General features: G+C 35.4%; 1 protein-coding gene and 1 non-coding gene across 17 annotated transcripts; both read left to right on the top strand.

Annotated features, from left to right (window-relative positions):
- Positions 1–5,513: 5,513 nt before the first annotated feature.
- On the top strand, positions 5,514–5,617 carry LOC112746190 (small nucleolar RNA R71). Its single transcript, XR_003174085.1, has one exon. It is a non-coding gene; the product is annotated as a small nucleolar RNA R71 (small nucleolar RNA).
- Positions 5,618–43,028: 37,411 nt separating this feature from the next.
- LOC112743506 (uncharacterized) lies at positions 43,029–46,113 on the top strand. 16 transcript variants are annotated; one of them, XM_072214250.1, is made up of 10 exons: positions 43,029–43,336; positions 43,421–43,507; positions 43,590–43,653; positions 44,456–44,510; positions 44,589–44,627; positions 44,863–44,926; positions 45,027–45,088; positions 45,189–45,228; positions 45,444–45,575; positions 45,897–46,113. In XM_072214250.1, the coding sequence occupies exons 1-7, from the start codon at positions 43,165–43,167 to the stop codon at positions 45,029–45,031; spliced, it is 486 nt and encodes a 161-aa protein (XP_072070351.1). In that variant the 5' UTR covers positions 43,029–43,164; the 3' UTR covers positions 45,032–45,088; positions 45,189–45,228; positions 45,444–45,575; positions 45,897–46,113. The 16 variants fall into 16 exon arrangements, with proteins under 16 accessions (XP_072070351.1, XP_072070353.1, XP_072070350.1 ...); XM_072214252.1 differs by lacking the exon at positions 44,589–44,627; XM_072214249.1 differs by lacking the exon at positions 45,027–45,088.
- Positions 46,114–72,089: the final 25,976 nt, after the last annotated feature.

Here is a 72,089-nt window from a genome sequence, read left to right as displayed (position 1 = left end):
CTAAACTAGTAATCTAGGTTTACAGAAAATGAGTAACTAAGTGCAGATAGTGCAGAAATCTACTTCCGGGGCCCACTTGGTGTGTGCTTGGGCTGAGCATTAAAGCTTTTTCGTGCTTAGGCTTTTCCTGGAGTTAAACGCTAGCTTTGGTGCCAGTTTGGGTGTTTAACTCCAATTCTGGTGCCAGTTTGGGCGTTTTACGCCAAGATATTTTAAGCTGACTTTGAACGCTAGTTTGGGCCATCAAATCTTGAGAAAAGTATGGACTATTATATATTTCTGGAAAGCTCATAATGTCAAATTTCCAACACAATTGAGAGCACGCCAATTGGGTATCTGTAGCTCCAGAAAATTCATTTCGAGTGCAGGGAGGTCAGAATCCAACAGCATCTGCAATCCTTTTTCAGCCTCTGAATCAGATTTTTGCTCAGGTTCCTCAATTTTAGCCAGAAAATACCTGAAATCATAGAAAAACACACAAACTCATAGTAAAGTCTAGAAATGTGATTTTTGAATAAAAACTAATAAAAATATAATAAAATGTAATTAAAACATACTAAAAACTATGTAAAAACAATGCCAAAAAGGGTATAAATTATCCGCTCATCACATCACCAAACTTAAATTTTTGCTTGTCCCCAAGCAACTAAAAACAAAATAGGATAAAAAGAAGAGAATATACAATGAATTCCAAACTTATCAATGAAGATTAGCTTTAATTAGATGAGCGGGACTTGTAGCCTTTTTGCTTCTGAACAGTTTTGGCATCTCACTTTATCCTTTGAAGTTCAGAATGATTGGCATCCATAGGAACTTAGAATTCAGATAGTGTTATTGATTCTCTTAGTTCAGTATGTTGATTCTTGAACACAGCTACTTTATGAGTCTTGGTCGTGACCCTAAGCATTTTGTTTTCCAGTATTACCACCGGATACATAAATGCCACAGACACATAACTGGGTGAACCTTTTCAGATTGTGACTCAGCTTTGCTAGAGTCCCCAGTTAGAGGTGCCCAGAGCTCTTAAGCACACTCTTTTTGCTTTGGACCATGACTTTAACCACTCAGTCTCAAGCTTTTCACTTGACACCTTCACGCCACAAGCACATGGTTAGGGACAGCTTGATTTAGCCACTTAGGCCAGGATTTTATTCCTGTGGACCCTCCTATCCATTAATGCTCAAAGCCTTGGATCCTCTTTACCCTTGACTTTTGGTTTAAAGGGCTATTGGCTTTTTCTACTTGCTTTTTCTTTTTTTCTTCCTTTCTTTTTTTTTCTTTATTATTTTTTCGCCTTTTTTTGCAAGCGTTTCACTGCTTTTTTTTGCTTCAAGAATCAATTTTATGATATTTCATATTATCAAATAACATTTCTCCTTTTTCATTATTCTTTCAAGAGCCAACAATTTTAACATTCATAAACAACAAATTCAAAAATATGCACTGTTCAAGCATTCATTCAGAAAACAAAAGGTATTGCTACCACATCAAAATAATTAAACTAATTTCAAGATAGAATTCGAAACCATGTACTTCTTGTTCTTTTGCAATTAAAAACATTTTTTTATTTAAGAAAGGTGAAGAATTTATAGGACATTCATAGCTTTAAGACATAGACACTAGACACTAATGATCATGTAATAAAGACACAAACATAGACAAAACATAAAGCATAATTTTCAAAAAACAGAAAGATAAGAACAAGGAAATTAAAGAACGGGTCCACCTTAGTGATGGCGGCTAGTTCTTCCTCTTGAAGATCTTATGGAGTGCTTGAGCTCCTCTATGTCTCTTCCTTGCCTTTGTTGCTCCTCCTTCATGGCTTTTTGGTCTTCTCTAATTTCATGGAGGAGGATAGAATGCTCTTGGTGCTCCATCCTTAGTTGTCCCATGTTGGAACTCAATTCTCCTAGGGAGGTGTTGATTTGCTCCCAATAGTTTTATGGAGGAAAGTGCATCCCTTGAGGCATCTCAGGGGTTTCATGATGAGAACTTTCCTCATGCTCTTGTTGAGGTCCATGAGTGGGCTCTCTTGTTTGCTCCATCCTTTTCTTAGTGATGGGCTTGTCCTCTTCAATGAGGATATCTCCCTCTATCGCAATTCGAGCTGAATTGCATAGGTGACAAATGAGATGAGGGAAGGCTAACCTTGCCAAAGTGGAAGACTTGTCCGCCACCTTGTAGAGTTCTAGGGATATGATCTCATGAACTTCTACTTCCTCTCCATTCATGATACTATAGATCATGATAGCCCGGTATATTGTGACTTCAGACCAGTTGCTAGTAGGAATTATAGAGCGTTGGATAAACTCCAACCATCCCCTAGCCATTGGTTTGAGGTCAAGTCTTCTTAGTTGAACCGGCTTGCCTCTTGAGTTTCTCTTCCATTGAGCTCCTTCCACACAGATGTCCCTAAGGACTTGGTCCAACCTTTGATCAAAGTTGACCCTTCTAGTGAAAGGGTGAGGATCTTCTTGCATCATTGGCAAGTTGAATGCCAACCTCACATTTTTCGGACTAAAATTCAAGTAATTCTCCCGAACCATTGTGAGCCAATTTTTTGGGTTCGAGTTCATACTTTGATCATGGTTCTTAGTGATCCATGCATTGGCATAGAACTCTTGAACCATTAAGATTCTGACTTGTTGAATGGGGTTGGTGAGAGTTTTCCAACCTCTTCTTTGAATCTCAAGTCGGATCTCCAGATATTCACTCTTTTTGAGCTTGAAGGGGACCTCAGGGATCACCTTTTTCTTGGCCACAACTTCATAGAAGTGGTCTTGATGCACTTTTGAGATGAATCTCTCCATCTCCCATGACTCGGAGGTGGAAACAATTGCCTTCCCTTTCCTCTTTCTAGAGGTTTCTCCGGCCTTAGGTGCCATTAATGGTTATTGAAAAACAAAAATCTTAGCTTTTTCCATACCAAACTTAGAAGGTTTGCTCATCCTCGAGCAAAAGAAGAAAGAAATGAGGAGAAGAAGAAGAAATGGAGGAGATGGACGGGGGGTGTAGGTTCGGCCAAGGTGGGTTGAGTGTGTATGATGTGTGGAAATGAAGGTGGTAAGGAGGGGTATTTATAGGGTAAGGGAGAGAGGGTATTCGGTCATGAAGGGGTTGTGTTTGGGAGGGAAATGGTTTGAATTTGAATGGTGAGGTAGGTGGAATTTAATGATGGATGGATGTGAGTGGTGAAAAGGTTGTGGTGAAGAGGGTAGGATTTGATAGGTGAGGGGTGTTTGGGGAAGAGGTTTTGATGGGATTGGTCAAGGGTGTTTGGAAAAGAGTGTTATGGAAAGGTGTGAAGAGAAGAGAAGAAGATGTGGGTAGGTGGGGATCCTGTGGGGTCCACAGATCCTGAGGTGTCAAGGAATTCGAGTCCCTGCACCATTCTGGCATTTAAATGCCCATTGTGTGCCAAATCTGGCGTTTAACGCCAGCTCTGCTACCTTTCCTGGCGTTAAACGCCACTCTACTGCCCATTCCTAGCGTTAAATGCCAGCCAGATGCCCATTTCTGGCGTTTAACGCCAGCCAGATGCCAGACAGCCCTTTCTAGCGTTAAACGCCTAGAGTGCTGCCCATTCTGGCGTTTAACGCCCAGAATGCTGCTAGGCTGGGCGTTAAACGCCCATTCTGCTATCCTTACTGGCGTTTAAACGCCAGTAAGCCTGTCCTCCAGGGTGTGCTATTTTTGATGCTATTTTTCATTCTATTTTTTATTTTTCAGTTGTTTTTGTGACTTCACATGATCATCAACCTAAAGAAAACATAAAGTAACAATGGAAAATAAATAAATATAATTAAATAACATTGGGTTTCCTCCCAACAAGCGCTTCTTTAATGTCAATAGCTTGACAGTGAGCTCTTAGAGAGCTTCACAGAGATTTAGAGCTTAATGATGGCCTCCCAACACCAAACTTAGAAGTTGAGTGTGGGGTCTCTGTTTGACTCTGTATTGAGAGAAGCTTTTCATGCTTCCTCTCCGTGGTTACAGAAGAAGATCCTTGAGCCTTAAACACAAGGTAGTCATCATTCAATTGAAGGACTAGCTCTCCTCTGTCCACATCAATCACAGCTCTTGCTGTGGCTAGGAAGGGTCTTCCTAGGATGATGGATTCATCCTCATCCTTCCCAGTGTCTAGGATTATGAAATCAGCAGGGATGTACAGACCTTTAACCTTCACCAAGACATCCTTTACAAGTCCATAAGCCTGTTTCCTTGAATTGTCTGCCATCTCTAGTGAGATTCTTACAGCTTGCACCTCAAAGGTCCCTAGTCTCTCTATTACAGAGAGGGGCATGAGGTTTATCCCTGACCCCAGGTCACACAGAGCCTTCTAAAAGGTCATGGAGCCTATGGTACAAGGTATTAAGAACTTTCCAGGATCCTGTTTCTTCTGAGGTAATTTCAGTTGAACCAGATCATTTAGTTCATTGATGAGCAATGGGGGTTCATCCTCCTAAGTCTCATTACCAAATAACTTGGCATTCAGCTTCATGATTGCTCCTAGATATTGAGCAACTTGCTCTTCAATAATATCTTCATCCTCTTCAGAGGAAGAATACTCATCAGACCTCATGAATGGCAACAGTAAGTTTAGTGGAATCTCTATGGTCTCTATATGAGCCTCAGATTCCTTTGGTTCCTCATTAGGGAACTCCTTGGAGGCCAATGGACGTCCATTGAGGTCTTCCTCACTGGAAATCACTACCTTTCCCTCTTCTACAGGTTCGGCCATGTGGGACGTGTTTATGGCCTTGCACTCTCTTTTTGGATTCTCTTCTGTATTGCTTGGGAGAGTACTGGGAGGGAGTTCGGTAACTTTCTTACTCAGCTGACCCACTTGTGCCTCCAAATTTCTAATGGAGGACCTTACTTCATTCATGAAACTGAGAGTGGTCTTAGATAGATCAGAGACTACAGTTGCTAAGTCAGAGTGGCTCTGCTTAGAATTCTCTATCTGTTGCTGAGAAGATGATGGAAAAGGTTTGCTATTGCCAAACCTATTTCTTCCACCATTATTATTATTGAAGTCTTGATTAGGCTTCTGTTGATCCTTCCATGAGAGTTTAGGATGATTCTTCCATGAAGGATTATAGGTGTTTCCATAGAATTCTCCCATGTAATTCACCTCTTCCATTCCAGGATTCTCAGGATCATAAGCTTCTCCTTCAGGGGAGGCTTCTTTAGTACTGCCTGATGCAGCTTGCATTTCAGTCAGACTCTGAGCAATCATATTGACTTGCTGAGTCAATATTTTGTTCTGAGCCAATATGGCATTCAGAGTATCAATCTCAATAACTCCTTTCTTCTGAGTTGTCCCATTATTTACAGGATTCCTTTCAGAAGTGTACATGAACTGGTTATTTGCAACCATTTCAATGAGTTCCTGGGCTTCTGCAGGCATCTTCTTCAGATGAATAGATCCACCAGCAGAGTGATCCAATGACATCTTGGACAATTCAGACAAACCATCATAGAATATACATATGATGATCCATTCTGAAAACATGTCAGAAGGACACCTTCTGATCAATTGCTTGTATCTTTCCCAAGCTTCATAGAGGGATTCACCTTCCTTCTGTCTGAAGGTTTGGACTTCCACTCTAAGCTTGCTCAACTTTTGAGGTGGAAAGAACTTGGCCAAGAAAGCATTGACCAACTTTTCCCAAGAGTTCAGGCTATCTTTAGGTTGTGAGTCCAACCCTGTCCTAGCTCTGTCTCTTACAGCAAAGGGAAAAAGCATAAGTCTGTAGACCTCAGGATTAACCCCATTGGTCTTAACAGTGTCACATATTTATAAGAATTCAGCTAAAAACTAATGAGGATCTTCCAATGGAAGTCCATGAAACTTGCAATTCTGCTGCATTAGAGAAACTAATTGAGGTTTAAGCTCATAGTTATTTGCTCCAATTGCAGGAATTGAGATGTTCCTTCCACAGAAGTCAGAAGAGGGTGCAATAAAGTCACCAAGCATCTTCCTTGCATCTCCACCATTGTTGTTGGGTTCGGCCATCTCTTCTTCTTTTTCAAAAAATTCTGTCAGGTCCTCTCCAGAGTGTTGTGCCTTAGCTTCTCTTAGCTTCCTCTTTAGAGTCCTTTCAGGTTCCGGATCAGCTTCAACAAGAATATTCTTATCCTTGCTCCTGCTCATATAAAAAAGAAGAGAACAGAAAAGAATAGGAATCCTCTATGTCATAGTATAGAGATTCTTTTATGTGAGTAGAAGAATAGAAGAGTGAAGAAGAGAGAAGATGAAGAATTCGAACATAGAGAGGGAGAGAGGGTTCGAATTATAAGAAGAAGAGAAGTGTTAGTAAATAAATAAATAAATAGAAAGAGATGAGAGAGAGAGAATTCGAATTTTAAATTAAAATAAAAGGAAAATATTTTTATTTTTATTTTAATTATTGGTTAGTATTCGAAAATTAAAAAGAGAAATAAACTGAAATTAATTGAAAATTAAATACATTGATTACTTAAAAAGATTTTTTGAAAATTTTTATTTTAAATTAATTGCTTCAAATTCTAATTTTATTTTATTTCTTTTCTTACTATTTGATTTTCGAAATCAATGAGAGAGAAGTAGTTAGGTGGTTTTGAAAAAGATAAAAAAATCAGAAAAGAATTTTAAAATTAAGTTTTGAAAAAGATATGATTGAAATTTATTTTGAAAAAGATTTGAAAATGAAATTAAAAAGATTTGATTTTTGAAATTAAAGTTGATTACTTGACTAACAAGAAACTAAAAGATATGATTCTAGAATTTAAAGATTGATCCTTTCTTAATAGGCAAGTAACAACTTGAAAAATTTTCAATCAAAATATTAAATGTTAGCATTAATTTCGAAAACATGAAATAAAAATAAGAAAAAGATTTTGAAAATCAAATTTTTAGAATTTTCGAAAATTTTGAAAAAAAATGAAAAAGATTTGATTTTTGAAAAAGATTTGAAAAGATAAAATTTTTAAATTGAAATTTTGACTTGACTAACAAGAAACAACCAAATTTTAAAACTTTTTGACTAAATCAATTCAAAATTTCGAAAATTATGAGCAAAATAAGGAAAGGATATTTTTTTATTTTTGAATTTTTAATGAGGAGAGAGAAAAAAAATAAAATAACACAAAATATAAAAATTTAAGATCAAAACTAAAAATGCATGCAAGAACACTTTGGATATCAAGATGAACACCAAGAATACTTTGAAGATCATGATGAACATCAAGAACATATTTTTGAAAATTTTTAAGAAAAGAAAGACATGCAATACACCAAACTTAAAATTTTTTAAACTTTAGACACTAATTATTCGAAAATGCATATGAAAAACAAGAAAAGACACAAAACAAGAAAATGCAAAGATAAAATATTGAAAATCATCAAGAACGACTTGAAGACCAATGAAGAACACATGCATGAATTTTCAAAAATTTTAAGAAAAGTTAAAACATGCAATTGACACCAAACTTAAAATTTGACACTAGACTTAAACAAGAAACACAAAATTTTTTGTTTTTATGGTTTTATTAAAAATTTTTGTATTTTTCGAAAATTACTTGAAAAAAGAAAATAAATAAATTCAAAATTTTTAATAGGAATTCCAGGAATCATGCAATGTTAGTCTAAAGCTTAGGTCCAAAAATTTAGACATGGCTAAGTAGCCAGCTAAGCTTTATGTGAAAGCTTCGGTCCAAAAGATTAGACATGGCCAAATGGCCAGCCAAGCTTCAGCAGAGCATTACATACAATAGCCAAATTGATGGGAATCAAAAAGCTCCTGTAGTGATAAGTGAGAGCCTCAGTCCAAAAGATTAGACATGGCTTAGTAGCCAGCCAGGCTTCACATATCATCTGAAACTCTAGAATTCATTCTTAAAAATCCTGAAAAACACATACATTTTTTTTTTAATTTTTCGAAAATAAAAAGAATAAAAACAAAAACCTTAAACATAAAATAAAATTACCTAATCTGAGCAACAAGATGAACCGTCAGTTGTCCAGACTCGAACAATCTCCGGCAACGGCGCCAAAAACTTGGTGCGACGGAATTGTGATCTCACACTTTTCTCACAACTCCGTGCAACTAACCAGCAAGTGCACTGGGTCGTCCAAGTAATAAACCTTACGTGAGTAAGGGTTAATCCCACGGAGATTGTCGGCTTGAAGCAAGCTATGGTCATCCTTGTAAATCTCAGTCAGGCGGATTCAATTGGTTATAAGGTTTTGATAATTAAATATAAATAAAACAGAAAATAAAATAAAGATACTTATGTAATTCATTGGTGGAAATTTCAGATAAGCGTCTGGAGATGCTTTGTTACTTCTGAACTTCTGCTTTCCTACTGCCTTCTTCCAACCATGCGTTACCTCCTTCCATGGCAAGCTATATGATCCTCTCGGATGAAAACAAATCCATATGCGCTGTCACCGCACAGCTAAACATCTGTCAGTTCCCGCTAGCGTCGAAATAGGACCATTGTCCTTTTGCACACTGTCACTGCGCCCAACATTCGCAAGTTTGAAGCTCGTCACAGTCATCCCTTCCCAGATCCTACTCGAAATACCACAGACAAGGTTTAGACTTTTCGGATCTCAGGAATGCTGCCAATGGTTCTAGCCTATACCACGAAGATACTAATCTCACGGACTTGATCCGTGTATTAGATATCCAAGAGAATATACTCCAGCTGTCATCCAATGACTACGTTGAACATCATGTAGATCGCTTTATGGTTGTCAGGCACGCGATCTTGGCTAAGCGAGTAACGAAGATTGGGTGATTGTCATGGGTCACCCCTTCATTCTGACTTAACTGAATTAAGAACAAGAGTATATCTTGGAGAAGAAGTAGGCGTAAATTGAAGAAAAAACAGTAGTAATTACAATAATTCATGAAGAACAGCAGAGCTCCACACCTTAATCTATGGGGTGTAGAAACTCCACCGTAGAAAATACATAAGTGAAAAAGGTCTAGGCATGGCAGTGAGGCCAGCCTCCCAAATGATAGTCTATGATTACATATATTCCAAAGGATGGTCAAAAGACTTTTAAATAAATCACTAAAAGTAGTTTTTATACTAAAGTAGTAATCTAGGTTTACAGAAATTGAGTAACTAAGTGCAGATACTGCAAAAATCCAGTTCCGGGGCCCACTTGGTGTGTGCTTGGGCTGAGCATTGAAGCTTTTTTGTGCTTAGGCTTTTCCTGGAGTTAAACGCTAGCTTTGGTGCCAGTTTGGGCGTTTAACTCCAATTCTGGTGCCAGTTTGGGCGTTTTACGCCAAGATGTTTTAGGCTGACTTTGAATGCCAGTTTGGGCCATCAAATCTCGGGAAAAGTATAAACTATTATATATTTATGGAAAGCCCAAGATGTCTTCTTTCCAACGCAATTCATAGCACGCCAATTGGGCCTATGTATCTCCAGAAAATTCATTTCAAGTGCACGGAGGTCAGAATCCAGCAGCATCTGCAATCCTTTTTCAGCCTCTGAATCTGATTTTTGCTCAAGTCCCTCAATTTCAGCCAGAAAATACCTAAAATCACAGGAAAATACACAAACTCATAGTAAAGTCTAGAAATATGATTTTTGAATAAAAACTAATAAAAATATAATAAAAAGTAATTAAAACATACTAAAAACTATGTAAAAACAATGCCAAAAAGGGTATAAATTATCCGCTCATCACACAGCCATCTGAGGACATCACACAGCCAACATAACCAAAATGTTCAACTTAAATTAAATGAGACCTATAGCATTAAAAACAAAACACTTTCAGAGCATGGTTCTTCACTTTTTCTTATGCTTATATTTCATGCACTTAATACTGTGAATTATGTGATCAAATGCCAGCTTCTTCACATCCTGTCAATCAAGGTTTGAAACTTCATGAACACTATGATATACAACTCCATTTAACTATGATATACAAGTCATAACACTAACAAATTTTCCCCAATATTCCAAAACTACCAAATTCAAATCTCAAAAACCTTGCCTCACTGTTATTATCTATCATCTGTTATGGCTTTCTCTTCTTGTAGCATGTTAACTCCACCACCAGAAGAATCTCTTTGAGCTGATGAAGACAAAATAACTTAAACAGGTTAGTTTCAGGTTCATATAATTAGACCAAACCCAATATAATGGCAACACAGTAATTTAAGTTTTTTTTAATAAGTAATGAAAAGAAACACTATAGAGAGAGTTGATAACATATATGATCAAATTCAAATCCAATTTCTCATGAATTAGCAGTAACTAACTACAGAGAGCGTTGATAATATAATTGTAAGCATAGAAATAGAGTTTGTATGAGCCAATATTGTACCATTTGTTGGACAGCTAAGACAAAAGGAGTTAGATTATAAGTTGGTCAGGTCCACTTCTAGCTGTAATTTTAACCTTTAACTAAAGCACATTTAATTTCTGAGATTTTCACTGTCAAAAAATTGCATAAACTTGTACTTCACAAAAATCTCTGCATTCTATTATATTATTTTTATTGAGTTTATTTATCACAACAGAGTTCTTCTTTTGTAGTGATGAATCTCTCTCCTATGCTTAACTTATAAATGAAAAAAAAAAAAAGAAATCTAAGATGTAAATCTTTGCTGCTGCTATTATTCTACTAGAATGCCACACTCAGCATTAACTTAATTTTTTTTCTATTTTTTCACCAATAAAAAAACAAAAAGGAAAATAAAACATGACCCATTGATTAGTAGAAAATACCTGGATTAAAAATTCTCCTGTTACTTAAAATCCCTGAAAAGGCAATTTGCTTGGCCATTTTTTTAGATGAACCTAAACGATCATTCTTTCACGCAAGGCAAGTAGTAACATTGTTGCACCATCCCCCTCTCTAAAATAAACCAAATGAAGTTCATTGGACTGAATTAGACATTTAAGAATCACTTTACATATGAATCTAAACTTGAGAATTAAAAATTTGTTTTGGCAATCTTCATAGACCATGGTAAATGAAAATCATAATCATGGCTAAGAATTTGCAAGTTCAACAACAGAAAAGCCACTTAGAAAACTTCTAGTCTCTTATGGAATTGGAATTAAGATTGGATTTTATCTTTCCAAAACAGTTCTTTCACCCCTCTGTCATTTTGCCAAAGCAATTAGTTTAATCATAGTGATACAAGCAAAAGAAATAAATATTTTTTGTTGTTTTAAAATAGAAAGAGAAACAAAATAATGAAAGCAATGTTTTCTTGAGTTGGTAATTGGTGAAGACTTATTATTGATGCCAGTTTGCAGAAAGGGACATGACACACCTCAAACTAAACTTACCAATTGTTTATCCCTTCTCCGAATCCCCTATCAAGATGGTAAGCTGGTGCACTCCCATCCAAACAAACTGCAGAGTAATTTTTAGGAGGGGTGGGGGATTGCCAAATATTATAATAAACTAATTAAAATAGAACAGCTCAATAAAGAAAGTTAACTTCTATCAGATGCAGCAAAAAAATTCCTCACCAACTCCTTTTGTGACGGCATTCTGGACAAAAGTGATTGGAACATAAGAAGCTTCTGCCTTTAGCAATAAAAGTACACAAAATAGAAGGAACATACCATGTTGTGCAATCCATCATTCTGCAACAAATCCAACAAATACAATAAGGAATGCAAAGTAACTTATGTAGAAGTATCAAATGAGGGCATATATTGTTATTGGTATTGTTGCTGTTATTGTTATTGGTATTTGTAGTACCTTTGCCACAAATTTCAATCCTTCCCCTGCCTTTCTCTAATGGTGTCACTGCAGCAATGTTCCATACAGACAGAAAATTTAGTTTGCTTAGTGAAAAAAGAAAGTAAAGACACAATAAAATTCAGTTTCATCTACTGATTTTTCAACATATTGATAATTAAAATATAGGAAACAAAAAGACAACTAGTAGAAAAAGAAAAAAGCTAAGTGAAAACAACTAATTTTTTGAAATTTACCTGTGATTTTGTGTATGTATCTTTAGTGATGTAGTAGAATTCCTGCACATTCGAGGGTTAATTTCTCATACTTCCTAAACATTGAGAAGTGAAAAAGAAGTAATTAATTAATTAATCAATTAATTAGAATTATAAAGTTTGATAAGATATATCATAAAGAAAGGCATTGAATGAATGCCTACGATGCAATGAGCATGGAGAAAACACCGATAAACTGAAACAATGAGCATGGAGAAGCAGAGTTTATAGATAGGAATTTATCAATGTAAAAAATGGAAAAAGAATCTCCACTGCACACAACACATCACTAATTGCTTTATTTTCATGAAAGTTCTAAGTATAACAGTTTTGACCAAGGTTGTCAAACTTGCGAGTTTAGGTAAACTCGTGGAGCTGACCTAAACTCGACTCGTAGACTCGACTCATAGACTCATACGAGTTTACCTGTTTTATATATATATATATATATATATATATATATATATGCATTCAAACTTAATAATTTTAACATCAGAACACATAATAAATTAACACAATACTACAATTATAATAAGTACTCTAGACCACACATTCAAATCCTTCACAAGTATGCATCTAGTTCAACATAAAATACACAATCACACAATCAAAGCTTCATATAACACAACCAAAAACAAAAGAAAATAATAAAGCAACAATTAAATGCTCTAATAAAGTAAAAGTCTAAAACTGAAATCCTCCAATATCTTCATCTTCCATGGCATCAACATCATCATCTTCACCATCTTCATTAAAAACATCATTTCTTTCAGGTTCAGGTTCGACGCGGCCAACAAAACCATCATCATTCACATGTTCATCATCATCAATCCCATGTTTCCATCTTGTATCACTTCTATTTTCAGTTGTATTTTTTCTCCTAGAAACAGTAGGTCTAGGAATATTAGGAATTGAAGACCCTGTCCTTGAACCAACATTTTCAGAAATTTTGTATTTTTGTCCCTAAATCAACAAATCAACAAACCAAATAATTAATTTAGCAAAATTATCCATTTATCTTTATCCATCTCTAAATAATAATTAGAAATTATTTTAGAGTTATCCACTAAAATACAGAGTTTCAAATTCAGTTGCAACTTGCAAAGTTATCAAAGTTGATAAATAATAAATTCAGATTTCAGATTTCAATTGCCAAGTTATGAAGTTATCCACTAGACCACTATCAAAGTTGATAAATTCATAACCAACACTAACAAGTAACAACTACAAATTATAAGAAGCGGCTATTAAGAACAAACTAAACTAACACTAACATTTCAGAGTTTCAGTGTTTCAAATATTCAGATTCATTAACAAAAAACAACTAACTAAGTAAGTAACAATCTATGTATCTAACACTAACGTCTAACAACTAACAAGTCCAGAACCAATCAACCTATTGTCTATTGGTATCAGTAGTTTAGAAAAAAATTATTAAACCACTTAACCATAAATGTTAGTTTTTTTTATACATTATAAACTTACTAAAGCCTCAGTTTAATTTCTTTTTTCCATCAAATTTCAATAACCAATTCTGTGTATGACTTTTTATTCCATATTTCATCATTCATCACACCAGAATTCAAACTAAAAAAATTTAAAAAGTTAATTTCAAAACCAAAATGGCAGAATTCATACCAATTACCAAAATTATTGATATTTAAATTTGTTCAAAAAATTACCTTGCAGAAGGAAGCTCAGGCAAAACCAAAGAAAAAAAGAGGCAGCTCAGTTGCTCAAGAAACCGGAAGTGAAGCAAAAGTAGATCCGCAGTGCAGAATTTCAAAACCGCAGAACAGAGGTGTCAGGCGAGGAATGCAGACCAAAGCCGAGGAACAGCGTGCCGTGAAGTCTTCAGCGTACCACGAGGAAGAAGATGGCGTCGACCATCGAAGAACCTTCAGCGTCGAGGGTGGCGCCATGGCGGAATGGGGCGTTGAGGAACCTTCAGCGTCAGCCTTCAGCTTTGCCGAGGAACTGAGGAGTGGACATGAACGATGGTTGCGGATTGGCGGTGCTGTACCACGAGGAAGAAAATGGCGGTGGATCCGTCGGGCCTCTGGCATGGCGGCACAGACAATGGTGGGGAAGAATGATGAGCTTGGAGAAGAAAGTAAGGGGAGAAGAGAGTATTCTGTGTTAGCCGTCTGGGATTAGGGTTACATTACATGAACGGCGCCCTTTGTCTTTTTTTTTTTGGGGCCTAAAACGACACCGTTTTGGCAAAAATGGGCACCCAAATCAAACTCGCTGACTCGCCCTCAAACTCGTGAGTTTGACCGATTCTGCCCGAGTCTACCCAGAAACGAATTTGTGTCCGAGTTAACTCGATTTTACTACCTAAACTCGTAAACTCGTACGAGTTTACGAGTTAACTCGCGAGTTTGACAACAATGGTTTTGAGCACTAACATGAATTCAAGTATACTGAGAGTTGAAGAACTTGTCAAGAAACTCTCTTGAACTTTGTTGAATCTATCAACCTCTTCCTCCTCCCTGAAGAAGTAAGTTCAATTAAGCAGAGAAAAAGAAAAAGTGAAGGTAATTGGAAGCATTGTGAAAAATCAAGCAGTAAATTGATTGAACCGGAAGCAATCTCAGCCAACTCCAACACCTACAATAACTATGAATCTAATGTTAAGTTCCCTAAATTGAGATTCCACCAACAATAATTAAATTCCAAGCCCTAAAATTGACATCATTTAGTGATTAAAGCACAGGCCGGCGAATACACAATAACAATAAAACATTGCAGTGATTTAATAGGATCATAATTAATTAAACAGTAATTTCTCATCAAAGCAGAAAAATTTTCATTACCAAAATTTCTCATCAACTTCAGCCATAACAAAGCTGAGTAAAGCAAGGAGCCTATCTGTGATGGAAAGAGCACGAGCACCACGGGGGAGCAAAGCATATCAGCACCCAGCCAGGGGCCAAGCAAAATGTCACAAGTAGAAGATGGCGAGCAAATTGGAATCGAGCAGAGCAAAATTCAAAAGGTCAAAATGCAGAGCGACGAACATGACGGTGATGTGAGCAGCGACGAGCACGAAGGAGCGCGAGCAGCAACAAGCACGACGGCGCACAAGCAGAGACGAGCACGACGGCAACGCGAGCAGAGAGGAACACGACGGCGACGCGAGCAAAGAGGAACAAAACCTCAGAAACAACGATGAGGAAATGCAGGGCAGCGACGAACACGACAGCGATAAGCACAACGGCGATGCGAGCAGCAATGAGCACGACGGTGGGCGAGCAGCGACAAGCATGACGGCAACGCAAGCAGAGAGGAACACAACTTCACAAGCAACGATGAGAAAATCGAACAAACAAGGATAAATCGCACAGAAGGGTTTGAAATGGTTGGGGTTAGGATTTCTAACTAAAAATAAGGCTTGGAATTTTGTTTTGAACTTAGTAGGATTTGAATCAGTAAATAATATATAAATTATAAATATGTATTTTGTACTAAGTTAAAAGAAAGAAAAAATATTTTTTATTAAAATATTTGGAGGAAAGGTCAAAATTTTAGAGAAAAAAATTTAATTGAGTTTTGACAACATTTATGATGAGAAGCTTATTAAAAATGTAATATATAAATATTATAAATGTTGTTTGTTCAATTTATAAAAACAACACTTCTTACTTGTACTTTAATTAATCAAAAAAAATATTTATAGTGTGTTGTTAAAAAAGAGTTGCAACAATTTTGTCTTTAATTAATTTAGACAATATTTTTTAAATGTTATTTACAGTACATCTTGCAATAGCTAAAAACTGTTGTAGTGAAAGTCCCACTAAAAATTGAAAATACAATTAGAATCCGACTAGTGGTTATAATGATTTAAGAACTATTAAATACTAAAGATTAAAATAAAAAGATCATAAAAAATCTAAATTATTTTTTAATTCTACACCCCACATGCTCGTATTAGTGTGTGCGCAAGCGTGTGTCTTTGTGTGCATGGGTTTGTGCATGAGGGGGTGGGGTAGTGGGTGTGCATTTAGGTTTACTACTAGAAAGTATCAGATTACAGATGAATTTAGATTTAATTATTTTGTTGATCTTTTATAGTTTTGTGAAATTTTTAATTAAGTTTTTATATTTTTTTTAATTAAGTTTCTGTATTAATTTTTTTTAATTAGGTTATTCTTGGTAGTAATTAACTTAATTGTATAGGAATCCAATTAAAAAAGAATTAGTGTAAAGACTTAAATAAAAAAAATGTAGAGACTTAATTAAAAAAAATTGGTGTAAAAACTCAATTAAAAGGAAAAAAAATATAAGGACCTAATTAAAAATTTTGCAAAACTATAGCGACCAATAGAGTAATTAAACCTTATATAGCAAAAGATATAATACAAAAAAAAATAAAAAATTTATGTAAAATTCAGTCTCTCCATAGTAAAATTTTTAAGATTATTACTTTTGAGAAGAGATACATAAATAGTTATATTTTTAATACATTTTAAAAAAAATTGAATTTATTTAATTTTTTATATAGACCTTCTTTTTTCTTTTTATTTTTCCTATGTTATTTTTTTTTTCCGTTTGGGCATAAGATTTTATACTTTAAAAGCTAAAACAAAACTACTCTTGATTATTCGTTGCATTAATTTTTAAATAAATATTTAGTATCATTTGTTCAATACACAATAATATTAATTTGAAAATTTAACTTATCATATAAATATATCATTTGAGTGGTTTAATGTTAGAAAAACAAATTATATTGCATAAATAAAACTTGAACATATTAAAAAATTTAAATAATATTATATTAAAAGTAATATTTTATTTTCCATATATATAAGTATATATAATTCACCATCCTATATAGTATAATTTAGAGCTCAGATATGAATTTAAGTATACCCTTTTCGATATAAATAGTCATACCGTATAATAATCTATAATAACTATTTGAGAATAGATATTATCACTCCTATAGTAATAATATCACTTTTGTGTTTTATAAATTCACAGAAACATATAATGTAAAAAAAATCATTTGTGATTGATTATGTGTGGTGTGACATTTAATTTAAAAATAAGAGTGAAAATATCATTTTTTTTACTATTGTATATTCGTATCATAATTATTATACAAGAGAGTATTATATCCATACACTTTTTAGAGTGCATTAATATTCGTCGTAAACTTTGGTTTTCGAATACGAAAAATTTAACGCTAACAATTCTAATTATAAAAGATGTAAACTAGTTCGGTACTTATCAAATATTGAGCTAGTGTGACAAAATTAACCAACAAACCACTCATTTTGGGTAATCTTTTAATCAATATAATCCATTATTTAATAAGTAGTGAACTAGTTAATTTATATTTTTTTTTTTATTAAAAATTGTAAACGCTCAAATCTTTCTTAGTTAAAAGTGATAACTTATTCTCATTACCAAAAAAAAAAAAAAAAAAAAAAAGCCTATAGTCATGATTGTAAAAAAAGTGACTATAGATCTATGGTCATAGTTTTTGATCTATAATCATAATTTTTTTACTGTAATCTATTCTGTTGTAGTCACAGATATATGTTTACGTTTTTTTTTTATCTATAGTCACAGTTGTAGTGTTCAAATTCTGGCACTTTAGCCTACAGTTTTTTTATCATGACCATAGGTTAATCTATGGTCACACGTAAAAATCGTAACTATAGCCTTATCTATGGTTACGGTTTTTACCATGATCATAGCCTCTATGGTCACCCCACCTTAAAACCATGACCATAGTCTTATTTATGGTCACTCTTTCATAAAACCGAGACCATAAACTCTTTTAAGTCACCCCTTAAAAATGTGATCATAGATGTCTTTTGGTCACAGTGAAAAATTATGACTGTAGACCCCTTTAGGTCACCTCTAAAACTGTGACTATAGACCTTTTTAAGTCACCTTTTTATGAAAAACCGTGACCATAGATCATTTAAGGTCATCTCCCAAAACCGTGACCATATGTCCCTTTAGATCACCCCAAAAAACTGTGACCATAGATCCTTTTAGATCACTTTTTTAAAAAACCTAACAATAGACCATTTTTTGTCACTCTAAAAAACTGTGACCATAGACCCCTTTAAGTCATTTCTGTAAACTGTAACTATAGACCCTTTTAAGTCACCATTTTTTTAAAAAATTGTGACCATAGCTTTTTTTGTCACGAAAAAAACCGTGATTATGGACCCTCTATAATCACAATTTTTTACCGGTGACAAAAAAAAATCGTGGCCATACACCTTAAATGTTGTAGCTTGTGATGTTTATAAAATATACAATCCCTAGTACTAGATTTGATTCTTAGAAAAAATAAAGTACAATATATAATAGACCGCTAGCCCACAGTCCATAAAAAAATAAAGTTATAGCTCTATAAATAATAATTAGAACTACCATTGATTTAGTGGTAAACAACTAATGTTGTCTTCTTTGCAACATTGAATTATATCGTGGATTGATCAAAACCTGCATTATATGTTACTGCAACTAGTTACTGTTATCTTCTTTGCAACATTGCATTATACTACTATACACCATCCAGCATATATACGTAGATCATGTGCTTTGTCACAGAGGACGGACCATGAGAATGCTATTCTTGAAGTTGATTTTGAAAGCTATAGGATCCCAATTTGTTATGGATACTGAAATTGAGCATATAATCTAGTTGGCACACCGTCACACGGACCATATTTGAGCCAGTTACTGGTTTCCACAAAAAGAAATAAAGTAAATTCTCAAGAGCTTCACTACCACGTATATTACAATGGTATAATATCTTTAAATTATATTAAATTTTAAATAAGTAAAGAATAAATTTTTTTATGTCATATTTTTTTGGAAATCAATTTTCTCCCATTTAATTTTTGAAATAATTTACAACGCTTATTTTGAAAAAAATTATGTCTATATTCTATCTTTACTTTTAAGTAATTTTATTTATACATCTAAAAAAAATAAGCATAACAAAAACTAAGATAGAGATGTATATAATGGGGGGGAATAAATATCTAAAAATATGGTGAGTTAACAACTTAAACTATGATATGTTAGGATCCTAATTAGCTATTCAAATTAATTAAAAAAAAAATCAAGCCTTACTACTTGACCCAGGCTTTTATCCTTGTGATTATGTGTTATTATTACTCATGCATTTATGCTTAAAACTAAATATCGGTGTAGATTGAACATAATTAATATTTAATTAATTTACTTTACCAATTATTTTTTATTGTATATATTTTGAGTTAGTTTTTAATTTTTCTTAGTGTATAAAATATATAGCATTTCATGAATGAATTATATATTAGCTACTACATCCAACGACGGATATTTCGGATATTTTGATAAACTAAATGCATTTTTGTTAGGATTTAGTTTTAAAACTTCTACTATTAATAATTTTAACATATTAGAGTTAATGCAACCAAGACCATATGGCACAACAAGCAAGATCGGAGAATAAAGTGAAGAATAGAAAAGAATAGCTTGTGAAAGAAGAAACAGAATGAGGAATTCTATTGCAGTACGCAACATTATTACACTGATCCTATACCTATAATTTAAATACACACAACTGATATGGAATCAGCAATAACAAACTCTCATGACAGGCATAACTAACTATTAACTATCATAATTGATCTTACTCCTAGTGTCCCCCTCAAACTGAGGTACAAATTCTGTCTTCTGCCTCAGTTTAGTTCTGAATTTTTCAAACTGAGACTAAGAGAGAGGTTTAGTGATGAGCATATTTGTAATTTGATCATAGATTGGTATATGAATAACATATAATTCATTCTTATTAACTACATCTCTCAAGAAATTCAAGTCTAGTTCTAAATGTTTACATTTGCTATGTAAAATGAGATACGTTGCCAATAGTGTTATACTTTGATTATCACAGTAATAGTTGGGACAATTAGTTGAGGTATTTGTAATCCTACAAGAAGATGTTGAAGTGATATTGTTCAGTTTCTACAGCAGTCATGGATATGTGTTGTGTTTTACTATTGCTTCTGTTGAGCTTGGTTTGTTTGTTGGACTTCCAGAAAACCAAATTGCCTCAAAAGTACACACAAAATCCTGCAATTGATTTTCTATCATCCAGGTTCCCTTCAAAAGTTATTAACCTAAAGTTAGTGGATTTAGTAAATAACAAGCCATGTTGAACTGTACCTTTGAGATACCTAAGTATCGGTTTGACACATTTCTATTGCAGCAGTGTTGGTTCATGCATAAATTGGGAGACCCTATTGATAGCATATGTCAAATCGATCCTTGTGAGAGTTAAATATTACAAGGCCCCAACAGTGGATCTAAATAATTTTGGATTATCATAAGCTTCTGAGTCATTTCTAAATAGCTTGCAATTAGCTAACATATAGGAGTTGGCATTGGACTTGATTCATCCATGCCAGTTTTCTTGAGAAGTTCAGTTGCATTTTTAGTCTGAGTGTTGAGAAGATTGCCTTGAGGCAAATAGTTGGCCTCAAAGCCTAAGAAGTAATTGAACAAACCTAGATCCTTAAATGCAAATATTCTATTTAAAGCAGCAATTAAGCAATCAATTTCTTATTTATTATTACCAGTTATAATTATTTCATCCATATAGATTAATAAGTATATAATAGATCCATTAGAGCTTTTAACAAATAAGGATACATCGAATTTGGTGTTCTTGAAACCAAATTGTTGAAGGGTGGCAACTAAGGTTTGAAACCAAGCTCTTGGAACTTGTTTCAAACCATAAATTGCCTTGTTTAAGTGACAAACCAGAGACAAATTTTGATGAGTGTAGTCTTATAGTTGTGATGCAATTTCTTCTAAGTTCTCATTGAGGAAGATATTATCAAAGTCAAACTACCTCAAATGCCACCCCAAATACACAACAATAGATCTCAGAGTGATTGGTCTAACCACAAGGCTATAAATTTGTACATAGTCTATCCCGTCGACCTGATGGAATTCCTTGCCAACAAGTCTCACTACAAGAAAAACGTTGAATATCGTCAGATTTATCAGCGATAACGACGTCGAATTCATAAGGTTAAGTAATTACCGACAGATTCTACTTTCCGACGATAAATCCATCGGTATTGTTTGGAGGGAAAATAAATTAAATTAGCGTGTCCTTTACTGTCGGGTTTCCTGCCGGATTTTTTCGACGGTAACTCCAATTAGTGAAATGGTGCGTTTTGGTGACCCGCAATAGTTTACCGTTAGATTTTTCCGACGGTAAATCTAATGATAAAGGAGGCGTAAATTCAAATCACGAATCCTCTTCACCCTCATTCAAAACCATCACCACCATCACTACCATCCCTCTCTCTGTCTCTCCTTCTAATGTCTCCGTCACCACCATCTGCCACTACCGCCAAGACCACCACCATCATAGCCCATCTCCGTCGCCGTCAACCCACCGCCGACCCCTCCTTCTTCCTTTCTTTTCCGCTGCCTAGCCTTCAACGAGTTTCCCGTCTTTCGGCGACCACCCTTCCACCACCTCTAGCTTTGGCAACCACCGTTTCGCCACTGTTCCGCCGTTTTGCATTCCAGGTTTCTTTAAACTCTGTTTCTCTTTCTTCTTCAAATTCTATTTTGGTTAAGTTGTTTCATTATTTTAATTTTAGTTAGTTAATTTAGTTAGAGTTAATTTTTTTAGTTTAGTGGATTTTAGGTGGTTAGGATAAGTTAGTTTTAGAATTACTAGTTTGTGTTATATCGCTGAAAGTATTAGAAATTGACTGAATTGATGGATAATGCTACTGATTTTGTGTTGAATATGTTGAATTTGTGTGAATTGATGTTAAAAGACTATTTGTTTTATTGAACAATTGCTGAAACTTGGTTGAATAGTATTGGATTGAATTTGAGGTTGTCAACTATTACTTAGTTGCGTTGATTTTGCATCATTGATGTATGTGCTTGCCAAGTGTTCATTTATATGCCTCTATGTCTATTATCCGTTTTAAATTGCATGTTGTAGTTACCATGTGATTTAGGATGTTTGATTTTTGCTTAGCATAATTAATTAAATCTCTTTGTGATACAAGATTGTAATGCGTTGGATATTATTTGCTAATTGTGTTTTGCGTATGTATTTTGTGTGTAAATTCCAAGTTGCTTGATTGAAGTGTTTCCACACTTGTATCTGATTTTGATCCAATAATGCATATTATGGTTGATATGATTCTAAGACACTTGCTATTTAGATCATCATATGTTGAACTTAATGTTGTGGTATTAATTATAAGAATTACCTAGGTATTGATATAATTTATTGTTGATTTGTTGTGCTGAATTTTTGTTAATTGGTGTGCTATTTGCAGACATGACGACAGGTAGAGATGCTGCAGATCAGGCTACTGGTCGTGGACGTGGTAAGGTCATGGTAGAGGGAGGATTTCTTCCGATACCCCCAAAAATTTTGGATCCTCTCCCTCTACTTCGAATAGCTCAGTGACGTCATAGATTGACCGGTCGTTCATCATGGTCTCTAACCCCAACTACGTCCCTCTGTCTACAGCGGCAATGCCACCTCCTACCACTCAGCAGCTCGCATCCAAGACGACACTGCCTCCAGCGACAAATGTCGCGAGCCTGGAGTCCAAACACAGAAGTGAGGCAGCTGATGCCCTTCCACCACCTCTCATCATACGGTTGACTATTTGGTCTGATGGTGGCACGGGATAAGTATCACTTTGAATCTTATATATTTCCTGTTTATGGTTATTGCTGAAAGTGCCTGAAAATTTATTCTAGTTTAGTGGATTGAAGTTTAAGGGGCTGGTTAGTATTTCCTGTTTACTAATTATGGTTATTGCTAAAAGTTTCAAAAAATTGATTTTCGTTTAGTGGATTTAGGTTTATTTGGTTGCCTGGTTAATGTTTCTTGTTTATTGATTATGGTTATTGCTGAAAGATCCTGAAAATTGATTCCTGCTTAGTGGATTTAGGTATACTTGGTTGCTTGGTTAGTGTTTCTTGTTTACTGATTATGGTTATTACTGAAAGTTCCTGAAATTTGATTCCTGCTTAGTGGATTTAGGTTTATTTGGTTGCCTGATTAGTATTTTATATTTACTGATTATGGTTATTGCTGAAAGTTCTTGACAATTGATTCCTTCTTAGTGGATTTAGGTTTATTTGGTTGCCTGATTATGGAATTGCCATATTTTTTGTTTGTGGGTTGTTGTTTGGTTTGCGCAGAACAACAACGAATGTACTCAGAAGATGACCAATGTCATCAAGCTGATGTACAACTATCTCTGACCCAGCTACAATAAGATCCCCGCTGAGACCAGGGAGCGATGGTTTCAGAAATGGATAGTAATTACTTTTTTTTAGTTTCAAACTCTTTTAGCTAGTTTATATCTTCCATCTTAACTAATTTTAAAGTTTCTTTGTTGTAGTTGTACTTTATATGGGACACTGAACATGATCTTACTATCAGGAAGATCTTCACCATAGAATGGGTCGGCAGCTCTAGCAAATGCTAGAGGATGCTAGAGGATGTTTATGAGGGGCGAGACAACCTGACAACCTGGCTCTGAACAGAAATAAAGAAGGCTTTGTTAGTTGATTGGGAGACCGATGAGGTGTTCAAGAATTAGTGTCTCACCAACAGAGCTAACAGAGCATCGGCCAGGTCGTCTAATTATATTGGCGGCTCAGCGACCTTTATGAAGACTAAGGCCAGGATGGTATGTAGTGACTTTAATTTTGTTAATAACTTAGTTATATATTCTTTTGCATATCTTTACTATGGATCCTAATCATATTATTTCAATGCACCATGTGTAGTCGAAGTCATTGGATCGCGAGGCGACATTGGCGGAGACATTCAAGTACACCCACATGTTGAAGGAGAACAAAAAAAAATTTGCTAATCAGCCGTCTTAGGACCATTATATGAGTTAGCATACATTTGATCTGTTGCTATAAAATTATTAGAGATTAACTGTATATCTGTCGTACTAATCACAATAACTTGTGTTACACAGGAGTCCTATACGCATAGACTAGAGGCCGCGACTCAGCAGTCTTAGCAAAGTGGGGAGGACGTCGTCGATGGCTCAGCAACGTCAGTCGCCGATCCCGATGCGGTTTGGCGCGAGACCGCTAATGCAGATTTTACAAACCACAAACTACCGGATCGTATCAAGTAATACACGGGAGTGGGTTATCATTCCCATGAGAATTAACGGATTAAGCAAACAATGGTCAATTGATTATTCTAGTCAGACAATAAAAAAATAAGGGTATCAATGGCAAATAACATAAAAATAGTGAATTAAATAAACCAAGCAGTAAATGTGTATAGAGATAATATGGGAGAAAAGTTAAGGTGTCGGAGATATTTAAATTTTCAGTTTAACAATTATCATTATCTACTTTGATCATGCAGAGATATAATTCATGGTAAACTCTAAGTAATTGAAACTCAATTTCTTGGCAATTCAATTTCTCCTAACCTAATCAACCGTCAATTTTTTTGAACAATTAATTGTGTTAAGAGATTAAATACAATTTCTGGTTTAAAGGCCACACAATTTTCAAGAACCAATTCTAGTTGATTTTTATGTCACTTATCAAATTAGTTTCAAACAATTGAAGAATTATGGAAAACGGTTTCTAGCTTAATTCCAAAGATTAACTTTTTCAAGTGTCAGAAGAATTCAATTCAGATTAGAGTTATTTTCCAATATACTCTAATCCTTAAGATGAAGAACGAAATTCATTTTTTGAATAAAAGTTAGTGCATTAATCAAAATAGAAAAATAATAGTACTAATCTATTAAAATAAATAGAGTTCCTAACCCTAACAATCGAGGTTTAAGTGCTCATAGTGTAGAGAAAAGTTGAAATCCTAATTATGGTTTAAGTGCTCATAGTGTAGAGAAAAGTTGAAATCCTAATTATTGTATGTAAAGAAGAAAAGGAACGAAGAGAGAGAGAGAGAGAGAGAGAGAGAGAGAGAGAGAGAGAGAGAGAGAGAGAGAGAGAGAGAGAGAGAGAGAGAGAGAGAGAGAGAGAGAGAGAGAGAGAGAGAGAGAGAGAATTCCCTTTGTGTGTTGCTTCCTTCCCCTTTTTAAAGCAAAATCTTTTATTCCCAGCATCCAAACATATCTCTAATTTTTTGGAAATCAAATCTTATCATTAATAATGATTTTTTGGGTCCTAGGCTGCAAGTCTGGTGGTTTAGCGCTAGTTTCTTGGCGTTCAATGTTGCTCCTCCCGAGAAGAATGAGTAGTGGGACGCGATTTGGCATTTAGCGCCATGAAGCCAGAGAGAAGCTATTAACAATTATGTATCGTTAAAAAACCCTGAAAGTTAGTTTTCTAATGCCGTTGGAACCGCATCATTTGAACCACTTTAGCTCATGTTATGTTCGTTGGAGTGTGAAGAGGTCAAGGTTGACAGCATCCACGAATTCTCTTTGTACTTTTCTTCAATTCTTGGTTCCCTTTGCTTATGCTTTACTTCCCTTTTGCTATCATTCACCTACAATTATAAAAAAATCAAAGCACTTACAGTACCACTTGAATAAAGTATAAAAACACATAATTATCAAGCAAAAGTCATTAATTCTCTATAACAAATGACCAAGAAAAATGCTAAAGATGCTGATGCATAAACCGCCTCAGCGCCGTACAAGAACCGCATATACGGGTTGGGGTCATTCTTTGCCAGCAGCTTCCGCATCTCCATGTTGAGGCCGTCCTCAGGCTCTGTCACTAGTTGAGCCGTTGAGCCTGAGGAAGGCTTGGATTTGAGACTATAGGTGCAGAAGTTCCAACACAGCCTTCACCAGCAGGCTCAGGTGTTAAATGATTATCGAAAGAGGTATCAGAAGATCCTCACCTGTGTGACGTCTACGGATGAGCTTAGGTTGGGGTGGAGGGAGTCACAAGAGCAGCTTCAGCATATGGAGGCTCAGATGGAGGTGTACCAGGCCCAGATGCGCGCTGTTGGCATCAACCCTGCTGGTGGCACACAAACATCATTGCCTTCTTTGCTGTCGACTCAAGGCCACGGGACCGACGACGAGGACTACCTAGATCTGTAGTTATTAGTGTTTCGTTTTATTGTTTCATTGTATTTATTTGATATATTTGATTTTTAATTTATTTTAAATAATAGGTTTTCATTATTTATGAATTGACCATTAATTGTATGAAAAATAAAATTAAAATTAAAATTAAAATTGACCATTTATTTCAATTTTTTTTTAAAAAGTTGACATTACCATCAGATTTACTGTGGGAATAATCCAACAGTAATAGTGCGTGAAACAACATTTTTCGGTGCCAATAATACCATCGAAAAAATTCGTCAGAAACTAATTGGTTTTCTGAGATGGTAATCCATCGCAAAATCCGACGGTAATTACTATCGGATAAAAAAATCTAACGGTAAATATTTACTAGTGAGATTTATACTGTCTGATTCACTCCGACAGTGATTCTAGTACTGTCGAATTTTCATCTTTTTTTCAATAATAATCTGACAGTACTCAACGTTTTTCTTGTTATTTTATACATCAAAATCTTTTGAGTCAAACTACCTGAGTTCTACACTTCACTAAAGCTTGGTATTCAGTGTCCATAGCTCGTTTCCAATGTTAACATTATAAGAATTCATTCATTGTTCTAGGTGTGTGATTGATAAGATTGTGTGTAATAGAAGTAGTGACTTTAAAAGTTCTTGGTTTAACAATACAAGACTTTTGATTTGGTTGTCATGGAATGAGTGTTGGTTGGAGCGTTGGATGGAAAAATTGGTGAAAGAACAATTTTAATTCCACCAATATTAATGGTAGAGTCTAGTGAGGTAGTAGGTGTGGTACTATATAAGAAAGGAGTGCTAGCTAGTCCTAATAGATGATGCAGGGGTGATAGATGAGGGTAAGTTTAGTAACTATAGTTGATTAGTTGAGGAAGTGTCTATAAAAGAAGTACTAGTAGATGGGGTCACGTAATAGTTGGAACGGATTGAAGGATAGATAGTTGAAAAATAGTGTTATCAAAATCATTTGAGGATGAGACATGCTTGTGAGTAGCGAAAGAAAACATAGAAGGATAAGGGAATATTGATTCATCAAAATTCTGTTATGTGAAAATTAAGAAGGATCCAAGTCCATATAATAGTATAAAATAGTATAATGCAACAGACTGTTATAATCTACGACAACAACATAATAAAACACAATACACGAAAATATACTTACAAAACTCTTAACCGATAAGGATCTGATCATAAGAAAATCACACAATTACTGCAATAGCAACCAGTGACGATGGCGAAATTAGCAGCATAGCTCACAGTAATATTTGCAAGACCAAGACTCTTCCAATGCTTCAAAATTAACCAAGTTTTAGCACCAGCAACCCCTAATCCCCAAAACAATCATAAAGGTCACAAACAAAAATAAACACATAGAAACCATATGGATATGTTGTTTCTGTTTTCATAACTAGAACATTTGAATAAGTCAAAATTATTTTCAGATTCTATTAGGAGTGATTTTGCATCTCAAAATCCAAAATCTCACACTTTTTTTCTTTTGCATTTTTCAGCAATATGAACAATCCAATCAAGCTGAACATCATATGAATTAGCACAATACTCACATAGCCGGATTAACCAAGCGCAAAAGTAAAGTATGATAAACTTAAAATTTGCACAGATATGAATGTTTGTGTTATCAATTAACAATTATAAAAAATCAATTATAATTTTTAGAAAAAACAGAGGATACTAATTTTCAAATAGTTAATATTACTCAAATTTATTATTATAAAATTATTTTTAACTTTTATTTTTCAAAATTTAAGATTTAGGATTAGATTTTGGAATATAAAATTTAAATTTTAAGGTTTAGAATTTAAAATTTAGAATTTTACAATGAGTAATGCTAGGAGGCCAATTTTTTTCAAACTTATTTATAAATTAAAAACCCTTAACTCTAAACCTCCAAAAAATAAGAATTTTTCAAATTCAAAAGAAAATTGACTAATGTTAGTTAACTAAAAATTAATTTTTTTATATTTTTTCATTTAGGATTAAAATAATTTAATTGATGTTCTTTGAAAAAATTTGATCCCAATCAAACTAACACTACAAAAAAAACACTGAATACTGTCGGACTTAACGTCACAGAATAGCAGCGTCTTTACCGAACACAGCGTGGAATTCGTAGTGTAGAACCCGGTCAAACTGTAATTAATTAAATAATAAATTAAATAAGAGCGAAGATGGTTAGAAAATCTAGCGATCAGAATTTGATAATTTAAATATAATATTTAGATTTAGTGAATTTTTCTGAGTCGAAAAACATAGTTCTCTGCGTAAAAACGCGCACTGGAATCTTGACCGGCAGTACTGACTGAGATCTATCTGGTACTGCAGCCGAGAAAAATTAATTATAAGTAAATAAGGCTAAGAAATTAGGATTTATAATTAGAGAAAGTAAAAATATTTAAAATGCGATTTAAAACTCTAATCTTAAAGGTTTTGGCCCAAAATTGGGCCAACGGACAAAAATAAGTGAACCGAGCTCAAGTGGGCTCAAGACCCAACATATATAAACATTAGTTATGACCATTTCAGCTCATTAACCCTAAAGAAAGGGACTTGGGGCGCTAAAATGGGAAAGAGGTGAGAGGTGAGGGTTCCAACTTCAATTTCAATCTTTAAATCACCATAACTTTTGATCCGGAACTCCGATTGACGAGCCGTTTGCAGCCATGCGTCGCTCTTCTCATCCTCTACAATTCTATCTAATTTTTATGGTAATTAATCCACTTTCCTCTGCCCAAATTCGTTTTTTCCCTTGTATTTCGAATTTGATTTGGGTTTTGAGAAAATTTTGTGATTTTTATTGTTTAGGGGTGCTCTAGTATAAGCCATTGGTGATATTCATCACAAAATTTCATAGGTTAAGGTAAGAAACTCTCTAACCCTTGTGATTTATCATTTTCATGAATCCTAGGTTAATGTATATATGTGAAATTGGTTATGTTAGTGTATTTGGTGATTTTAGTGCACAATTGGGAGGTTGGTGTTGCTTGAGGAGCTTTGGTGAGGCTTGGAGCTAAGGGTTGGTGGAGACTTCCAAGAAGGAGCTCAATTATTTTGGCTACAAGAGGTACGGTTTAAGTTTCATTTGAGTACCGTGTGTTGTGATGATAATTTCTAGGCTAGATGCCCCTAGGATTAAGTTTGGATTGTGCAAATGGTTGGTACTAATATGTATAGTTGTTATGTAATGAGAATCGATGATTGAGTTGAGAATTGTGTGAATTTGTATGTTTGGTGTGTTGAGAATTTGATTAATTGAATGATAAATATTGGTTTGTGGAATATGCATTTAAATTGTGAATTTGGGCCGGTGGCCGGAAAGAGGTAAGGAAGGTAAGTTGATATGTGTATTGTATGATGATATAAAAGATTGGATGGATTTTAGATATTGAATGTGTGAATAATTGGTGTGGTTATTGAATAATAAGGTTTGAGAAATTGAAGTGTGAAATTTGATAGTTTTTTGTGAAATTGTGTAGAGGAGGTAGGTTTGGTTTGGTTGAGTGCAATTATGTGAATGTGGTTGGGTTGTGGTCATTTGGATGAGTGGAAATAAATTTGGCTTGTGAACATTAGAAAAATTGATGATTTCTATTTTTTGGGTAAAAACTAATTTTTGACCAACTTTGGCAGTCCGTAACTCGGTCTACGAAGTTTGGGATTCTTCAAAATTGGAGTTTTATGAAAATTTATTCAATGATCTTTTCAACGATTCAGAAATAGTTGAAAAAGGAATTTTGTAGCAGAAGTTATGTGTGTTGGAAGTTTGGAGTTTAAAAATGTAATTCTGTAGCTTTTTAACTTAGTAAAATTTTTAGCAGATCATACTCCCACGCGTAGGCGTGGCCGACGTGCACGCGTCACTTTCAAATTTCACTCCCCACGTGTGCGCCTAGCCGACGCATACGCGTCGATATACTGATTCAAGTGCTCAACCAAAGTTCCCAAGAGTTGTGTGGGTATTGTGCTGGTTTTGTGCGTGGGGCACAAACCGCACCCACGCGTACGCGTGGTTGACACGCAGGTGTCACTTTATTTTTCTCCCATCCACGCGTGCACGTGAGCGACGCGTACGCGTCACTATAACTTTCCCGCTTTCCACGCATGCACATCAGCGACGCGCACGCATGACCCCATTTTCACCCCAAAGCTAATTTTGAGTTTTTAAGCTAAATTCCAGACTTCTAAGTCTCCAATCTCACCCTTTATGTCCTCAATACTTATAGTATGCCTAGAGATGGGAATAGGCTAGGAGATGTGGTAACTTGTGGACGAAGTAAGGGGAGAATTAATGATGAGTTATGATTAATGATGACCATATGAGTTGCTGAGGGTGATGATGGTAGTGCGGTGTATGCCGTGAGCCAAAGGGCTATATTTGATAATGATTATTGGCTGATTATGGGTTATGTTATGAGCCATATGGCTATGATAAATATTGATTTATGGATGGGAATAAAAATATGACTTTGAATGATTGTTTTATCTTGAGCTCTCTTTCTCGGAAGTGCGATCCCAGAGAGATGAAGGAAGGTGAGGATCCCCTTTCTTGTTCCTCCTGGTATTGTAAAATCACCTCCAGCGAGATGGTGAGAGGTTAGGATCCCCTCCTTGATTCCTCCTAGGCATATGAGAACGTACCTCCTAGGTAGATGCAAGGGTTGTGGTTGCGCCCCACTTACTGCAGGTTGGTTAGTATAAAGGCTCCCCGGGTGGATGCAAGGGTTGTGGTTCCACCCCCACTTGCCCCGAGTTATGATGAGTGATGTATAAATGTGCAATCATATGATGTATAAATGACGATATGGTCATGATGAATGATTATGGAATGTTATGAATGAATGTGGAATGATTATCTGAGATACGAGTTTTTCTGGATGAAAGCAGTGACTAGCCACCACGTGCTCCAGGTTGAGACTCGATACTCTGCTGACCCTATGTCGTAAGTGTGGCCAAACACTGTAAAAGTTTCGAATGAGCTCACCCCGTGGATAAACACCAGTGTGGGTGTTGTATGATTATGATTATGATCATGATTATGATTGAGAATAAGTCGAGTTTGGGATGCATGACAGAGGGAAAGTCCAATGGTTAGCTACTAGGACTTGTCGGATTGGCTATATAATTGACAGATGATATCATTAGCCATAGGGTAGGCATTCATCATTTGCATATGTTTGAATTGTTTGGGTTTGCCTATTTGTTTTGGATTGCTATATCATATATGTTATGTTACCTGATTTTGTGCTACTTATTTTACTTGTACTTTAATTGTGTATTACTTGCCTGTATTGCTTGTGTTTGTACAACTGAGAGGTCCCTCATGCTGGTGTTGGTGGACGCTGAGGGCTGTTCTTGATGAGATGAATTGATGATGTGATCGAATAATGTTGATTATTGAATGAGATGAACTGAGCTCCCTGGTTTGACGCAGTGAAGTGATTTCACTTGCTCCATGTGAGGATATGAGGTAACGATATAGAATTGCTGAGACAGAATAATTGGTGATGGTTTTGTTTATGATTCTGATTCTGATTCACTGGAGAGTTAGAGAGAGTTGAGAAGCATGAAAGATATGATCTAGATTTAGCATTCCCTTATGACAGTTGCCTATTTATGGATTAGCGAGAACATAGGATGAATATTTGGTGAAAGGAAGTTTAGGATGCTTAGTGAGTTTTTATTACAATGCATTGTAGTTATTTGGCACTTTTACCGTACTGGGAACCCATAGTTCGGGGGTTCTCATTCCGTATATATCTCTTGTTTTTTAGATACAGGTCCAGGTGTTCAGAAGTGAGCTATGGTTCATCTGAGAGATGGCGAAGATCTTTATATTCTCTACTTTATATTTTGTTTAGAATCTCTCCACCTTTATTTGGAAAAGCTTATATTATGTATTGAACTCTTTTGAACTTGCCTATAGAGGCTCTTATGTTCTTTTGAGAGAGATTAGGAGATACTGTTGTCAACTACTTTCATACTGTACTCTAGCCGGTCTAAACTTCGCGGGTTGCGACTAGTGGCTATTTACTTATGTTATATATCTATATATTGTCCTTCTTTTATTCTCCTTTATGTCTTTATCCTTATAACGCTTTTGACTTCACGCTTTAACTTTTAGCTGTCGATACGTGAGCGATACGACTTCGCGATTTTATTTTTACTCTTTTCAGGCTTCTCGATTAATACTCCTTTTAATTATACTTATAATTATGTATTAAAAATCCACCTTGAGAGTTGTACCACCTTATTATCATTGACTTATGACTCAAGCATAAGGATTTGAGTATTAGAGTGTTACACATAGTGTCAAAATATTATTGGCGGATTCTCGTTTCCGACAATAAATTTTCCGGTAATAATTGAAGGTAAAACGGGGGAAAATATGTGCGACATTTATGGTCGGATTTATCCAATTAGTGGAACGCTGCATTTTGGTACCCGCAATATGTTACCATCGACTTTATCCGCCGGTAAATCTGACGGTAATTTGCTCAAAATTCGAACTGCGAATCCGCTTCCCCTTATTTGAATCTCTCTCTCTCTCTCTCTCTCTCTCTCTCTCTCTCTCTCTCTCTCTCTCTCTCTCTCTCTCTCTCTCTCTCTCTCTCTCTCATCTTTGTGGCAGCCCTTCCTCTCTGAAAGCCTCTTTCGATGCTGGTAGCCTCCTCTTTGTCGGGGCTATTCGTCGGCGCAATTCGTCACCGTTGCTACTGTTGGATTTTGCCGCTGCTGCTGCCACTACTTCTGCCACCCTCTTCTTCTCGGCACTGGTACTCAGGTAATGCTTCTGAAGTTCTCCTTTTATTAAAATAGGAATAAGCTCTGATTTGTTATTATAATTTTGGTTCTGATTTGTTATTAATTTTTTTTCGTTATTTTGTTTTTGATTTGTTCTGATTTGTTATTATAATTTGGTGTTGAGTTGTTATTATAATTTTGTGTTTGTTATTTGATTCTGATTTGTTATTATAAGTTATTATAATATTGATATTGATTTGTTATTATAATTTTATGTTCGTTATTTTGATTTTGATTTGTTATTATAATTGTGTTCGTTATTTGATTCTTATTTGTTATTATAATTTTGGTTATGATTTGTTATTATGATTTTGTGTTCATTATTTGATTCTGATTTGTTATTGTAAGTTATTATAACTTTGGTTCTGATTTGTTATTATAATTTTGTATTCATTATTTTAGTTTTGATTTGTTATTATAATTGTGTTCTTTATTTGATTCTGATTTATTATTATAAGTTTGCTTCTGATATGTTATTATAATTTGGTATTCGTTATTTAGTTCTGATTTGTTTTTATTCTAATTAAAATATGTTTTGAGATGTTGTTGATTAAGTTATTGGTTTGAGGTGTTGCTCCTCACCCAAAGCCTTCACCAACAAGCTCAACTGTTGTAGGAGTCTAAGGATAGATACCAGGCAATCCTCTCACGCATGACAGATACAGATGACCTCAAATTGGAGTGGAAGCGGGAACTGGAGCGGCTTCAGCGGATGTACGACGATCAGATATACGCTGGTGGCAGCGGCGCTGCTAGAGCACTAAGCCGTTGCCTCAACAGCAGGACAACGAAAATGACAATGACGATGATGACGACCTTCTGTTATTAGGGTGTTTTGAAACACTATTTGATTGTATTATATCCTTTGTTATTTGATTTTTTATTTTATTCGTACACTTAATAGTTTAATATATTTGACTTCTATTATTTAACATTTAACTACTAATTATGCAAATAATAAATTTAAATAAATATTTTAGAATTTCACCATTAATTTCATCAAAAAATATTTTAAAACAAAATTGAACTTACTGTCAAATTTTTTGGCGAAAATATCCGACCATTAAGTATATAGAACTAATTTTTAATTAGCTGATAATAGTCAACTATAATGTTCAAATTTATAATTTAAGATCAAAGATTTATAATATAAAATTTAGAATTTTAGATAAATAAAATAATTTTAAAAATATTAGGGATGTTGGTTGAAAAAATTTGGTTACCTACTATTACTCATATTATAATTAGAGTTATGCTATATGTACACTAAAATTAGCCATTAGTATAAAATATATGCTAAAATATAAATACATATTAAAAATAAATTAAACTATACATGTATTTATATATAAATACATTAGTGGCTAATTTTAGTAACTGATTTTAGTGTACAAATAGTATTACGTTACACATATATAGTACATGTCCAATCCAATAAAATACCTATGATTTTAATTTCTGGTGAACGTACTACATTATGTATGTTATCATTTATAAGAATCTGCTTTGTGATGCATCTACTCCATATGCATGTTGATTTATCTAGATATCGGTCCCAAAAAGAGATCATTATGAATTGAAAAGGAAAGGTGTTTCAAATTGGAATTTTGTATCTTGGATTGATTTATCGTTATTAGCTTCTATTATACTAGTGGACAAATTATTCAGATTGATGAAGAAGCTATTTAATTCTTCGTCTCACAGCATGGTGGCTACTAGCTAATTCTCCTCAGGATACTTGTATAAAGTTAATAGAAAAATTATTACGGTTAGCATGAGCTTTTGCTTTTATATTGTTATGAAGCTTTTTGAGTTAATACAATTAGTTCTACTTAACTATACTTTAAATTAAATATGCGTCCCATTCAATTCTAGTAATAATAGATATATAATATATGAAGTATAGAATGTTTCGTTTATAATATTTACACATATAGAGCACAACTCTTTTTATGGCAATGTATGTAATAAATTAAAGTACCATTCAAAAGATCAGTCAAGCTTAGAACCAAAAGACCGTTTTCAGAAAGGACAGAGTAAGGACCAGCATAGCTCATAATAGTTCAAGAAGAATATAAGCACATTTGAGGAATAAATGCTTATAGAACTATATATAAGTTTCCATGATATTCAAATGATTTTCAATCCAACACAAAGACACTACAAAAGCAAGCTACCTATAGAAATCTTCAGTAGATTATTATTTAATTTGCTATCGTAGTTCTTTCCTTCTTCTTCCATAAGTTTACGTTATTAGAAGAATTATTATTGGGTCACGATGGGGTAATCTGCATCCTGAGGTTTAGAACAATATTTTGGTTGTATCTAATCCTTAGGATGCAGATTACGTCTTCGTTATCACCAATATTTAAAAATTTAAAATATATTTGTTTTTAATCATCAAAAAAGTAATTTCATGTCTTAAATTTGTTTTTTTTTAGTATAATTAAAAGATTTTGATTACTCCTTGTTCTATCTTATTGGAAAATCAACATTGGGTAAGAATGAGGTAATTTGCATCCTGAGACCTGAAGCTTATGACAATGTTTATGTTGTATCTAGTTCTTAGGATGCAGATTCTCTCTTTTCTAGCTAATTACCAATCTCCAACAGTTCAATCTATAGATAACTTCTGCACCAGTGAAATGAAAAAAAAAATGCTATATAGAGTGTCATTCACTATTTATTATTTGGTAAGGATAAGGTAGTTAATCATCGCCAAGATGGTAGGGCAACATATATACCAACGTCGTTGTCCCTAGTAGCCACTAAGGTTTTGAGTAATGCTATGAATTTGTGATTATGATTTACATACACAAATATCTTATTACTTGAAGGAAAACGAAGAAGGAAATGCACCCTTTTTTTTTCCGGAGAGAGAGAGGAGACAGGAGAGAGAGAGAGTAATCTTCAAGAGGCAGAATCTTCAAGATGACAAAAATAGTAGTATCGGCCATACATTAGGTGCTAACAAAAATAATTCTGAAAGATTAAGCCAATGAAAACATTCAAAATAAAACTTAAAATATGAAAAAATACCAAATATTAGATATATATTATTAAAATGTGCTTTTAAATTTGGTGAGTTTATAACTTTATATCAAGTAAATTTTTTTGGGGTTTTTTTGGATGGCAAAAGTTTAAAAGTTGAAAAAAGAGGTCCAAAAATAAGATTTTCTTTAATATTTTCACGTACATTTTAAATAGTTATCAAAATATTTCACAAATAATATTTAAATAAAATGCACACTTTATTTACTAAATATAAAGATTATTTATCGCTTATAAAAGAACGATGTGTTTTGCCTATATTATCGTCACAATCTTAACTCTTTTACAAATAGTTTTGTTGTTTTGATTATTTAAAATATTTTTGATAATTTACTCTCACATAAAAGTAATAATATATAATAAATAATATATTTTCTTTAGTTTTTTATTGTAATCCCCAATTCGACAGACTAATTTATGACAGATCAAAACTCCATTTAATTATGTGTCATTGGATAATGAGTTACTGTATGTACAAGGTATGATTTGAACTCTGATACTTATTTAAGCGGACGAATGAACTAATTAACCACTCGACTAATTTAAATTAGTTTATAATAAATAATATTAATAGTACTACTATACATACAAACATTTTTGATAATCAAGTCCTAGTATATTGGGTCAAATCCAGCTAAAAAAACACAATATATGCTTGAATCATACATTTTTTTTTTAGTGTTTCTTTCTCCTCCTTCTTCTTTTATTGCTATTGCTGTATTTTTTTATTGCAGTATATTTTTTTTGATAGTTTATTAATGGCTAAGAGAAGGGCGTGAATCTTAGCCCATTTTTGCTGAGTAAATTTTGCTGCCCTTTTTTAAAACGCTTTAAGAGATATTTCTACTTTTTGTCTCGTAAATAGTCAAGAGACATTTTCTTTTTGTCTCGTAACCAATGAGAAGATATTTTTCAATTTTTGTCTCCTACAAACAGAATCAGAAATTGAGTAGATGAGAGAGAAAGAATCACACCCAGAAGTATCCTAGTTCAGCTATTAAGTGTAGTGCAGCCTACATCCAGTCTACATCACAACAATGATGGAATTTCACTATAATCAAACAGATTACAGACACCAATTCTCCCTAGGAACTACCTTTCCTATCCGGGATAAGTCCAGAATCTATCCCCAATCCTGAACTTGACTTGGTCACCTACCAAACTTTCAACTGCTAAGTGCTAACCCAACTTGGAAGGGGATTCCCACAGAATCATGAAACACAACACAGATGTACAAAGGACCTCTAAGGACATCTATGGCTTTTTCTTTTAATTTTGTATACTCTGCCTTTTTCCGCTCTATGACTTTTTCATACAAATCTCACTGTTTGTCTTTTTTCATGAGACTCAAGACAGACAAAACTAAACAGAAAAATACAACATGAAAAATATTGAAGGAGAAGAACTTCTGTTAGCTTGGGTAGCTATGAGAACTCTGTGCTTTCACTCTTTTCTCCCTTTTCTCAAGTCTTGGCTGTTCACCCTTATTATAGAAGGGAAAGCTTCCAAGGTTGAAACCGGTCCAACCGAGCTAATCTTCTTCTTCTTCAAACAAAATCGGTTCGGCCAGAGAGAGAGGAGAGGAGACTGAACGCTAAAACCAACATGCAATTACCTCTTTGTCACCCCTTCTCACCAAGCTTCATCTATCCGGGCCTTCCATCTTGACTTGCTCCCCAAGAAGGATTCCTGACCCTTGATGAGTCCTTGATGCTTGACAGCTCTTCCTGCTCTAATCTTCTGCCTCTTCCTCCACGTAGCTACAGTAGCTACCTCCTGTGGTGGTTGATCAAAAGTAGAGATGGGTCATGCTTCCAAGGGATCTTCTTCCTCTGACCAAATTGGATCTTCTCCATTTTTGGGTATGGAGAGCTTGATACTTCCTCACCACTTCTTACCATAAGTGGCAAAGATCTCAGCCACATCCTACTATGGATCTTCTTTTTCTTGATGCCATCATCATAATGGCTTCTTGCTTGCAGCTAGCTTCTCTACTTCTACCTCTGATGGCTTGCTTCTTCATCCTTCTTCCTGACAAAGAAGTGACCGAAACTTGAGAGAGAAGAGAGAGAAAATTGAAAAACTTTCAATAGAACTAAGAAAGAGAATAAAATGAATTAAATTTTCCACTTCTCTTTTGCTTAGTAGTGTGTGTCATTAATGATGGTAATCAAATCAATATCAATTTCTCTCTCATGTTACCAATGTCTGCATTAACTTCATTTAAATCAAATTTGAATTCCAATCCGAGGAGTGAATAAAGCAACCGAACTAAGTATGCAAAATTCTCTCATTCTCTTTTAATTCGGACCAAACCTTTTTGGTCTTTTACCAAAGAAACAATTGGGCCTGCTTCTCAAATTTTCTGGCCCGAATAGTACAACAATAATTCAGCCAATATTTAAAATATTTTCTGCACCAAGCTGATCATTATATTTTAGCCCAACCAAAAAAATATACACACCACAAAATTATTAATCAACAATTTGTGAACTAATATTCATATTAATAATTTTGTAATTAATTATCTTAATAATGTTTGATCATCATTAAATTAATTTAGAATTTTTTAAATTCATCACTTTTGTTTCATATTGTTCGTTTTTTTTTTTATTGTTCTAGAGAATGGTGAAACAAGAAAGAGATTATAAAGAAGTAAAAGAAGAAGATGATGATAAAGAAAAGGAAGAGGAATTTGAAAAAAAAAACATAAAATAAAAAAAAATAGAAATTTTTGTTGATGTCACAAAAAACAAAGTATTGCATCTCACCAAATTTCATGAAGTATGGGCCAAGGTTGATGAATATTTCACCAGTTCTTTCTGTACTCAAATGCAAAGTCTCAAATCACAAATTAAATCAGTGAAGAAAACTAGCGTTGCCTCCGAATATTTGGCAAAGATAAGAAAATTTTTTTATTTCCTTGCTTTCAATTGGTGGTGTGGTGCAAGAAGATGACCACGTCCAAGCTATCGTTGATGGCCTCTCTGAGGAACACACAACGTACATTACCTCTTTGATGTCATGCCTTGACTCTCTTCGTGTAATTGAAGTTGAGTCTTTTCTTTCACATTACACCAGACTCTTCAAATTTGCTCACATCTTCCCCAAATCAACGTGATTCTGATAAATCATTTGTAGGTATTGAAGTAGGTATACAAATTGGTTCTTCTGGTATAATTAGTTTTTATCCAAACACTAACATTGTATATCAATTGAATAATTTAATACATGTCACTGAAATTACACAAAAGTTATCAAGTATATCAAAATTTACAGCTGATAATCATATTTATTTTAAATTCCGGCCTAATGCATGTTTGATTCGTGATCAGGATTCCAAATAGCTTCTTCTTCAGAGAGGTTCTGAAAATGGAATTTACACCTTTGAGAATCTTAGAATTCCTAGAAATTTACAATCCTTTTCTGATTTTTGTTGTAATAAAGCAATTGTCCATCATACTAATTCTGATTCAGATGTTTCTAATGTATGTTCTTTTCCAACTTCTTGCAATTCTTTCTATTTCCAATATATGTACCAATCCTAAGTACTCTTGTAATGTTCAATCCAACAAAAGCAACGAAATTGAAAAGTGGCATAAGAGATTAGATCATAGTGTAGTGAGTATTGTTCTTAGAAACAATTATAATTTCACTACTGCTATTTCTAATTTGCAATGTGTGTGCGAAACTTGTTCCATGTCTAAAATGCATAGAAAGCATTTTCCTACGTCAGATACAGCTTATTCTACTCCCTTGGAACTTGTTTATGAGGATATATGGGGCACAGCTCCTATAAATCTCAAGCATTGTGGCATTTCAAAATTAGAGTAATACTCAATAAAATTATTAGAGATTATTTTAAGAAATTCAAGGTTAAAACTATTTGATATTTTTGTATTTTTTTTTTGTGACTTGATAGTTTTGTATTTAATATAATCAAAAGATGTACTATTTTAAAAAATATGTATGTATTAAAAAAATATATTTAATATAAATTCAAATTAAAATATTTTCTTTTGATACATATTTTTTAATACAAACATATATATTTTTTTTTACATAGGACATCTTTTGATTATATTAAATACAAAAATATCAAATGATTTTAATTTTAAATTTCTTGTAAAATAATTTCTAATAATTTTATTATTATTATTATTATTATTATTATTATTATTATTATTGAGTGTATATATATATATATATATATATATATATATATATATATATATATAAATTTAATGGATAAATTTATCATTATTTTGGTCCAAAAACTATAAAAAAATATAGTACAATATTATTGTGTAATTAATAATAATTTTTATTTTATTTTATTTTATTTTTGAACGGAGGACTATTATATCTAACAGAGAGAAACGTTGGGGATTGATTTGTACATTAGTTTTTCTTGGGGACTAAAATGTCCGTTTTTAAAATTTTTGGGGACTGATCTGGGAAATTACTCTGCCGGAAAATAAATTGGGGACTGATTTATCTGTCGGAGTAAAACCTTGGAGATTAATCTGTGTATTAATTTTTCTTGGGAACTAAAATGTCTAATTCTAAAATCTTCGGAAACTAATTTGGTAATTACTCTCAAAATTATAAAGTCTTTATAGAAAAACAAAGTGGTTGCATTCTTAAATCCTTGCAAACTAACAAATGCATAGAATTTTTTCACTAAGGCAGTGTAGAAAGGAAGTGTAGAAAGGAAGTATCACCGCATTACAAAAATGGACTTTGAAGATGTATTCACAAGTGCTATATATATCATAAACAGGGTTTTCACCTCCTGTTCTGAGTAATAAGAGTCCTTATGAGTTGTTGTTCAAACAATTTAGAGATTATAATTTTTTCAAAATCTTTGGATGTGCTTGCTGTCTATTTTTGAGACCCTATAACAAGGTCCAATTTGCTTACAAATAACAGCTTAGCTTGTTCCTTGGCTATGATGCACACCATAAAGATAATAAATGTATGAAAAAAATGGAAGAAAATTTATATTGCTAGACATGTGAAAATTTTGATGAATCAATATTCCCTTATCATTCTATGTTTTCTTCCACGATTGACAAGCATGTTTCATCCTTAAATGATTATCACTACAAGAAATACATCGAATATTGTCGAATTTAGTGATGGATATTATTGACGGATTTAACAGTGGATTTTTTTATGGTTATAAGTGAAAATTCGTCCCTCGAATAAGTTACCATCGGATTTAAAATTCTGTAACTACATCCAATGGTAAATAAAGGCACAAAAATCATTTTTATTAGCACAGAATTTCGCATCAAATTTCTGTTAAAAATTTTCGACTGTAATAGGATTTAGTCAAATGCAGCATTTTGACAACAACGAATACCTCGGATTTTTTTTACGGTAAATTTGGATAAAATTCAAACATGAAACCCCTCCCCCTCACTTCTGCAAACTCTCTCTCTCTCTTCTTTTTCTCTCTCTCATCTCTGTCTCATCTCTCACCCTCTACTCAATTGAAGAAGGTTGCGCCGCCACCACCTGGAGCTGTTGTTGCTGCTGGTAAGCCACATTGTCGTCGTAAATCAGCATGTCGTCGTCACTACTGCTGGAGTCTCAATGGAAAGTCTCCGTTGTGCTGCCATTGTTGGTGTCCCTTGCCGTCAGAGATCGTCACCTTGTCACCATCATCGCCGCTGAGGTCCACTAGTATTGCACCAAAGGTAAGATTGTTGTCCATTTTTTCTTTTAATTGCTTGTTGTATTATTAAACCCTAGTTTCACGACCGTAGGTTTCACTGCCGCCTCCTGTCAGCACCATGCTTCTGCCATTCTACAGCCACCATCAAAGATAATTTTTCTATAGTATTTGTATTTTTTTTCATATTATTTTTGTTTGTTTAGAATTTTGTTAGATATTTTATTAAATTTTTTAATGAAGTGTGCTTAGGATTTGTTATATTAATTTAGTATAATTAGAAATTAAATAATGTTAGGTTAAGTAGACTTTAATTTAGGGATTATTTTGAGTTAATGGTGTTTTGGATGATTGTTAATTATTTTGTTAATTAAATAATGTTAGGTTAAGTAGACTTTAATTTATTTCTTGTCTTGATTTAGTTTTCATGCAAGTTCTTGTTGCTACATCTTTGTTTTCTTAGTTTTACTTATTATTTCCTTTATTTAGTTACTTTTATATTATTGAACTCTTGTTGATTTTAATTTCTATTTAATGCCATTTGAGGTTTTATGTTTCTTATTGTTTGATTGAGTTATTATTGTTACTTTCTTATATTTGGTAATTTTAGATTTTATTATTTCTTGTTATTTTACCATGCTTTTCTTTTATGCCTTCCAAGTGTTTGATAAAATGTTTGGTTAGATTTTAGAGTAGAATTTTGTGCTCTTGACTTGGGTTGAGTATTGAAAACTCTTGAATTGTCAAAATCTAATGTTGATTGGTGATTAAGGATTGCTAGTTGGCTTGAATTCCACTAAAGCTAGTCTTTTATTAGGACTTGCGGACTAGAATTGACTTTGCTCACTTGACTTTTCTTCAATTTTAGAGGATAACAAAGTGAGAGCAAAAGACAATTACCATCACAATTGAGAAAGATAATGAGGATAGAAATTCCAATTCTCACCTCTTGCTAAGACCTTTCTTAGTTGTTAGTTTACTTTCTTGTTATTTATATTTCTTGTCTCTTATTATAAAAACCACAAAATACCTCAATCAATAATATGCACACTTTCCTGCGATTCATTGAGAGACGACCTGAGGTTTAGATACTCTCGATTTTTATTGGTTTGCATTGTAGACGAGAGGTCTCCGGTGCTGGTAATTCTTTGTTCATAGATTAATGGTTTATGATACAAATTCTCCAACTTGGTTTGTAAGTTATTGAATTGTATAAGTTTAAATAGATATACCATTTGAGAGATATACATATGCATGTTAGTGGATTACTTAGAATCTTAATTTGTCATGATATGTTAATTGATTCTCTTTGAATTTGTCTCATTTTCCTAAAATTTGCACTTTATTTGTATAACTAACACTACAAAAAATATTGATTAAAATGGCAATAATATTATGGCATGTCCATAAAACTGCCATTTTTTTGGTTAATTTCAGCAGTTTTAATCTCCGTTGTAATGTTCAATTTTTTTTTGCAGTCATTTTCCTATTTTTTCCCTTTTTGTGTTTTAAACTGAGGAGGTGATGAATCGGAAGAGTGATGTGAATGACAAACCTAATTTCTTATCGCCGTTCATCTTCCACCTCTCTCATACATCTCTTTACTACCGCCGGTTGCAGCTCATCTCCCGCCGGCGTCGCCGCTGCAAACAATGTCGTTGTTGCTGCCTTCAACAAGCTCTGCGATCTGGTTGCGCCTTCTCTGTCACTTCCAATAGGTAATCTATTTTATCTTCTTCTTTTGATTTTTCCTCTCACTTCATGCTTTTAGATCTAGTTTATGATCTAGTAGGAAAAAATAGAGAATGCTTGCTCACTGAGTCGCACCAGTAAATCAGATCTACCAAAATGTTCGACGGCATCTTCGGTCAGAGATTCATCGCGAAATGGTTCGGTACTTATTTCTCTGTTTCTGTTCTACCTTCTTCATGCCTTTCACTTATTGTGATTATGCTGATTGTGATTTTCAAGGGAAAAAACTACTCACAATGGAGAAGAAAGGGTCTCGCAGATGGATGAGCGGCGGTAGCAACAGGTGCACAATATGCAAAGATTAGGGTTTATATATATTATGCTATTTAATTCCTTCAAGAGTTAGAGTTAGAATTCTAATTCCAATTATGTGGTTTGCATTGGTATCATATTTAATATCCTGGAATTGAATTCACGCGAGAATTTAAATTCAGTTCTTTGAGCTTGTACATGAGAATTGTTACATTCTCATTGCAAATTAAATCTATCTCCATCGTTTTGTTCCAAAACAAGGAATTCAATTCACTTCATATATTATGAGCTAGGCTCTAAATTTTGTGAACACAATTTCTATTTTAATTTCTATATATATCACATGTGAACATGTTTTAGCTAGCTAATAATACCGTGACTGTGCATTGATTAGAAAGTTTGGCTTTGTCATGACTCTAGATTCATTATTGAACTTTCAGTTATAGAAATCAGTTATATGTTTATTAGTATCCATCAGTTGTAGATCATTTGCTGCTTCCAAAGTTTTTGTCATTACTAACCTTTTTAGCTAATTTATTATGATTTTTTTGGATGCTGAGAATGTGATCAAATTAATAACAAGTATTAGAATGCATTGTTACTGTTATAAACAAATTAAAGTTGGTTAAATTTCACTCATTTAACTTTTTAAAATTTGAGTTGTTTTGAAGCTGTGATTCTCAGCTATTTTGAGGTGTTATAAACAAATTAAAGTTGGTTAAAAGTTCACTCAATTCACGTGGAATTTTTTGTTTGAAAAGAAATGATAAACAGAGGATAGATTTTAAAAGAATGTCAATTGGATGGTGCTTAATTTGATTTTGAATTTGCAGGAGCCTGTTTCCCATGTTGTGGCTTGTCCCTCACCAAATGATATTCTTGAGTGGCGTAAGCTTATTTTATAATGTTAACTCTTTGCAATCTTTTTTTTTCCTTTTTGTCTGGGCATTGATTTTGAAAACTCAGATTATGTGTTGGAGGGAATTGAAGGAAAGCCTTTTGCAGGTTTGTTAATATAGCAATAGTTGAACATTAGTATCTCAAATATTTTAGTACTTTTTGTCTTTTGTCATTTGAAATATTCCAATCTATGAACTCATTAGCATTTGAATATAAACATGATAATGTCACCCGATCCCACTAGGGATACAAGACTTAGTTGTTGCCAAATTGCCATATTGGGAATTCATGTATCAATGCTGTGGTATTTACAGTTTTTTTTTCGTTGTCCTATTTTTAGGTGGATATTACCATGGAAAGATCAAATTTCTTCCAGATTATCCATTCAAACTACCTGGAATCAGGTGATGCTTCTTGCTGCTGTACTATTATTTTATTAGTGTTCATTTCAGTTATGTGGTTTATTGTTATATTACCTAAGCATATGCTTTTGGTCATATATAGCATGATTACACATAATGGACGGTTCATAACAGAAAAAAATATCTACTATTCTCTATGTGACTGTAAGTTCTTTTGGTTTTATCCATTAGCATAAAATCAACTAGTACTGAGTTATCCATTTTGTTTCAATTTTATTTTTGCGGGCTTTTGTTGCTTTTGCAGTTTGTCCTGAAAGATGGAATCCTATGTGTTGGGTATCACGGTAAGACGGATTCAACTTGAAATTCCTCTGTGCTTTGGTTTGTTTTTTTTTATATTTATCTTTTACTTTTACAATTATTTATACGTCTTCATTAAGCAATTGGCACATGAGAGAATTAGTTTATGTAGATTATTACTTTGTAGCTCTGTACTGATATTTCCAATTTATGGAATATGAATACAGCATACTTACAGGCTTCCTTTAATTCTATGCAGTGAAACATTCAAAAAAATGTCCTAGAGTAATGTCATGAGTAATTCAGAAAAATGTCCCAAGACACATCGACAGCTGTAAATTTCTCCCGAGTCAAGTCGTCAGCAGCTGCAAATTGGTAGTATCTTCATATGGTATGTTTATATGCTTTTGCCTTACTTTTTCTTTATATCATTATATCATTACTTCCAAGCAGAAGACTGGTTTGATACTATGCTGTTTGATCTGCCTGGAAAGATAGGCTTCTGGTATTTTAGGCACGCTGCTTCCGTGGCTTAGTTTATGCCAATGGTTCATGTTCCTAGCTTATTCAGTTTTCTTAATACACATGCTTTGGTTTTCTGCCAATGGTATTTTCTTACATTTTGGATAATATCATTAGCTTTCTGGATAATATGCAAATTGTCTTACTTTATTCTTTTTTATTATGTTTTCAAATTATATTTTTGTTGTAGGAATTGAATCAAGAGAGTGAGATTTTATCGCCAAAAGACTTAGGAAGTAGGTCATCTGGAGCAAGCAACAGCACAGCATGAAATATGATGGAGATTTTATGTATTAAGAGTTATATGTTATGACATTTATAGTTGAAAAATTATGTTATGTTTGATACTTTGTATAAGAGTTATTACTTTTGATTTCTAATACTAAAAAATCATATATTATGTTTAATACTTTGTTTATGAGTTATATAATATTTTGTTTATGGATTATGATTTCTAATAATAAATATTATTTGTTTAACACGATAAAAACCAGGGTAAAAATTGTATTTTTAAACGATAAAAAAATGTCACTGTTAGGATTAAAATGGCAGTTCAAAAATGACATTTTAACCAATCAAAAGCCACTCTGTAAGGGATAAAATGGCGGTTCAAAAGTGCCGTTTTAACCGACTGAAATGCCATTATTAGGGTAAAAACGGCGGTTCAAAAATGCCATTTTAACAAGCCAAAATGACATTCTGTGAGGGTAATAATGGCGGTTTAAACTGCCATTTTAACTCACCCTTAAACCGCCGTTTTAACCTGGAAATAACGGCGGTTTGAACCGCCGTTTTAACCAAACAAAAAACAGCCGTTTTAACCTAGAAATAACGGCAGTTTAAACCGCCGTTTTAACCCCAGGAAAATTGTGGCGGTTTTTAGAAAACCGCCATAATAACCAAAATGGCGCTCTGAATTACGGCGTTTTTCAAAACCGCCGTACTTGGTAATAATGGCGGTTCAAACCGCCGTAATTATCCAAAAAAACCGCCGTTTTTACCTGATTTTTTTGTAGTGTAATTTGTCCTATTTGTATAATTATTTTTTTTCTATCAATATTTTATTGTCTAGAGAGTTTTAATATTTTATTATTTTTTTTTAGTCTTAAACTTTGATATGTGAACTTGTTTGTGAACTTTTAACAAAAAGTTATAAACAAATTATTATAGAAAATTATAAAATTTTGAATTTTGTTAGTTTAAAATTTTGAATTTTAAGAGTTAAAATTATATATTGAATTTTTAAATAATTTTTTTAATTAAAAGTAAAGTTTACTGTCGGATTTACTAGGAGATAAATACGACAGTAACAAGCTCCATAATTCCGTTATTTAAAAGTTAATATCCGTCACTAAATCTAACAATAAATAGATTACTGACGGATTTTATTAGTAGATCCGCCAAAAAAAATGCATTAAAAATTGCCGGATTTTGCGTCGGCTTTTAACGGTAATTTTACTGTTAGATTTTGTGACGGTTAGTATGGTAATTTCATTGAGGTGGTAGCTTTACCATCGGATTGATAATTCCGTGAGAAAATCCAAAGGAATTTAATAGTATTAATTCTAATTAAATTGGCACGCTCAATACTATCAGATTTAGGGTCGGAAAAATGCGACGATAACCTATTTTATAAAACGATCCATTTTGATAAACGAAATCAATCGTACCGTCAGATTTTTCGTCAAAAAATCCAACGATAAAATTTACCTAAATTTGAATCCGAATCTCTCCTTCCTAGTTTCCACCGCCATTATCCTCTCTTCTGCCGCCGTTCTTATTGTTAGACGAGCCACCCTCCTCCTCCTCCTCCTTTTTTATCTACGACGCTGCTGTTCCCGCCGCCGAGCTTGATCGCCGCCATCGCGCTTGTCATGTGTGATTCTCCCTTTCACCTCCATTTCTCAGGTTCGTTATTGTATCTCCTTTTGTTTATTTTCTTTAATAAAATCCTAACACTTCCTCCTCCACCTTTTTCCTGTGGCAGTGGCTTTATATCCTCTGCAACCTTCCATGCCACCTCTTCCGCACTAATTTTTTTATTTTTTAATTTTTATTTGAGTAATTAAATTGTTAAATTATAAATAATTTTTTTATTTTTTTATTTTCTATTTGAGTAATTAAATTGTTAAATTATTTTATAATTTTTTATTTGTTATTTGTTAGTGATGAAGATTATTCATGGTTTATAAGAACATTACTTTTTTGTTTAAGAGTAAATTAAGTTAATATATTAGTTTACTATAGGTTAATTAAATTAGTATAGAGTAACTAGGATTTAGTTTTTTCTATCAAAGTTTGATTTAGGTTAAGATATTAGTTTTGTTAAATTAGGTTAATTTTGGATAGGGTTTATGGTTTAAATTAATTTTGAGTAATTAGTGTTTAATTTGGATTGATTTAGGATTTATCATTGAATTGATTTAAAGTAATTAGTGTTTAGTTAGAATTTAGTAACTTTACTAATTTTTATAAGCTTTAAGAAATGTTATTAATTTCCTTTATTATTTTTTGCGTTTTACTAACTTTATTTTTATTTTAGGATTTTCTTTTCTTTTTTTGAACGTGGTGTAGCTATAATCTTGGGTTATTCGTACTGATAAAATACGTTGATTGTTCATATAGTACCAAGGTTGATTTTCTGACTTTAAACATATTAAATTATTTAAATTTTATGTCAGACTTACTTTTTCTATGATAGAGTTTTAAGAAGAAAGTGGAAAAAAGTTGCCTAATGGCGCTTTCTCGAAATCCTTATTTGTTGAAGAATAATTGTGAAATAATAAAGGGATGCACACTAAGATAGCTAGAATTTTATGTTTGCTTCAATCTTTATTTGTTTTAATTTATGCTTGCAATTATTTCGTTTGTGAAAATTGAGGAATTTTTTGGTGGAGGTTTCTGAATTAAGAAAAATTCTGCCAAATTTTTGTTAAAACTATTTAAAGACATGTTTGGTTTATAAAAGTTAAAAAATTACATTTGGTAGAAGTTACTAATTATAACCAAAACTCTGCCCCAAATTTTAAAAAATTTAATAATGTGTGTTATTTATTAAATTCTAGGTTGTTTGTGGTAAAATGATTCCAAGTCATTGTTTGTGAATGTATGATAGAGATAATGACAGTAAGGGAGGGAGAAATAAAACCTGAGTTCTTTAAGGGAGTTGATTAAGTTGTTGCATATGTGTTCAACATAGAATCTTATAGGTCTTAAGGGGTATGTAGGTGTCTATGCTATAAATGTCGTCTAAATAAGTGCTTTGGGGCTTCAAATATAACCCTACATCATTATCATAATTGGTTAAAGGATCAATATTAGGTGTGGACTAAATACGGAGAAGCTGATGAATAGAAAATCAATCGGTCTGCATGTATTGAAAATAGGTTTGAGGGCTAGTCAAGGAGGGTCAACTAGGTTAGAGAGGCAAACATGAAAATATGAATTAAAAGAGTAACCAGAAGAGATACAATGAAATGGTATTTGATGCAGTTGATGTTCAAGTTACAAAAAATGTCGAGGAAGAGTCTAACTCAAAAGCGGCTAAATTTTATCATTTGTTAGAGTCTTTCGCACAATTTTTTTTTTGAGGGTTACAGTCACTCTAAATTGTCTGTCTGTGTTAGAATAATAAGTATCAAATCTGGGTCAAACCATACCTAAGAGTCCTTTGATAAATGGGCCACCATTTATAATGAGCTAATACCAGCCTGGACTATTAGGATCCTCATAACCATTAAGAGATTAAGAAGCTAGTTTCAAGACTCAGACTAGATTCAGCGAAAATTGATTGCTACATAAATAGCTACAAGCTTTATTACAAAGGAGATATAGAACTAATCGCTTGCAAATTTTGGTCATGGAGAAGAATATCCCCATCATATTGGGTAAGTTAGAGAGAATAATCTCCCCATTTTTTTTATATGTGATAGAACATTTACCAGTTCACCTGCCTTACGAAGCAAGAAGATGTAGAGTGTAACACCCTACCATACAGAGTCTTATGCTTAAGTCATAATTCAGAGATGGCAAGGTATTACGACCTCTAAAACAAAAATTTAGTACGTATAGTAGTATGAATAATTGATTATAGCTAGGAGCCTTTGTAGAAAAAGGGGTAAAAAAAAAACCGTAACTCGAACGCGCAACACTCCGATCGATAACGTAACGAGCAAAGGATAAGCTAACGCAAGATCATATATATAAGGAGTGTCAAAAACGGGAATATCAAGACTCAAAATCCGGCTGCGAAGATAACCGGTCCGAGCATAATAATATATACATATAATAAAATAAGGAAACCCCAAAGGAAACCCAAAGGGACACAAATACATACAACCTATTCTCCAAAATCCCCTCTAGAAGGAGTCATCACAGTTTGTATTATTTAATGGAGATAAAAGTATCTAAACAAGATATATAAACCAAACAGAGTCCCAAGAACAAAGGATCTTCGCTAATCCAGAAGTCTCCAGCATGCCTCAACGAGAAGCCTCGCGTCCTGCATCTGAAAACCACAAAATCCGCATGGGTGAGAACCAGAGGTCCCCAGTACGGTAACAGCTTCCACATATATAATACATAATAATAGAGGAAAGCCGAAGGCAATCCTAGAACTTCCTCCAGGTAATATCAAAGCTTATAAACAAGCTAAACCGTAAGTGGCAACTGACTAAAGATCCTTCATTCTAACTAATACTTCCTTTTCCAATTCCTTCAGACCTCCTAACCACCAGCAGGAGTATAATATAGCAAACACAGTTATATCAGACAAGAGATTTACAAATAGGAACAGATAAGGCATTTAGGCAATTAGCAAGTAATATGCAGTCAATAGGCAATCTCAAACAAATCATGTAGTATGCTTATGATGCATGCCTGTCCCTAGTGGCTGATGATATCATCTGTCGGTTATAGAGCCAACCCGACAAGTCCTGGTAGCTAACCATTGGACTGTCCCTCTGTCGTGCATCCCCAACTCGAGTTATACTCATCATAAACTTGATCATAATCATGATCCATATCCATCACCCTCACTAGTGAATATTTATCCATCACCATCACTGGTGAATATTTATGGGGGCGAGCTCATCCGGGCCTTTCACAGTGCCCGGCCACACTTACGACATTGGGTTAATAGAGCTTCGAGTCTCAACCTGGAGCACATGGTGGCTAGCCATTGCTACTACCCAGGGAAACCCTCATCTCCAATGGTGGAAGTGCAAACATTCACAATTCAATCAACAGCATATATGCATTTATACTTGGCCATAAACATGGCTCCGCCGTAACACGGCAATAATCTAGCCATCCAGCTCACAGTTAAATCCATAACCAGCCAATTCATTAACAATAACGGCCTTTCGGCCCATGGCATAACAAGCACTTCCGCCGCCATTCTCCGCATCTCACATAATCATCTATGATCCTCAATGATCATTCATTTTTCCCCTTGCTTCACTCGCAAGTTACCATATTCACTAGCCCTTTTTCTCATGCTAGGCATATCATAATGATTTAAGACATAAGTGGTGAGATCGGAGGCTTAGACGTATGAAATTTGGCTTTTAAAACTCAAAAATCAACTTTAGGATGAAAACAGGGCCACGCGTACGCGCACTCCACGCGCACGCGTGGATGATGCTTTCTCGAAAAACAGCGCATACGCGCCAAGTGCGCCTACGCGCGAGGGGTCATTCTGCTAAAAATTTTCTAAGTTAAAAGCTGCAGAATTCACAGATTCAACCCCCAATCTTCCGACGGTCATAACTCTCTCATTTTAAATCATTTTTCACCCGTTCTTCGAACGGCATGGACATACCGGATCTAATTTCATTTCTAAACAGATTTGGCACAAATCAAAGATCCATAGTCCAAAAACCATATTTTCATTCAAAACCACAAAGTGCCATTTTCAAAACAAGCCACTTTTAACTCTTCAAAATCAATCAAAACATGCCAATTTCAACCCTTCTCTTTGAAATCATTCGAAATGTACCAAAATCAACAACAAGCCATCCTCAACTCACACATTGACATTTTTCCAAAATTTCCAAAACTACCTCCAACCATTTTAACACTTCTTAATCAATGGCTAAAGGACAAACACAATCTCATGTCATACATCCTTCTCATCCCAATTTCCAATAATATTAATTTCCAAATCAACCATCATTATACATGATCAACATCATACTCACCATCAACATGGTACCACCCATCAATTCAACCTCAATCACCCATCAAGCATATATCACAACATGCATTTCTCATACATCACACAATCAAGGCATCAATATTCATAATCACATATATGAACACATCATATATCTCAACTATTCAACAACACCAACAATTCAATGCCTATCTTAGGGCCTCTAGCCTAAGTATTTCCTACCACATTACATATTAGATATGGGAAACCGAAACCATACCTTAGCCGATTTCCCAAGCTCAACCGGAGCACTTCCAAACCACTTGTCCTCAAGCTCTCAAGGTCTCAACACCTCCAAGAACAGATTTTGTCACACAAAACCCTCTTCCAAGCTTTCCAAAATCACCAATCAAGCTCCAATATTCACATATACACAACCTAAGCCACAATCATCATACCCATACACAACATCTCAATGCCCAAACCTCATAGAACAACAAATTACACTAGGGTTGAGAATCTTACCACACCCAAGGTCCAAGGAGATAAGATTAACCTTCTCCTTCAAGAGAGTTGGGTCCTATAACATCAAAGAACCCAAAATCTTAACATTTTTGCTCATGAAACTCGAAATCAAGGGCTGGAATTTCGAACAGTAAAACGTGGCTTACCTCAAGATTAATTGTATGTGTTTTGTAGAGCTCTCCGCGGTGAACGCGTGGCCGCAAATGGAGCGGCAATCGGAGCTCTAGATCAAAAGTTATGGTGGTTTGAAGATCAAGTGAGAGAAAGAACTTGAGAGAGTGTTCTTCCCTCCATAGCCTCCATTTTCAGCGTGTTTAGTGTGTTGTGAGGAGAGAGAGTGCTGAAAACTAGGGTTTTGGTTTAGTTTAGTTGGGCCAAGGGCCCACTTTGGGTCCGGTTGGACTGGTTTGGCCCGTTTGGTCCAATCTTGGTCCGATTTCTATAAAATTGGTACCGAAATTCTCGTCTCAATCTCCTCTATCACATTTAGCCATAAAAATAACATTTTTGGCTTTCTAGAATAAATTCTCATTTATGGGTTAATTAGCCCTTAATTAACCGGGTCTTACATTCTACCCACCTAATTGGGAATTTTGCCCACAAAATTCAAATTCAAATTCAATTACCTGAGAATAAGTGCGGATAATCCGTTCGCATCTCCGACTCAAGTTCCCAAGTGTGTTCCTCAACACCGCCTCGACTCCAAGCCACTTTGACTAATGAAACCTCTTTTCCACGCAACCGTTTGATACTAGTATCATCAATTCTGACTGGAGCCACTGGAAGCGCCAAATCTTCCCTTAACTGAACCGATTCGGGTTCTAACACATGGCTAGCATCAGGGGTGTACTTCCGAAGCTGCGACACGTGAAACACGTCGTGCATGTTCGAAAGATGAGGTGGTAGAGCCACGCGATATGCCACCGGCCCAATCCTCTCCAGGATCTGAAATGGACCAATGTATCGAGGATTCAACTTCTTTGCTTTAATCGCTCTACCTATTCCTGTGGTCGGAGTAACCTTAAGGAAAACATGATCTCCTTCCTCAAATTCCAAGGGCTTCCGCCTCTGATCGGCGTAACTCTTTTGGCGACTCTGCGCCGTAAGCATCCTATCTCGGATTTTCTTAACTTGTTCAGTAGTCTCAGCTATCATTTCCGGCCCCAACAAGCCTTTCTCTCCAGTTTCATACCAACATAGCGGAGATTGACATTTCCTCCCATACAATGCCTCATACGGAGCCATTCCGATGCTCATATGGTAACTATTATTGTATGCAAACTCCACTAACGGCATATACCAATCCTAACTTGCCGGTTGATCCAAAACACAAGCTCTCAACATATCCTCTAGTGTTTGGATCGTCCTCTCAGATTGACCATCTGTTTGAGGATGGTAAGCTGTACTCAAGCTTAATCGGGTTCCAAAAGCTTTCTGAAATGCACCCCAGAATCTCGAAGTGAAACGAGGATCTCTATCAGAGATTATAGTAGCAGGTACACCATGGAGTCTCACAATCTCCTTTATGTATAACCGAGCTAGCTCTTCAAGGGTGTAAGTCATCCGAATGGGCAAAAAGTGAGCTGACTTTGTCAGTCGGTCCACAATCACCCAGATAGCATCAAAACCAGTCCTAGTCCTTGGCAATCCCGACACAAAGTCCATTGCAATACTTTCCCACTTCCATTGCGGAACCTCTAAAGGTTGCAACATCCCGGAAGGTCTTTGATGTTCAATCTTTACCTTTTGACAAGTTAAGCACTTTGAAACATATTCTGCCACATCATTCTTCATACCCGGCCACCAAAGCATCGCCTTTAAATCATGGTACATCTTAGTACTTCCCGGGTGAATGGAGAATCCACTTTTGTGTGCCTCCTTTAAGATATCTTGCCTCAAAGTACCAACATCCGGCACAATGATCCTACCCTTGAATCTCCATAACCCATCTTTTTCTTCCGACACTCTCCACTGTTTTCCTTGCTCGATAGCCGGTAACACCTTCCATAATGCTTCATCATTTTCATGAGCCTTTAAGAGTTCGGACTTAAAGTCACTTGAGATTTCTAATCGGCTCAAACACAAGGTTCCATATACTTCTTGAGCACCAATTTTTAGACTCTCTAATCCCTTGAGCAACTTCTCCTCTTGAAGCATCATCCAAGACGCATATAACAACTTCCGACTTAACGCATCCGCTACTATATTCGCTTTTCCAGGATGGTAATTCAACTCAAAGTCGTACTCTTTCAATAATTCCATCCACCTCCTTTGCCTCATATTAAGCTATTTCTGATCAAAGAGATATTTCAAGCTCTTGTGATCAGAGAAGACTTGGAACTTAACCCCATAGAGATAATGCCTCCACACCTTCAAGGCAAACACAACCACAGCGAGTTCCAAATCGTGCGTAGGGTAACTAACTTCATAAGGTCTTAACTGTCGTGAGGCATACGCCACCACATTATGATGCTGCATCAACACGCATCCTAGACCCTTTAGTGAGGCATCACAGTACACCTCAAAAGGTTCGTTCGGCTCAGGTAACACTAACACAGGTGCAGTGGTCAACTTTTTCTTCAATACCTGAAAGCTCTCCTCGCACTCAGGAGTCCAAACAAACGGAGTGTCTTTGCGGGTTAACTTTGTCAATGGCAAGGCTAATTGCGAAAAGCCTTTGATGAACCTTCGGTAATAGCCAGCTAAACCCAGAAAACTCCTTATCTCAGTTACTGTGGTTGGTTTCCTCCAATCCATCACAGCTTCCACCTTAGTTGGATCTACAGCTATTCCCTGCTTACTCACCACGTGACCCAAAAACTTTACCTCACTCTTCCAAAACTCACACTTAGACAGTTTCGCATAGAGTTTCTTCTCCTTTAAAATCTGCAACACGGTCCGCAAGTGTTTCGCATGCTCTTCTTCAGTCTTGGAGTAAATCAGTATGTCGTCAATGAAGACAACAACGAATTTATCCAGAAACGGACGGAATACTCTATTCATGTAATCCATAAACACTGCAGGAGCATTCGTCAACCCAAAAGACATCATAGTATACTCGTAATGACCATAACGAGTCCTGAAAGCGGTCTTAGGGATATCCTCACCCCTCACCCTTATTTGGTGATAACTGGATCGCAAATCGATCTTAGAGAAAACCCCAGCTCCTTGTAACTGATCCATGAGATCATCAATCCTTGGCAATGGGTACTTATTCTTTATGGTGACCTTGTTCAGCTGCCTGTAATCCACACAGAGCCGCATACTTCCATCTTTCTTCTTTACCAGTAACACTGGAGCACCCCACGGGGAAACACTTGGTCGGATAAAGTTCTTACCCAACAATTCCTCTAACTGAGACTTTAGCTCGGCCATCTCTAACGGTGACATCCTATAAGGAGCACTTGAGATTGGTCCTGCCCCAGGCACCAATTCAATAGCAAACTCGACCTCTCGGTTAGGTGGAAATTCCTCAATATCATCGGGAAACACTTCCGGAAACTCACACACTACCGGAATCTGATCCAACCTTTGATCATCACCCGAAACACCAGCGGTTAACAACAGGATACCCTGACATTCGATTCCAGAACAGTTCACCATCATCGAATTCAAGTAATAATTATTCACCACGACCGGCCCTTCTGTATCCTCTGGCATAAAGTACACCGACTTGGTAGAACAATCAAGCAGGACATGGTTTTTGGATAACCAGTCCAATTCCAAGATAAGATCAAGACCGATCATCGGTAAGCAGATTAAATTATGGACAAAATCACGCTGCTTGAACCTAAACGAAACTTTCGGGCATCCTAGCCTAGTTACCATGGCTTCATGGGTAGCATTATACACTTTTAAGTCATAACCTAAGGTTACGATCTTCAATCCTAACTCATGGGCTTTCTCAAATGCAATAAATGAATGTGATGCTCCCGAATCAAATAAAGCATTTAAAGTTTGACCAGCCATTTCACAGTTACCTCGAATGAGTGTCTCGGATCCCTCTGCACCCACAGCTGAGGTGGTGAACACCCGACCAGTCTGTTGTGCTTTCCCAGCACCTTGCTTTTGCTTCTCTGGACAACTTGCGGCTTTATGCCCCGCCTTTCCACAATTGTAGCACAAACCCCATCCGGCCTTGCATGGTACTCCCGGATGGTGACTCCCACACCTAGTACAAGCTTGATCATTCTGAGGCTGCTTCCCAAACCTTTTTCCTTGGGAGTAGTTGTTGTTGGGCCTCCTAAAAGAACCTTCCCTCTTGAAAGACAGACCTCTAGGTGCAAAGCTCTTGCCTCGGTTCTGTGGAAACGATCCTTTGTGACTTCCTTTCTCAGCGGCTGCCCTCTTCACACACTCTTCAGCAACCCTACACTTGTTCACCAACTCGGAGAAAGTTCTAATCTCCATTGGTCCCACTGAACTGAAAATATCACTCCGGAGTCCTCCTTCGTACTTAACACACTTCCATTCCTTATATTCCACCGGAGTCCCTTGACACATACGAGAGAATCTGAACAGCTCCTCAAACTTGTCAGTATACTCAGATACAGACATAGTACCCTGCTTCAGCTGCAACAATTCAAGCTCCTTGGCCGTCCTAGCAGAAGTCGGAAAGTACTTCTTATAGAACTCTTCTTGAAAGACATTCCAGGTGATATAATCATCACCCTGCTGCAGGAGGCGTCGGATACCCTGCGACCAATGCGACGCTTCACCAGTGAGCAAATAGGTAGCGAACTCCACACACTGCCCTTCAGGTACCACCTGCGCTTGCAGTGCTCGTTCCATAGCCTGAAACCACGTATCGGCTTCAGTTGGGCTAGTAGTTCCCTTGAACTTCGGTGGATTAACCTTCAAAAAGTTCGCCAGTGTCATCGGACCTTGAACTCCACCTCCGTCATTACCATGGTTGTTCATCTGTTGGCCAAGAGCCTCAGCAGTGGCTTGCATAGCAGCAGCCATGTTCTCCAACGCAGTCATAAAGTTTACCGGATCATTAGGGTTAGTCTCCGGCGCACGAGCATTAGTACGACCTCTCCCACGGCCTCTACCGCGTCCACGAGGTGCCATCTGGTTCCTATACACACCAAACAATCGATATTAAGTTGATCAGTCTCAATATCGGAAGTTTAGTGCTTCAAAGTCCCAAATGCATGCTCATGAATGTTTATGCCAACTATATCAAGTAGATATACTAACAGCACATAACACACATACAGAGAATGCACAGAAGCGTAGTCAGTCCATTCCTCAGGCTCTACAGGAACGAACTGCTCTGATACCATAATGTAACACCCTACCATACAGAGTCTTATGCTTAAGTCATAATTCAGAGATGGCAAGGTATTACGACCTCTAAAACAAAAATTTAGTACGTATAGTAGTATGAATAATTGATTATAGCTAGGAGCCTTTGTAGAAAAAGGGGTAAACAAAAACCGTAACTCGAACGCGCAACACTCCGATCGATAACGTAACGAGCAAAGGATAAGCTAACGCAAGATCATATATATAAGGAGTGTCAAAAACGGGAATATCAAGACTCAAAATCCGGCTGCGAAGATAACCGGTCCGAGCATAATAATATATACATATAATAAAATAAGGAAACCCCAAAGGAAACCCAAAGGGACACAAATACATACAACCTATTATCCAAAATCCCCTCTAGAAGGAGTCATCACAGTTTGTATTATTTAATGGAGATAAAAGTATCTAAACAAGATATATAAACCAAACAGAGTCCCAAGAACAAAGGATCTTCGCTAATCCAGAAGTCTCCAGCATGCCTCAACGAGAAGCCTCGCGTCCTGCATCTGAAAACCACAAAATCCGCATGGGTGAGAACCAGAGGTCCCCAGTACGGTAACAGCTTCCACATATATAATACATAATAATAGAGGAAAGCCGAAGGCAATCCTAGAACTTCCTCCAGGTAATATCAAAGCTTATAAACAAGCTAAACCGTAAGTGGCAACTGACTAAAGATCCTTCATTCTAACTAATACTTCCTTTTCCAATTCCTTCAGACCTCCCAACCACCAGCAGGAGTATAATATAGCAAACACAGTTATATCAGACAAGAGATTTACAAATAGGAACAGATAAGGCATTTAGGCAATTAGCAAGTAATATGCAGTCAATAGGCAATCTCAAACAATTCATGTAGTATGCTTATGATGCATGCCTGTCCCTAGTGGCTGATGATATCATCTGTCGGTTATAGAGCCAACCCGACAAGTCCTGGTAGCTAACCATTGGACTGTCCCTCTGTCGTGCATCCCCAACTCGAGTTATACTCATCATAAACTTGATCATAATCATGATCCATATCCATCACCCTCACTGGTGAATATTTATCCATCACCATCACTGGTGAATATTTATGGGGGCGAGCTCATCCGGGCCTTTCACAGTGCCCGGCCACACTTACGACATTGGGTTAACAGAGCTTCGAGTCTCAACCTGGAGCACATGGTGGCTAGCCATTGCTACTACCCAGGGAAACCCTCATCTCCAATGGTGGAAGTGCAAACATTCACAATTCAATCAACAGCATATATGCATTTATACTTGGCCATAAACATGGCTCCGCCGTAACACGGCAATAATCTAGCCATCCGGCTCACGGTTAAATCCATAACCAGCCAATTCATTAACAATAATGGCCCTTCGGCCCATGGCATAACAAGTACTTCCGCCGCCATTCTCCACATCTCACATAATCATCTATGATCCTCAATGATCATTCATTTTTTCCCTTGCTTCACTCGCAAGTTACCATATTCACTAGCCCTTTTTCTCATGCTAGGCATATCATAATGATTTAAGACATAAGTGGTGAGATCGGAGGCTTAGACGTATGAAATTTGACTTTTAAAACTCAAAAATCAACTTTAGGATGAAAACAGGGCCATGCGTACGCGCACTCCACGCGCACGCGTGGATGATGCTTTCTCGAAGAACAGCGCATACGCGCCAAGTGCGCCTACGCGCGAGGGGTCATTCTGCTAAAAATTTTCTAAGTTAAAAGCTGCAGAATTCACAGATTCAACCCCCAATCTTCCGATGGTCATAATTCTCTCATTTTAAATCATTTTTCACCCGTTCTTCAAACGGCATGGACATACCGGATCCAATTTTATTTCTAAACAGATTTGGCACAAATCAAAGATCTGTAGTCCAAGTTATATCCCATCAAAGTATGCCCAAAAACCATATTTTCATTCAAAATCACAAAGTGCCATTTTCAAAACAAGCCACTTTTAACTCTTTTCAAAATCAATCAAAACATGCCAATTTCAACCCTTCTCTTTGAAATCATTCGAAATGTACCAAAATCAACAACAAGCCATCCTCAACTCACACATTGACATTTTACCAAAATTTCCAAAACTACCTCCAACCTTTTTAACACTTCTTAATCAATGGCTAAAGGACAAACACAATCTCATGTCATACATCCTTCTCATCCCAATTTCCAATAATATTAATTTCCAAATCAACCATCATTATACATGATCAACATCATACTCACCATCAACATGGTACCACCCATCAATTCAACCTCAATCACCCATCAAGCATATATCACAACATGCATTTCTCATACATCACACAATCAAGGCATCAATATTCATAATCACATATATGAACACATCATATATCTCAACTATTCAACAACACCAACAATTCAATGCCTATCTTAGGGCCTCTAGCCTAAGTATTTCCTACCACATTACATATTAGATACGAGAAACCGAAACCATACCTTAGCCGATTTCCCAAGCTCAACCGGAGCACTTCCAAACCACTTGTCCTCAAGCTCTCAAGGTCTCAACACCTCCAAGAACAGATTTTGTCACACAAAACCCTTTTCCAAGCTTTCCAAAATCACCAATCAAGCTCCAATATTCACATATACACAACCTAAGCCACAATCATCATACCCATACACAACATCTCAATGCCCAAACCTCATAGAACAACAAATTACACTAGGGTTGAGAATCTTACCACACCCAAGGTCCAAGGAGACAAGATTAACCTTCTCCTTCAAGAGAGTTGGGTCCTATAACATCAAAGAACCCAAAATCTCAACATTTTTGCTCATGAAACTCGAAATCAAGGGCTAGAATTTCGAATAGTAAAACGTGGCTTACCTCAAGATTAATTGTATGGGTTTTGTAGAGCTCTCCGCGGTGAACGCGTGGCCGCAAACGGAGCGGCAATCGGAGCTCTAGATCAAAAGTTATGGTGGTTTGAAGATCAAGTGAGAGAAAGAACTTGAGAGAGTGTTCTTCCCTCCATAGCCTCCATTTTCAGCGTGTTTAGTGTGTTGTGAGGAGAGAGAGTGCTGAAAACTAGGGTTTTGGTTTAGTTTAGTTGGGCCAAGGGCCCACTTTGGGTCCGGTTGGACCGGTTTGGCCCGTTTGGTCCAATCTTGGTCCGATTTCTATAAAATTGGTACCGAAATTCTCGTCTCAATCTCCTCTATCACATTTAGCCATAAAAATAACATTTTTGGCTTTCTAGAATAAATTCTCATTTATAGGTTAATTAGCCGTTAATTAACCGGGTCTTACATAGAGCAGTCCAATTTAGATGGATGTATCCCTTTAAAATGATGATAGGATCATTCAAGCAAACTTTGAAAAACAAAATTTGTGTGGAGAGATCTATATGTGAGGCATTTTTAGTTGAAAAGACTTTTGCATTTCATTCCTTCTTTGAGTCTCATATTGAAACACAGAGAATTAGAATTAGAAGGATCGGTGACAAGAGAAAATTCTCGTCGAGTGGACCAACAAACCCGATCTTTGTTTAGAAAGGAATTGCACTGGGCGCGAGGAGTGAATACTGGTTAGACCAAAAAGAAGTCAAAGCAAGTAGTGGGCTATAGATCTGCAAAGACACAGGTAGTGGTCATTCTGATTGGTATGGTGTGTTGCACAACATAATCCAACTATAATATTTTTGTCACGCTAAATATAGATCGATCATTAGGTCTCCAATTGCAGAGCCCTCATGGCTTTCAACATCTACTTGCCACATTACCTTTTCTAGTATATTTAGATCTTCATGATTCAACCCATCATTACTGTCTGTCTTCAAGTGGCACGTTTAGATTAACCATCAATCTTCTAATGTTCCTTCTCACTGCCCCAACTGAATGAGTGTCATCACCAACTTTTGAAAAATTCTCTACACACAGATCAACTAGAAAAACAAACAATTCTAAAAATACAGATTCTAAAAAAATAATTGTGCTAATCTTTGATTAATTTTATATCATCATCATCAGTAATTGATACCTATGGTAAACAAATAAGAATAACGCTATCAAACAATTCAACACAATAAAATTACTAATTAGATGATATTTATTAAAATAATACCTTTTATAATAAAAAGTATCAATTATTTTTATTGGATATCTAGTAAATTTTTTTCATCTTTTTTTGTGTTGTTGCCAATAACAATTAAAATAAAACTACTTAGTAATATCAATAGACATCTCACATCTAGTGGTATGTCAATAAATATGAATTGAGCATAACTAAATAAAACAAATTTATTATAATCTAATAATATTTTTCTATTATAATAATAAATTATTAACAATGGCGATCAAAACAATTTACAAATAAAAAAAAAAGTGATAAATAGAGGTGAAAGAGGTAAAAAAAAGTGAATTTATATAGTGTGGTGTAAATAAATTTATCTCATACTCGCTGTATTTATATAGTATTGTGATTTTATTATAATTTACTTAACGTCTAGATAAAGTAAGAAAAGTGGAATGCAGTTTGCCTAATGTCTAAGCAAACCAACGAATGACATGCCGTTGCCTAATGTTTGAAATGAGTAAAATGTTATGCAGTTCGCTTAGGCATCAGGTGAATCTTAGTAAATAATACTCTTTTAATTTCTTTTAGGAAGTTTTCTTTTTCATTTATTATAGAAAAAAATCCCATTCTTTGTCCTTTCACGCATGTACTTTGCCTTTGAATAGATACCACCAGGTGCAAAGCCACAAAGGCAGCATCATTCTGCATATGATGTGACTACGAATAAAATCACCTACCTTCCTGAAAACACGTCACTCCATCAAGATTATCACCTTTGGTTTGAGATCACATACCACACACATCACGTGATGCATCCACAATGTTGCGATTGTTTGCTTTTTCCGAATCACATATTTCGACCAAACGTATATAATTGCACAAAATCCTCATTTGATAAAGTAATAATATTTTAAAAATATAACTATTTATATATCTAATTTTATGAGATTAAACTTTTAAAAGAAAAATATGGTATCAAAATTTCTTACATAAAAATAAAAAATTCGATTTTTATTGACGCAAAAATAAAGAATTTTAGCATAAATTTAACAAAAAAATTTATGTAAAAATTCACACAAAATAATAAAAATACTCTTTTATGAAGAATGCATTAGAAATATAATTATTCATGTAATTTTTTTTGCCAATTTAAATTTTTAAAAAAAATAATTTTATGATATAACAAGATAAATCTCAAGTTGTTAAAAAAATTGCTGCAATATATAATAGCTCCAATGCTCTTCATAGCGGCTTCAATATCCACAATCCGGTGATTACAACTACAACTGCATCCATGACCACAACGATACTCAGCATTTTAAAATCCTGATTTGCATCATCTAATATTTTTCATTGCATGTTATACATAATCATAAAAATGTGACGTGGGCATTATCACTTTTATTTTAAAAATAAAATTTTTATTTTGTAATATTCATGTAAGACTATAAACAAAAATTGTATAAAAGTGATGTTATTAAATGAGTAATTAACAATATTCCCTCCTTATATATATCTTTTGGTTATTTATTAAATAAATAAAATATTTTTCTAGAGCATGATGTCATACATGGTGAGTGTTATTCTTGAAGTTAACATGCATGAAAGGTATAGAATCTATATCTCAATTTGTCAGGACGAGCCACCAATAATAATATCCACCAATAATAATATTTGAGCATATTAACATGGTTTTGAAAAAGTCTATGCAACCAATTCATTGTGCAGCCATCTTAGTGAACTTTTGAAATCTTAAATTTAAAATAAAAAAAAATATATTTTTGCGCTCAAAAACCAAGCCTCATACCCGAATCGATAAGCTGCGATGCCGTAATCTCCCATTTCATCCCCACTCACATCGCTTCTCCCCACATTCCCTCCCTGTTGCGCATCGCGTCCCCCTCCCTGTTGCAACCTCCACTACAAGAAAAAAAGTTTTATCAGTACACTTTTTTCTTGTCACGCTTTTAAAGCGTGGCCAAAAGTGGTCAATGACCACACTTTTTTGAAGGTGGCCAATAATTTGTGATTGGGCCACGTTTTTTTCGCCGCACTTAAAAAGCGTGGTCATAGAGAAAAATCGACACGCTTTTAGGAGGATGACCACTGATATGAGATTTGGCCACGCTTTTTTTTGCCACACTTAAAAAGCATGACCATAGAAAAAAATCGACACGCTTGAAAAGCGTGGCTAGTTTGTCTTCCAATGGTCACCTTTTTAAAACGTGCCCATATCCTGTATTTATTTGGCACCCTACAAAAGCGTGACCTTTTTGTCCGTTTTCGTCACTTTTTAAAAGCATACTCATTTCCTACCTTTTATATATATATATATATATATATATATATATATGTCCAGAAACCCTAATTCCCTAACCTCTACCGTCACTTCCTCTATTTCAAATTCTGAAACTCAAATTTCAGATTCTCTCTCACGTCTTCTGTCACCGCTGTCCGCCACGCTCCACCCCTCTCGCCGTCACGCTCCTCCCCTCTCCCACTCTCAATCACAAATTCATAGTCCTCTACTCCTCTGCCGCGCCGTCCAGCAGTCCAGCAACTGCCGTTTTCGTCGAAGCTCCATGTCATCCAGCAGCCGCGTCTCTCAGTGTCGTCATTCGCCACGCCGTCGATCTCAACAGCCTCGTTCTTCTCAGCAATGTTGTTCGCCGTCGTTCTTAATCTCTTCGCCGTTATCAGCGTCGTGATGCTTCGTCATTCTCAGTCTCTCCGCCTCCGTCGTTGCATCTTCCAAGGTTTCTCTGGTTTCGGAGGAGTGGAGGTTGAGTCAGTTCTGGTACAGCGTGGAGACCGCGAAGACCGTAGCTAAAGAGGTCCTCAAGCTCTGCAATGGCAGCGTCATTTCTCCCGTTGCCTGCATCGCTTGCCCTACCCTCTATGCTTATCTCAAGGTAATTCATTTTCTTCTTGTTTTCCTTATTTTTATTTTGAATTTTGGAATTTCAGTTAATTTTTTTCTCAATGTTCATTTGGGTACAAATGTTACTGATTTGTGATAAAAGTGCAAAGCTAATGTTTTTAATCAAATATTTAATACTTTCGATGAATATAGATTTTTATTATTATTAGTCACTTTATTGGGAAATAGTTTGGAAATATGCGATGTGTTAAGCTTCAAGGTCTACACTGTTTTATCTTCAATATTAATATTAGTGTAAGTGTAGTGTAGAGGATTGATTCTCTTGGTGAAGAATTGAAGATGATAGTTACAACTTTAAACCTCTTTTGAGTGAAGAAATCAATGAGCAATGCCTCAGTTGTAATAATGATAAAATGTATGTTGATGTGGTTTTTTGAGTTGTTTTAATTTGTTTGATGCCATTTCTGAGTTCTTGATTTTGCTTTGTCAGATATTTAAAAAATTGTCCTTTCTTGAATCTTCAGAACATGGATCCTAATGCTCCTGCACAACTTTTTGAATATGACAAACGTTTTGAGCAGTACGGATGTGATTACACATTTTATGACTACAATCACCCTGAGGAGTTGCCACTGGAGTTGAAGCATTCCTTCAAAATAGTAGTGGCAGATCCTCCTTATTTGGTGAGAGTTAAATTGATTGCTGAAATTTTATTTGCTGAAAAATGAATAAGGATCCATATATATATATATATATATATATATATATATATATATATATATATATATATATATATATATATATATTACAAGTTATTTCAGTTTTGAAAACCTTGAGCTGGTTGATGATCTTATTGAGCATATGGGGCTGATTTAATCTTTCTAACAAGTCACAATAGGTAATTTTGTTTTGCATTTTCTTATTTCTACATTTCTTATCTGTGCTTCTTATCTATTTCTTTGCATTAAATGATTTATTTCTTTGATGAAGAGTAAAGTTCACTGGTTGCTGTGCACTTTAATTGTTTCTGTTTTTTTTTTTCTTTTTATTTTTTTAATCTTGCAAAAGGGTGCTAGTTCTTGAGACATAATGTTTTTTATTTTATTTTTTTTGCTGAGTAGGCATTACTCCTTATGCAAATCTCTACCACTATGACCGTCCATAAGATCTTGGGTTGAGATAAAATGGATTATTGAACCGCCAAGTAGTGTATTGAGATATAATGGATTATTGAACCGTCAATTAGTGTAAGTACCATCCTTTTTTTCTTAAGCAACAATTTTGATGGTACTTGTTACTTACGAATGCATAAAATTTGGCATAGGAATGAATTTGCAGACTATGCAGAATTCTGTTTCTAAGGCATTTGGGACAGAGTGAAGAACTGGATAACATTCAATGAATCAAGAGTGGTAGCTGCTCTTGGCTATGACAATGGCTTCTTTGCCCCTAGAAGATGCTCAAAGAAATATAGGATTAGCTCACAAAATGGATCACAAAATGCATCTGGAATGTTAAATTGATGGGTTGAAGTATATAGGATTAGATAAATTCAGTCTTGGGGTTATATGCATAATAGGTCACTGCTTGTCTGCTTATTCAAGAAAATAGTGTATTAGAAAGCTCACATTGGATCAAGGAACTGAACTTATTTGTGGAATAATGCCTATAGCATATTGGTGTGCATCAAAATTATTCTCTTCCTATTGGTATATGCAATTTCTTCTTTCTTATTTTATATTTTGTCTCAATAATAAAAATACAAATATAAAGGCACACATACACTATGATTTAAAATTATATATGAATTTTGCTAGATTTTATTAGAAAAATTAGAAAAAAATAATAGGTTATTGAATAAACTTATAGCCACGCTTAAAAAACGTGGCAATAACCGAAAAAATCCCTATTGGTACGCTTGTTAAGCGTAACAATAACTTTTCCTATCGGCACGCTTCAAAAGCATAGCCATATCTTCACCTATCGGCACGTTTTTGAAGGGTAGCCCAAGCCAAACTAATGGGCATGCTTTAAAAGCGTGGCGATATATCCACTTTTTGGCATGCTTTTAAAGCGTAGTTATAGGTTAACACCTATGGCCACGCTTTTAAGCGTGGCAAGAGATATAAGCGTGGCAAAAAAGAAAGCGTGGACAAAGATCCACAAAAGCGTGTCGATAGAGCAACCGACACGCTGGCGGATGTGACCCTTTCAAAAGCGTACCGATAGCTCAAAAAGCGTGACGAAAAGCTATCGGCACGCTTTTTAGCACTTTTTGGCATGCTTTAAAAGCGTGGCAAAAAGCTTATTTTCTTGTAGTGCTCCCACTTGTGCCACTGCCGCGCATGGCATACAAACCCATAACCTGTGCCCTTACTCCTAGTGTTTTATTTGCTTGTCGATCGCACCGCTGCCCACCAGTTGTACCATTATCGCGCTGCGCCACCCCCGTTGCATCGTCAATGAATTCTTCATGGTTTTAGAAATTCTTTTTACTAGTTTTAGAATTTTTTTAATAGGTTTCGAATTTTTTTCTTTGACCAGCCAGACGGTGCTGTCACCGCCGGCAATGACAGACAGAGGGTCAGCTTGAAACTCTTGGCCATCGATCCTCTTCTCCTTCATGCTGTCGCCTTTGGACTTGTAGATCGAAGCTCGTGGTCGTCTTCTACTCTTCTCTACGTCGTGTTCGTGGTCGTGGACTTGCAGATTGAGGCGTGGTCAGTTTGAATCCTATCCTCGTCTCTATCTCGCCATTCCTCTTTCGCTGGCAGTTGAGTTTCATTCCAACTTCGTCTCTGTCTCTATCTCGCCGTTCTTCCCTCGCTTATTTAGTCTTTTTTTGTTAATTTTTATGATTTTGAGTTTTTTTGTTTTTGTATAATTCTGGAACTGAATAATGTTTATGATTATGAGTATGCACTACTGAAATCTATGTTTGCTTCAATTTATGTTTGTTTATCTTGTTTATATTACTGATTTTGAGTTACTGAAATTTGATTGTTGAGTTATTTTCTGATTATTGAGTTGCTGTTTTTTTCTATTTTTTTTGTTCTAAGTTAGGGTTATTGGTGGTGTGAATGTGTGATTGCTGAATTTGAAATTTTTTTGCTTAATTTTTGTTTTTAGATTCTCTGGCCTCTGATTTTGGATTGTGAGTGTTTATTCTTAATATTGTTGCTTATTATTTTATTATAACTTTAGAGTCAATTAAAAAATTTTATGTTAATTTTTAATAATAAAATATTAAAATATGAATAAATTACTACATAAAATATCAATGTAAAGATTTTTAAATGAACTTTTATTTAAGACAACTTCCAACATATTTCAAAAACTGAGGCTCAAATTATAATCTGTCAAAGTTTACTAAAAACTGGTTTTTACCAAAAGTAACTAGGTTCTCAAATTTTCCAAAATTTACAATCAAAGCAATTCTAAACCACATCAAACTTCAATTCACCTCAGAACTTACCCTCTTTGTCTCAATTTACCACTCTTATCAAATTTCCACTCCATCACACAATCCTCAACCCCAAATGATCAATTATCATACTAAAACCATTTGTCATCCAACACACTCATCAACCATCATTCTATCACTACTAATCATCACAATTAACATTATTCCACCCCAATATCAATCTTCAACACCATTTATCAACATAAACAACATAATTCATCACCATAATCAAAATCATCAAATCATCATACATTATCATTCAACAAGTTCAACAACCAAGCCAATCCAAACCTATCATATGGATCACTAGCCTAAGTGTCCAGAAATATTATATATTACATAGAGGAAATCGAAACCATACCTTGGCCGATTCCCAATATGTGCTATACACGAAGATTTGATTCTAACAAGCCTCAATTCACCAACAAGCCCCCGATTCAAGAACCAATGCTCCAAATAAATGCCAACAATCACAACTTCAAGCTATATATACACATAATTTATAACCAATCAACCTAGGATTCATCATAATCACAATTTCACAAGGTAAAGAGTTTCCTTACTTTTTTCGATGGTGTTTGGGGCACAAACCACCAATAGCCCAACCTTAGAGACCACCTAATCAATCAAAAACACAAAAATTCACTCAAAACCAACATCCAAAATTTTGAATTTCCTAGGGCTGCAGGAAGGAGAGAAAATTTATAAATCTTACCTACAAAAGTTAGGAGAGTAACGGGCTCAGCAAGAACTTCGCGTAGTGTAACACCCTAATTAGCCTAAGCTTTACCTCGCGTTGTAAAGCAAAGGTTAATCAAAGGTTACAACAGTTCTAAAGCTGATACATATAATATATAGAAGAAATAATATAATCTAGAAGCCCGATGAAGGATATAGCTCAAAAACTGGATTTGAAAAGCGCAAAACATACTAGCAAAGTTACTAACTTAAGGCACAAGAAATAGATACAGTATAACAAAAGATAAGTATATAATATCATAAGAAATTAGCCACGGCTCGCGGAGTTTAAGCTGGCTAGTCATATATACAGACAAACAGGCTCCTGACAGTAAAAAAATAGCTTATACAAGTTTTGTTCTCTCAAATACAAGCCGCTAGGTAAAGCAAAATACAAAGTGAGAGATGTATAAACAAAATAAACCAAAAAGACTCCAAAAGATATCCGGATCCTCCGCGTCTGTCACCAACCAAAACAACTCACCGAGGTGGGTTACGACCTGCATCTGAAAAACACAATAGAAATATGGTATGAGAACCGGAGATTCTCAGTATGGTAACAGTGCCCAGTGATATAGGATATAAGACTCCGGGACGCCAAAGGCAATCCTAGACTTCATATCTATCACAAGATTTCAATCTTAAGGCATAACTAAAACAGTAAAGCATATATATATAAATCTTAACATAACTAAACATGGTACTATATCTTAGGGGATTTTCTAATCTAATCAAACACTGCTGTCCCACAGCCTTCACCAACCGATCCTCCATGAGATCCCATCGCCACCGCCTTCCGAACCTCCTCAATCCCAGTAGAAAGCACAAGTATATACAATGCAAGTAAAACACAGGTAGGAGCATATAAGGCAAGTAATACAAATAGCAATTAGGCATGTTACATAAATAGGCAAACAATTACAAGTCGGCAAAGCATACAAACAGATAGAAAATGCACATGATGAATGCCTGCCCTATTGGCTGTGATATCACATTGTCGGTTCAACTGCCAACCCGACACATCTCAATGGAGATGTCGCCCTTCGGAATCATCATATGGAACCCCGGAGATATAGTGCTCGGATCACTGTCCAGGATTTTGCGCCTGCACGCTCTATTGATCCGAAGAGATGCGAGCGGGATACTCTTGCCTCAGACTTCACATCTCAACGTAAGCGGGATTCAACCACCGTCCTTACGCCGCTGCCGCTACCTCGACAGGCGGGATCCAACCGCCGTCCCTGCCGGGCATATAGCGTCTCATAATCATAAAACAGTAGTATAGTGGTATTTCAGAAAACATTTTTAATACATCAGTGATTCTTCATCACACATTTGAGTCCTCGACTCATCTCAACCACTGCCAATTCACATTTCCATTACGAACTCAACGGTCCCTCAGTGCCCATCTCATACATCAACATTCATCACATACCATCGAACCATCCTCAGAACGCCAGAAACCTAGGCCTCCGTTTTCTAAGTTTCCAAAATAATATCATTTAAAACCCTTAAATCCTTTCCCATGTATTAAATATCCAAAACTAGGCCCAAGAGTCTTAAAATTGTGTTACAGAAGCTTACAACCTTATTGGAAAGGTAGAATAGTTGAAAACAAAGGAAAATTTGAGAAACAGGGCATGTGCGTACGCACAGGGGTGTGGGTACGCACAGGTGCCAAAATTCACAAAGTCTATTCGCTCGCACAACCTGTGCCAGCGCCCCCAACAGACTGGCCTTCCCAACGAGTGCATGCGCACAGGGCTGTGCGTACGCACAGATTACAATTTCTCATTGGTGTGTGCGCGCACAAGCTGTGCTAACGGTGTGGCGATCGGAGCTCTGTAGCTCAAGATATGAGCTTGAGAAGATGATGATGAGTAGTGCTCAATCTCTTCTCCCCTCCCCCTTTCAATTTCTGATGTGTGTGTGTTTGTGAGAGGATAAAGGTTCATTAATGAGCCCTTATATATGTCGGACTTGAGCCCAACTTGGGTCCGGTCCAACCCGTTAGCGTTTTTAGCCCGTTTGGCCCAACTTCGGGCCAAACCTTTTAAAATTAACACCCGGTTTTCTATTTCTAATATTTTTCTAAGGTTTTTGACTGTCTCCACTATCTCTCACGCAGAATCGGGCAGACTTGAACCGGTTCAACTGCCGGTTCGCAGTTCTTCATGATTTTTCGCAGAAGACACATTTTCTGACTTAGAAAAACTCATTGAGTCCAAAAATCACATTTAAATCCTTAAATTCTCACTCTAACTTTTTGGAATCTAATTTGGGCATTATAATCACTTAATTAACCGGTTGATTAGTTGCGATTCTTACACGTAGCTGCTAATGGCACGTGAATTGGAGCACCGTAGCTCAAGTTATGGTCACCAGAAGTTGTATGTGAATAGTTACGATGGAGGAAAAGCTCTCACCTCTCTCCTCACTTCAGCTTCTGGTGTGTGTGGAATTTGATGAAGAATGAGGCTGAAATGAGCTCATTTAAGTGTATTTATATGTTGGGCTTGGGCCAAACTTGGGTCCGGTTCAACTCCTTAGTGTTTTTGGCCCGTTTGGCCCAACTTTGGACCAAACATTTAAAATTAGTGTCCGGTTTTCAACTTTAATTTATTTCCTAAGGTTTTCTACTGTTTATATTAATCTCACATAGTACCGGACAGACTTAAGTCGGTACTGCCGGCTAATTTATCGGTATGCATTTTTACGCAATTTTTCGCAGAAAATTACATTTTCCAACTCAAAAAAATCTACTGAGTCCAATTATCATATTTATATTTTCTAATTAACATTCTAAATTTTTGGATCCTTTTTTGGGCAATTAATTTAATGGTTAATTAATCACGGTTCTTACATAGATGCATATGATGCATGCCTGTCCTATGGTTGATGAGTCTCATTTGTCGGTTATATAGCCAACCTGACAAGTCCTGATAGCTAACAATTGGAATGTACCTCTGTCGCGCATCCCCAAATCTCAAATCATAAACATTCATAATCATATAACACACACTAATGTATATCCACGGGGGCGCGCTCATCCGGAAAGGTATAAGTGTTCAGCCACACTTACGACATAGGGTCAGCAGAGTATCGAGTCTTAACCTGGAGTACGTGGTGGCAAGCCACTGCTTTCGCCCAGAAAAATTCGTGTCTCAGATATTTGGAAGTGCAACAACCACATAATCAATCAATAATCATATAATCATAATCAACCATAATTCATTATCAATATAACCATCCGGCTCATAACAAAAATA

The sequence above is a fragment of the Arachis hypogaea genome, chromosome 14 (genome assembly GCF_003086295.3).
Source record: "Arachis hypogaea cultivar Tifrunner chromosome 14, arahy.Tifrunner.gnm2.J5K5, whole genome shotgun sequence".
Taxonomy (NCBI): domain Eukaryota; kingdom Viridiplantae; phylum Streptophyta; class Magnoliopsida; order Fabales; family Fabaceae; genus Arachis; species Arachis hypogaea.
Note: the sequence above shows the minus strand (reverse complement) of the source record. Positions and strands in the feature narration are given on the sequence as shown.

Excerpts from the sequence above, each read along its gene's own strand:
- LOC112743506 (XM_025792728.3), top strand. The coding sequence starts at position 43,165 with ATGACAAACCTAATTTCTTATCGCCGTTCATCTTCCACCTCTCTCATA. Across the intron at positions 43,654-44,455 it reads ATGAGCGGCGGTAGCAACAG|GAGCCTGTTTCCCATGTTGT; the intron begins GTGCACAATATG and ends TTGAATTTGCAG. Across the intron at positions 44,628-44,862 it reads TGAAGGAAAGCCTTTTGCAG|GTGGATATTACCATGGAAAG; the intron begins GTTTGTTAATAT and ends TCCTATTTTTAG.